A 72,089-nucleotide genomic window follows, 5' to 3' on the forward strand; every position below is an offset into this window, starting at 1 on the left:
AGCTCTTCTTTGCCTATCGCAGGATCTGGTCAATAAAGAGCAGCCAGTTATTATTGCTGTTTTTCTAGGCATTTTTACCCCATATATTTCCCAGGTCTCTACTCTTTTTGTGGCACTTTAATTCAGGCTTCAACCACTTCCTAGTCAGATCAGGTGAAATCATTTTCCTTCCCATACCCTCGATGTATTTCCCATCTAGTAATTCTTTATTTAAAGATCTTATTTACCCATTTGACAGACAGATCACAAGTAGGTAGAGAGGGAGGCAGAGAGAGAGGGGGGAAGCAGGCTCCCCGCTGAGCAGAGAGCCCGATGTGGGGCTCCATCCCAGGACCCTGAAATTATGACCTGAGCCGAAGGCAGAGGCCTAAACCACTGAGCCACCCAGGAGCCCCCATATCTGGTAATTTTTAACCAACGTGGATTTGCTGCATCATATAGTTCCTTCTTCTTCAAATATAAATATATAAATAAAGTGATCAAGTCACTCGCATGTCTTAGGAGAATGTCATACCTTTAGTAGCAAACTTGAAATCTTGGCCATTGGTTTTGATTTTTGTTTTGGTTAGATTTGGTTCGGTTTTTGTCATTTTAAAAATCCCTCCAGCCCTTGGCTCTGTCTGACCTGATTGCTTTCAGCTGTTTCTGCAACAATATTGTCCCGGCAGCGAAAACTCTCATTGTTTACAGTGGCGCCCCCTTCTGAACACTTTGTTAATAAAAAGCTTTTTTTTTGTTTGTTTGTTTTTCGGCTATGGTAAATGTGGAACAACAATGAGGTACTTCAAAGAGGTGAACCACAGATAAATTTCTCTAAGGGTGGGGTGAGGGTTACTCAAAAAGGAACTTGACAAGGCTTTTAAAGATATCGACAATCATTATAACATAACGTGACTGATTGTTACTTACCGCGCTCTTAACTGGGCAAACACTTGTTGGCTTCCAAGAAAAACTAACATAGTTGAAATGGTTCTAGTGGCCTTCTAGCACAGGGTATGATGGGGTAGGTATTCTAGCCACTGGCTGTGCAAGCAAGGCATGAGGCCTGTTAGTGATTCTATTTTTTCCTCTGCAGAATGGGTCTTTCTACATTCCAGGTCCTTTCTACCCCAATAAATAATGCGGCGATTCTCTCAGTGAGTTGTACTTTGGGTTTAAACAGCCAACTGTCTCTTAAAAAGGTCTTTTGTTTAAATTCCTTTAAAGAAAAGTCCTTTCAAAAAAATTTTTTTATTTTTTATTTTTAAATCCCATATGTTTACTCTGATCATGGAACTTTGTCATTTTGACCATCTCTGCTGATTAAAATATTCTTTTTATTTTTTTAAAGATTTTCTGTATTTATTTGACAGAGAGAGAAATCACAAGTAGGCGGAGAGTCAGGCAGAGAGAGATAAAAAAGCAGGCTCCTGCTGAGCAAAGAGCCCGATGCGGGGCTCAATCCCAGGACACTGAGATCATGGCCCGAGCCGAAGGCAGAGGCTTAATCCACTGAGCCACCCAGGCGCCCCTGATTAAAATATTCTTCATCATTAGCACCTACTGCTCTCCTCTCTTGGTGGTCTCTCCGGAAGGGGTCTTCTCTAGCTCTTCTAGCAGGAGATGGGCAGTTCCCAAATACCCCTGTTGCCAGACTAACCTTACCTATCCTGCAGGGTCAGGTAGGCCTGGCCCTTTATCTGTTGTTCTCCTCTGAGGGGTTAGTTTTTCAGAGATACCGTGCTTTGCTTTTGTCAGGATTTACCCTGGATTATCAAAACCCTTTTCTTCTGCCAGTGAAGCCTAAGAATCTGTCCTAATGAGAAACCAGGAATTCAAACAGATCATATTTATCCTGAATGTTCTGTCCAAAATGAAAAATTCATTTCTGAGGTGCCTCAAGATCTCTGAGAAGGGAAGTTTCACCAACTCTGTCATGTAGGGGCATCAATTCCGATTCTGTGTCAATTTTACTACTTTCCCAGCTAGTAATTCTCTACCTCAGAAAGCCCACTGTCAACCGTTTTCTCTTTCAAAGGCAGTTGCTCTTAGAGTCTGCACATGGCACTTGGAGCCTGCTGGTCGTTGGCTACTGCCCTCTGTACCTTGGGTCTAACACCTGCAAGGCTTCAAGATGAGCACGTCTCTTGTTCTAGGACTTAATATAGTTTGGGGCACATGCTAAGCAATAATCACTTCTTTAGTTGATCCAAGTGTTGGATCTTTCTTAATTATTCTACTACCACAATTTACTTGTTCTAAGATTTGCCCCCCCCATTTTAATATCTCTTAAGGTGGCACTCACCTTGCACTTGATGACATATCCTACTTTAACTGACAGCATTTCTCTTTCTTAGTCGAACATAAACTATAGTGCATCTTACACTTGATGAAAGCTAGGATGCAATGAAATACTCTATTATGGTTACGATTCTGATATTTGAAATCCTCCGGTAGCTCCCTGTGCCCCCACAGTGTAGTACCTCACCTCCTCGCCATAGTATACAAACCTTCTCACCCCCAGTGTTAACCCCGGGGCTAAGCCTCCATCCCCAGGTGATGCTGCCAGATCAGCTGTCGGGTGTCATGAACTTGCTGTAGTTTCCCGAATGCACTGTGCTGCCTCCTGGCACTCTGAAACTTGACACACTCATCCTCATTCTTCGCTTTGCCCTTGTCTATCACCTCCCTTGAAAATCTGTTCCTAAGTGGCTTTTCCCAGCTCCCACCTACCCTTGGCAGTCTATTATCTCCCTGTGGTAAAGCCTGTCACACTGCACCATGGACATGCCCGTTGTCCCCCTGAGAAGAGAAAAGGGACAATGAGGGCCCCCAGCATTTGCAGCTCTAGTGCAGAGCCCCATGCCTGGCTTGCAGGAAATGCCAGATCATGAAGACAAACGGAGATCATCCTCTGGCTAAAACCAGCTCTTCTTTGCCTACCGCAGGATCTGGATCAATAAAGAGCAGCCAGTTATTATTGCTGTTTTTCTAGGGATTTTTACCCCATATATTTCCCAGGTCTCTACTCTTTTTGTGGCACTTTAATTCAGGCTTCAACCACTTCCTAGTCAGATCAGGTGAAATCATTTTCCTTCCCATACCCTCGATGTATTTCACATCTAGTAATTCTTTATTTAAAGATCTTATTTACCCATTTGACAGACAGATCACAAGTAGGTAGAGAGGGAGGCAGAGAGAGAGGGGGGAAGCAGGCTCCCCGCTGAGCAGAGAGCCCGATGTGGGGCTCCATTCCAGGACCCTGAAATCATGACCTGAGCCGAAGGCAGAGGCCTAAACCACTGAGCCACCCAGGAGCCCCCATATCTGGTAATTTTTAACCAACGTGGATTTGCTGCATCAAATAGTTCCTTCTTCTTCAAATATAAATATATAAATAAAGTGATCAAGTCACTCGCATGTCTTAGGAGAATGTCATACCTTTAGTAGCAAACTTGAAATCTTGGCCATTGGTTTTGATTTTTGTTTTGGTTAGATTTGGTTCGGTTTTTGTCATTTTAAAAATCCCTCCAGCCCTTGGCTCTGTCTGACCTGATTGCTTTCAGCTGTTTCTGCAACAATATTGTCCCGGCAGCGAAAACTCTCATTGTTTACAGTGGCGCCCCCTTCTGAACACTTTGTTAATAAAAAGCTTTTTTTGTTTGTTTGTTTGTTTTTGGGCTATGGTAAATGTGGAACAACAATGAGGTACTTCAAAGAGGTGAACCACAGATAAATTTCTCTAAGGGTGGGGTGAGGGTTACTTAAAAAGGAACTTGACAAGGCTTTTAAAGATATCGACAATCATTATAACATAACGTGACTGATTGTTACTTACCGCGCTCTTAACTGGGCAAACACTTGTTGGCTTCCAAGAAAAACTAACATAGTTGAAATGGTTCTAGTGGCCTTCTAGCACAGGGTATGATGGGGTAGGTATTCTAGCCACTGGCTGTGCAAGGCATGAGGCCTGTTAGTGATTCTATTTTTTCCTCTGCAGAATGGGTCTTTCTACATTCCAGGTCCTTTCTACCCCAATAAATAATGCGGCGATTCTCTCAGTGAGTTGTACTTTGGGTTTAAACAGCCAACTGTCTCTTAAAAAGGTCTTTTGTTTAAATTCCTTTAAAGAAAAGTCCTTTCAAAAAAATTTTTTTATTTTTTATTTTTAAATCCCATATGTTTACTCTGATCATGGAACTTTGTCATTTTGACCATCTCTGCTGATTAAAATATTCTTTTTATTTTTTTAAAGATTTTCTGTATTTATTTGACAGAGAGAGAAATCACAAGTAGGCGGAGAGTCAGGCAGAGAGAGATAAAAAAGCAGGCTCCTGCTGAGCAAAGAGCCCGATGCGGGGCTCAATCCCAGGACACTGAGATCATGGCCCGAGCCGAAGGCAGAGGCTTAATCCACTGAGCCACCCAGGCGCCCCTGATTAAAATATTCTTCATCATTAGCACCTACTGCTCTCCTCTCTTGGTGGTCTCTCCGGAAGGGGTCTTCTCTAGCTCTTCTAGCAGGAGATGGGCAGTTCCCAAATACCCCTGTTGCCAGACTAACCTTACCTATCCTGCAGGGTCAGGTAGGCCTGGCCCTTTATCTGTTGTTCTCCTCTGAGGGGTTAGTTTTTCAGAGATACCGTGCTTTGCTTTTGTCAGGATTTACCCTGGATTATCAAAACCCTTTTCTTCTGCCAGTGAAGCCTAAGAATCTGTCCTAATGAGAAACCAGGAATTCAAACAGATCATATTTATCCTGAATGTTCTGTCCAAAATGAAAAATTCATTTCTGAGGTGCCTCAAGATCTCTGAGAAGGGAAGTTTCACCAACTCTGTCATGTAGGGGCATCAATTCCGATTCTGTGTCAATTTTACTACTTTCCCAGCTAGTAATTCTCTACCTCAGAAAGCCCACTGTCAACCGTTTTCTCTTTCAAAGGCAGTTGCTCTTAGAGTCTGCACATGGCACTTGGGGCCTGCTGGTCGTTGGCTACTGCCCTCTGTACCTTGGGTCTAACAGCTGCAAGGCTTCAAGATGAGCACGTCTCTTGTTCTAGGACTTAATATAGTTTGGGGCACATGCTAAGCAATAATCACTTCTTTAGTTGATCCAAGTGTTGGATCTTTCTTAATTATTCTACTACCACAATTTACTTGTTCTAAGATTTGCCCCCCCCATTTTAATATCTCTTAAGGTGGCACTCACCTTGCACTTGATGACATATCCTACTTTAACTGACAGCATTTCTCTTTCTTAGTCGAACATAAACTATAGTGCATCTTACACTTGATGAAAGCTAGGATGCAATGAAATACTCTATTATGGTTACGATTCTGATATTTGAAATCCTCCGGTAGCTCCCTGTGCCCCCACAGTGTAGTACCTCACCTCCTCGCCATAGTATACAAACCTTCTCACCCCCAGTGTTAACCCCGGGGCTAAGCCTCCATCCCCAGGTGATGCTGCCAGATCAGCTGTCGGGTGTCATGAACTTGCTGTAGTTTCCCGAATGCACTGTGCTGCCTCCTGGCACTCTGAAACTTGACACACTCATCCTCATTCTTCGCTTTGCCCTTGTCTATCACCTCCCTTGAAAATCTGTTCCTAAGTGGCTTTTCCCAGCTCCCACCTACCCTTGGCAGTCTATTATCTCCCTGTGGTAAAGCCTGTCACACTGCACCATGGACATGCCCGTTGTCCCCCTGAGAAGAGAAAAGGGACAATGAGGGCCCCCAGCATTTGCAGCTCTAGTGCAGAGCCCCATGCCTGGCTTGCAGGAAATGCCAGATCATGAAGACAAACGGAGATCATCCTCTGGCTAAAACCAGCTCTTCTTTGCCTACCGCAGGATCTGGATCAATAAAGAGCAGCCAGTTATTATTGCTGTTTTTCTAGGGATTTTTACCCCATATATTTCCCAGGTCTCTACTCTTTTTGTGGCACTTTAATTCAGGCTTCAACCACTTCCTAGTCAGATCAGGTGAAATCATTTTCCTTCCCATACCCTCGATGTATTTCACATCTAGTAATTCTTTATTTAAAGATCTTATTTACCCATTTGACAGACAGATCACAAGTAGGTAGAGAGGGAGGCAGAGAGAGAGGGGGGAAGCAGGCTCCCCGCTGAGCAGAGAGCCCGATGTGGGGCTCCATTCCAGGACCCTGAAATCATGACCTGAGCCGAAGGCAGAGGCCTAAACCACTGAGCCACCCAGGAGCCCCCATATCTGGTAATTTTTAACCAACGTGGATTTGCTGCATCAAATAGTTCCTTCTTCTTCAAATATAAATATATAAATAAAGTGATCAAGTCACTCGCATGTCTTAGGAGAATGTCATACCTTTAGTAGCAAACTTGAAATCTTGGCCATTGGTTTTGATTTTTGTTTTGGTTAGATTTGGTTCGGTTTTTGTCATTTTAAAAATCCCTCCAGCCCTTGGCTCTGTCTGACCTGATTGCTTTCAGCTGTTTCTGCAACAATATTGTCCCGGCAGCGAAAACTCTCATTGTTTACAGTGGCGCCCCCTTCTGAACACTTTGTTAATAAAAAGCTTTTTTTTTGTTTGTTTGTTTTTCGGCTATGGTAAATGTGGAACAACAATGAGGTACTTCAAAGAGGTGAACCACAGATAAATTTCTCTAAGGGTGGGGTGAGGGTTACTCAAAAAGGAACTTGACAAGGCTTTTAAAGATATCGACAATCATTATAACATAACGTGACTGATTGTTACTTACCGCGCTCTTAACTGGGCAAACACTTGTTGGCTTCCAAGAAAAACTAACATAGTTGAAATGGTTCTAGTGGCCTTCTAGCACAGGGTATGATGGGGTAGGTATTCTAGCCACTGGCTGTGCAAGCAAGGCATGAGGCCTGTTAGTGATTCTATTTTTTCCTCTGCAGAATGGGTCTTTCTACATTCCAGGTCCTTTCTACCCCAATAAATAATGCGGCGATTCTCTCAGTGAGTTGTACTTTGGGTTTAAACAGCCAACTGTCTCTTAAAAAGGTCTTTTGTTTAAATTCCTTTAAAGAAAAGTCCTTTCAAAAAAATTTTTTTATTTTTTATTTTGAAATCCCATATGTTTACTCTGATCATGGAACTTTGTCATTTTGACCATCTCTGCTGATTAAAATATTCTTTTTTTTTTTTAAAGATTTTCTGTATTTATTTGACAGAGAGAGAAATCACAAGTAGGCGGAGAGTCAGGCAGAGAGAGATAGAAAAGCAGGCTCCTGCTGAGCAAAGAGCCCGATGCGGGGCTCAATCCCAGGACACTGAGATCATGGCCCGAGCCGAAGGCAGAGGCTTAATCCACTGAGCCACCCAGGCGCCCCTGATTAAAATATTCTTCATCATTAGCACCTACTGCTCTCCTCTCTTGGTGGTCTCTCCGGAAGGGGTCTTCTCTAGCTCTTCTAGCAGGAGATGGGCAGTTCCCAAATACCCCTGTTGCCAGACTAACCTTACCTATCCTGCAGGGTCAGGTAGGCCTGGCCCTTTATCTGTTGTTCTCCTCTGAGGGGTTAGTTTTTCAGAGATACCGTGCTTTGCTTTTGTCAGGATTTACCCTGGATTATCAAAACCCTTTTCTTCTGCCAGTGAAGCCTAAGAAACTGTCCTAATGAGAAACCAGGAATTCAAACAGATCATATTTATCCTGAATGTTCTGTCCAAAATGAAAAATTCATTTCTGAGGTGCCTCAAGATCTCTGAGAAGGGAAGTTTCACCAACTCTGTCATGTAGGGGCATCAATTCCGATTCTGTGTCAATTTTACTACTTTCCCAGCTAGTAATTCTCTACCTCAGAAAGCCCACTGTCAACCGTTTTCTGTTTCAAAGGCAGTTGCTCTTAGAGTCTGCACATGGCACTTGGAGCCTGCTGGTCGTTGGCTACTGCCCTCTGTACCTTGGGTCTAACAGCTGCAAGGCTTCAAGATGAGCACGTCTCTTGTTATAGGACTTAATATAGTTTGGGGCACATGGTAAGCAATAATCACTTCTTTAGTTGATACAAGTGTTGGATCTTTCTTAATTATTCTACTACCACAATTTACTTGTTCTAAGATTTGCCCCCCCCCATTTTAATATCTTTTAAGGTGGCACTCACCTTGCACTTGATGACATATCCTACTTTAACTGACAGCATTTCTCTTTCTTAGTCGAACATAAACTATAGTGCATCTTACACTTGATGAAAGCTAGGATGCAATGAAATACTCTATTATGGTTACGATTCTGATATTTGAAATCCTCCGGTAGCTCCCTGTGCCCCCACAGTGTAGTACCTCACCTCCTCGCCATAGTATACAAACGATCTCACCCCCAGTGTTAACCCCGGGGCTCAGCCTCCATCCACAGGTGACGCTGCCAGATCAGCTCTCGGTTGTCATGAACTTGCTGTAGTTTCCCGAATGCACTGTGCTGCCTCCTGGCACTCTGAAACTTGACACACTTATCCTCATTCTTCGCTTTGCCCTTGTCTATCACCTCCCTTGAAAATCTGTTCCTAAGTGGCTTTTCCCAGCTCCCACCTACCCTTGGCAGTCTATTATCTCCCTGTGGTAAAGCCTGTCACACTGCACCATGGACATGCCCGTTGTCCCCCTGAGAAGAGAAAAGGGACAATGAGGGCCCCCAGCATTTGCAGCTCTAGTGCAGAGCCCCATGCCTGGCTTGCAGGAAATGCCAGATCATGAAGACAAACGGAGATCATCCTCTGGCTAAAACCAGCTCTTCTTTGCCTACCGCAGGATCTGGATCAATAAAGAGCAGCCATTTATTATTGCTGTTTTTCTAGGCATTTTTACCCCATATATTTCCCAGGTCTCTACTCTTTTTGTGGCACTTTAATTCAGGCTTCAACCACTTCCTAGTCAGATCAGGTGAAATCATTTTCCTTCCCATACCCTCGATGTATTTCACATCTAGTAATTCTTTATTTAAAGATCTTATTTACCCATTTGACAGACAGATCACAAGTAGGTAGAGAGGGAGGCAGAGAGAGAGGGGGGAAGCAGGCTCCCCGCTGAGCAGAGAGCCCGATGTGGGGCTCCATTCCAGGACCCTGAAATCATGACCTGAGCCGAAGGCAGAGGCCTAAACCACTGAGCCACCCAGGAGCCCCCAGATCTGGTAATTTTTAACCAACGTGGATTTGCTGCATCAAATAGTTCCTTCTTCTTCAAATATAAATATATAAATAAAGTGATCAAGTCACTCGCATGTCTTAGGAGAATGTCATACCTTTAGTAGCAAACTTGAAATCTTGGCCATTGGTTTTGATTTTTGTTTTGGTTAGATTTGGTTCGGTTTTTGTCATTTTAAAAATCCCTCCAGCCCTTGGCTCTGTCTGACCTGATTGCTTTCAGCTGTTTCTGCAACAATATTGTCCCGGCAGCGAAAACTCTCATTGTTTACAGTGGCGCCCCCTTCTGAACACTTTGTTAATAAAAAGCTTTTTTTTTGTTTGTTTGTTTTTCGGCTATGGTAAATGTGGAACAACAATGAGGTACTTCAAAGAGGTGAACCACAGATAAATTTCTCTAAGGGTGGGGTGAGGGTTACTCAAAAAGGAACTTGACAAGGCTTTTAAAGATATCGACAATCATTATAACATAACGTGACTGATTGTTACCGCGCTCTTAACTGGGCAAACACTTGTTGGCTTCCAAGAAAAACTAACATAGTTGAAATGGTTCTAGTGGCCTTCTAGCACAGGGTATGATGGGGTAGGTATTCTAGCCACTGGCTGTGCAAGGCATGAGGCCTGTTAGTGATTCTATTTTTTCCTCTGCAGAATGGGTCTTTCTACATTCCAGGTCCTTTCTACCACAATAAATAATGCGGCGATTCTCTCAGTGAGTTGTACTTTGGGTTTAAACAGCCAACTGTCTCTTAAAAAGGTCTTTTGTTTAAATTCCTTTAAAGAAAAGTCCTTTCAAAAAAATTTTTTTATTTTTTATTTTGAAATCCCATATGTTTACTCTGATCATGGAACTTTGTCATTTTGACCATCTCTGCTGATTAAAATATTCTTTTTTTTTTTTAAAGATTTTCTGTATTTATTTGACAGAGAGAGAAATCACAAGTAGGCGGAGAGTCAGGCAGAGAGAGGTAGAAAAGCAGGCTCCTGCTGAGCAAAGAGCCCGATGCGGGGCTCAATCCCAGGACACTGAGATCATGGCCCGAGCCGAAGGCAGAGGCTTAATCCACTGAGCCACCCAGGCGCCCCTGATTAAAATATTCTTCATCATTAGCACCTACTGCTCTCCTCTCTTGGTGGTCTCTCCGGAAGGGGTCTTCTCTAGCTCTTCTAGCAGGAGATGGGCAGTTCCCAAATACCCCTGTTGCCAGACTAACCTTACCTATCCTGCAGGGTCAGGTAGGCCTGGCCCTTTATCTGTTGTTCTCCTCTGAGGGGTTAGTTTTTCAGAGATACCGTGCTTTGCTTTTGTCAGGATTTACCCTGGATTATCAAAACCCTTTTCTTCTGCCAGTGAAGCCTAAGAAACTGTCCTAATGAGAAACCAGGAATTCAAACAGATCATATTTATCCTGAATGTTCTGTCCAAAATGAAAAATTCATTTCTGAGGTGCCTCAAGATCTCTGAGAAGGGAAGTTTCACCAACTCTGTCATGTAGGGGCATCAATTCCGATTCTGTGTCAATTTTACTACTTTCCCAGCTAGTAATTCTCTACCTCAGAAAGCCCACTGTCAACCGTTTTCTCTTTCAAAGGCAGTTGCTCTTAGAGTCTGCACATGGCACTTGGGGCCTGCTGGTCATTGGCTACTGCCCTCTGTACCTTGGGTCTAACAGCTGCAATGCTTCAAGATGAGCACGTCTCTTGTTCTAGGACTTAATATAGTTTGGGGCACATGGTAAGCAATAATCACTTCTTTAGTTGGTCCAAGTGTTGGATCTTTCTTAATTATTCTACTACCACAATTTACTTGTTCTAAGATTTGCCCCCCCCCATTTTAATATCTTTTAAGGTGGCACTCACCTTGCACTTGATGACATATCCTACTTTAACTGACAGCATTTCTCTTTCTTAGTGGAACATAAACTATAGTGCATCTTACACTTGATGAAAGCTAGGATGCAATGAAATACTCTATTATGGTTACGATTCTGATATTTGAAATCCTCCGGTAGCTCCCTGTGCCCCCACAGTGTAGTATCTCACCTCCTCGCCATAGTATACAAACGATCTCACCCCCAGTGTTAACCCCGGGGCTCAGCCTCCATCCACAGGTGACGCTGCCAGATCAGCTCTCGGTTGTCATGAACTTGCTGTAGTTTCCCGAATGCACTGTGCTGCCTCCTGGCACTCTGAAACTTGACACACTTATCCTCATTCTTCGCTTTGCCCTTGTCTATCACCTCCCTTGAAAATCTGTTCCTAAGTGGCTTTTCCCAGCTCCCACCTACCCTTGGCAGTCTATTATCTCCCTGTGGTAAAGCCTGTCACACTGCACCATGGACATGCCCGTTGTCCCCCTGAGAAGAGAAAAGGGACAATGAGGGCCCCCAGCATTTGCAGCTCTAGTGCAGAGCCCCATGCCTGGCTTGCAGGAAATGCCAGATCATGAAGACAAACGGAGATCATCCTCTGGCTAAAACCAGCTCTTCTTTGCCTACCGCAGGATCTGGATCAATAAAGAGCAGCCATTTATTATTGCTGTTTTTCTAGGCATTTTTACCCCATATATTTCCCAGGTCTCTACTCTTTTTGTGGCACTTTAATTCAGGCTTCAACCACTTCCTAGTCAGATCAGGTGAAATCATTTTCCTTCCCATACCCTCGATGTATTTCACATCTAGTAATTCTTTATTTAAAGATCTTATTTACCCATTTGACAGACAGATCACAAGTAGGTAGAGAGGGAGGCAGAGAGAGAGGGGGGAAGCAGGCTCCCCGCTGAGCAGAGAGCCCGATGTGGGGCTCCATTCCAGGACCCTGAAATCATGACCTGAGCCGAAGGCAGAGGCCTAAACCACTGAGCCACCCAGGAGCCCCCAGATCTGGTAATTTTTAACCAACGTGGATTTGCTGCATCAAATAGTTCCTTCTTCTTCAAATATAAATATATAAATAAAGTGATCAAGTCACTCGCATGTCTTAGGAGAATGTCATACCTTTAGTAGCAAACTTGAAATCTTGGCCATTGGCTTTGATTTTTGTTTTGGTTAGATTTGGTTCGGTTTTTGTCATTTTAAAAATCCCTCCAGCCCTTGGCTCTGTCTGACCTGATTGCTTTCAGCTGTTTCTGCAACAAAATTGTCCCGGCAGCGAAAACTCTCATTGTTTACAGTGGCGCCCCCTTCTGAACACTTTGTTAATAAAAAGCTTTTTTTTTGTTTGTTTGTTTTTCGGCTATGGTAAATGTGGAACAACAATGAGGTACTTCAAAGAGGTGAACCACAGATAAATTTCTCTAAGGGTGGGGTGAGGGTTACTCAAAAAGGAACTTGACAAGGCTTTTAAAGATATCGACAATCATTATAACATAACGTGACTGATTGTTACCGCGCTCTTAACTGGGCAAACACTTGTTGGCTTCCAAGAAAAACTAACATAGTTGAAATGGTTCTAGTGGCCTTCTAGCACAGGGTATGATGGGGTAGGTATTCTAGCCACTGGCTGTGCAAGGCATGAGGCCTGTTAGTGATTCTATTTTTTCCTCTGCAGAATGGGTCTTTCTACATTCCAGGTCCTTTCTACCACAATAAATAATGCGGCGATTCTCTCAGTGAGTTGTACTTTGGGTTTAAACAGCCAACTGTCTCTTAAAAAGGTCTTTTGTTTAAATTCCTTTAAAGAAAAGTCCTTTCAAAAAAATTTTTTTATTTTTTATTTTTAAATCCCATATGTTTACTCTGATCATGGAACTTTGTCATTTTGACCATCTCTGCTGATTAAAATATTCTTTTTTTTTTTTTTAAAGATTTTCTGTATTTATTTGACAGAGAGAGAAATCACAAGTAGGCGGAGAGTCAGGCAGAGAGAGATAGAAAAGCAGGCTCCTGCTGAGCAAAGAGCCCGATGCGGGGCTCAATCCCAGGACACTGAGATCATGGCCCGAGCCGAAGGCAGAGGCTTAATCCACTGAGCCACCCAGGCGCCCCTGATTAAAATATTCTTCATCATTAGCACCTACTGCTCTCCTCTCTTGGTGGTCTCTCCGGAAGGGGTCTTCTCTAGCTCTTCTAGCAGGAGATGGGCAGTTCCCAAATACCCCTGTTGTCAGACTAACCTTACCTATCCTGCAGGGTCAGGTAGGCCTGGCCCTTTATCTGTTGTTCTCCTCTGAGGGGTTAGTTTTTCATAGATACCGTGCTTTGCTTTTGTCAGGATTTACCCTGGATTATCAAAACCCTTTTCTTCTGCCAGTGAAGCCTAAGAAACTGTCCTAATGAGAAACCAGGAATTCAAACAGATCATATTTATCCTGAATGTTCTGTCCAAAATGAAAAATTCATTTCTGAGGTGCCTCAAGATCTCTGAGAAGGGAAGTTTCACCAACTCTGTCATGTAGGGGCATCAATTCCGATTCTGTGTCAATTTTACTACTTTCCCAGCTAGTAATTCTCTACCTCAGAAAGCCCACTGTCAACCGTTTTCTCTTTCAAAGGCAGTTGCTCTTAGAGTCTGCACATGGCACTTGGGGCCTGCTGGTCATTGGCTACTGCCCTCTGTACCTTGGGTCTAACAGCTGCAATGCTTCAAGATGAGCACGTCTCTTGTTCTAGGACTTAATATAGTTTGGGGCACATGGTAAGCAATAATCACTTCTTTAGTTGGTCCAAGTGTTGGATCTTTCTTAATTATTCTACTACCACAATTTACTTGTTCTAAGATTTGCCCCCCCATTTTAATATCTCTTAAAGTGGCACTCACCTTGCACTTGATGACATATCCTACTTTAACTGACAGCATTTCTCTTTCTTAGTGGAACATAAACTATAGTGCATCTTACACTTGATGAAAGCTAGGATGCAATGAAATACTCTATTATGGTTACGATTCTGATATTTGAAATCCTCCGGTAGCTCCCTGTGCCCCCACAGTGTAGTACCTCACCTCCTCGCCATAGTATACAAACCTTCTCAACCCAGTGTTAACCCCGGGGCTCAGCCTCCATCCCCAGGTGATGCTGCCAGATCAGCTGTCGGGTGTCATGAACTTGCTGTAGTTTCCCGAATGCACTGTGCTGCCTCCTGGCACTCTGAAACTTGACACACTCATCCTCATTCTTCGCTTTGCCCTTGTCTATCACCTCCCCTGAAAATCTGTTCCTAAGTGGCTTTTCCCAGCTCCCACCTACCCTTGGCAGTCTATTATCTCCCTGTGGTAAAGCCTGTCACACTGCATCATGGACATGCCCGTTGTCCCCCCTGAGAAGAGGAAAGGGACAATGAGGGACCCAGCATTTGCAGCTCTAGTGCAGAGCCCCATGCCTGGCTTGCAGGAAATGCCAGATCATGAAGACAAACGGAGATCATCCTCTGGCTAAAACCAGCTCTTCTTTGCCTATCGCAGGATCTGGTCAATAAAGAGCAGCCAGTTATTATTGCTGTTTTTCTAGGCATTTTTACCCCATATATTTCCCAGGTCTCTACTCTTTTTGTGGCACTTTAATTCAGGCTTCAACCACTTCCTAGTCAGATCAGGTGAAATCATTTTCCTTCCCATACCCTCGATGTATTTCCCATCTAGTAATTCTTTATTTAAAGATCTTATTTACCCATTTGACAGACAGATCACAAGTAGGTAGAGAGGGAGGCAGAGAGAGAGGGGGGAAGCAGGCTCCCCGCTGAGCAGAGAGCCCGATGTGGGGCTCCATCCCAGGACCCTGAAATTATGACCTGAGCCGAAGGCAGAGGCCTAAACCACTGAGCCACCCAGGAGCCCCCATATCTGGTAATTTTTAACCAACGTGGATTTGCTGCATCATATAGTTCCTTCTTCTTCAAATATAAATATATAAATAAAGTGATCAAGTCACTCGCATGTCTTAGGAGAATGTCATACCTTTAGTAGCAAACTTGAAATCTTGGCCATTGGTTTTGATTTTTGTTTTGGTTAGATTTGGTTCGGTTTTTGTCATTTTAAAAATCCCTCCAGCCCTTGGCTCTGTCTGACCTGATTGCTTTCAGCTGTTTCTGCAACAATATTGTCCCGGCAGCGAAAACTCTCATTGTTTACAGTGGCGCCCCCTTCTGAACACTTTGTTAATAAAAAGCTTTTTTTTTGTTTGTTTGTTTTTCGGCTATGGTAAATGTGGAACAACAATGAGGTACTTCAAAGAGGTGAACCACAGATAAATTTCTCTAAGGGTGGGGTGAGGGTTACTCAAAAAGGAACTTGACAAGGCTTTTAAAGATATCGACAATCATTATAACATAACGTGACTGATTGTTACTTACCGCGCTCTTAACTGGGCAAACACTTGTTGGCTTCCAAGAAAAACTAACATAGTTGAAATGGTTCTAGTGGCCTTCTAGCACAGGGTATGATGGGGTAGGTATTCTAGCCACTGGCTGTGCAAGCAAGGCATGAGGCCTGTTAGTGATTCTATTTTTTCCTCTGCAGAATGGGTCTTTCTACATTCCAGGTCCTTTCTACCCCAATAAATAATGCGGCGATTCTCTCAGTGAGTTGTACTTTGGGTTTAAACAGCCAACTGTCTCTTAAAAAGGTCTTTTGTTTAAATTCCTTTAAAGAAAAGTCCTTTCAAAAAAATTTTTTTATTTTTTATTTTTAAATCCCATATGTTTACTCTGATCATGGAACTTTGTCATTTTGACCATCTCTGCTGATTAAAATATTCTTTTTATTTTTTTAAAGATTTTCTGTATTTATTTGACAGAGAGAGAAATCACAAGTAGGCGGAGAGTCAGGCAGAGAGAGATAAAAAAGCAGGCTCCTGCTGAGCAAAGAGCCCGATGCGGGGCTCAATCCCAGGACACTGAGATCATGGCCCGAGCCGAAGGCAGAGGCTTAATCCACTGAGCCACCCAGGCGCCCCTGATTAAAATATTCTTCATCATTAGCACCTACTGCTCTCCTCTCTTGGTGGTCTCTCCGGAAGGGGTCTTCTCTAGCTCTTCTAGCAGGAGATGGGCAGTTCCCAAATACCCCTGTTGCCAGACTAACCTTACCTATCCTGCAGGGTCAGGTAGGCCTGGCCCTTTATCTGTTGTTCTCCTCTGAGGGGTTAGTTTTTCAGAGATACCGTGCTTTGCTTTTGTCAGGATTTACCCTGGATTATCAAAACCCTTTTCTTCTGCCAGTGAAGCCTAAGAATCTGTCCTAATGAGAAACCAGGAATTCAAACAGATCATATTTATCCTGAATGTTCTGTCCAAAATGAAAAATTCATTTCTGAGGTGCCTCAAGATCTCTGAGAAGGGAAGTTTCACCAACTCTGTCATGTAGGGGCATCAATTCCGATTCTGTGTCAATTTTACTACTTTCCCAGCTAGTAATTCTCTACCTCAGAAAGCCCACTGTCAACCGTTTTCTCTTTCAAAGGCAGTTGCTCTTAGAGTCTGCACATGGCACTTGGAGCCTGCTGGTCGTTGGCTACTGCCCTCTGTACCTTGGGTCTAACACCTGCAAGGCTTCAAGATGAGCACGTCTCTTGTTCTAGGACTTAATATAGTTTGGGGCACATGCTAAGCAATAATCACTTCTTTAGTTGATCCAAGTGTTGGATCTTTCTTAATTATTCTACTACCACAATTTACTTGTTCTAAGATTTGCCCCCCCCATTTTAATATCTCTTAAGGTGGCACTCACCTTGCACTTGATGACATATCCTACTTTAACTGACAGCATTTCTCTTTCTTAGTCGAACATAAACTATAGTGCATCTTACACTTGATGAAAGCTAGGATGCAATGAAATACTCTATTATGGTTACGATTCTGATATTTGAAATCCTCCGGTAGCTCCCTGTGCCCCCACAGTGTAGTACCTCACCTCCTCGCCATAGTATACAAACCTTCTCACCCCCAGTGTTAACCCCGGGGCTAAGCCTCCATCCCCAGGTGATGCTGCCAGATCAGCTGTCGGGTGTCATGAACTTGCTGTAGTTTCCCGAATGCACTGTGCTGCCTCCTGGCACTCTGAAACTTGACACACTCATCCTCATTCTTCGCTTTGCCCTTGTCTATCACCTCCCTTGAAAATCTGTTCCTAAGTGGCTTTTCCCAGCTCCCACCTACCCTTGGCAGTCTATTATCTCCCTGTGGTAAAGCCTGTCACACTGCACCATGGACATGCCCGTTGTCCCCCTGAGAAGAGAAAAGGGACAATGAGGGCCCCCAGCATTTGCAGCTCTAGTGCAGAGCCCCATGCCTGGCTTGCAGGAAATGCCAGATCATGAAGACAAACGGAGATCATCCTCTGGCTAAAACCAGCTCTTCTTTGCCTACCGCAGGATCTGGATCAATAAAGAGCAGCCAGTTATTATTGCTGTTTTTCTAGGGATTTTTACCCCATATATTTCCCAGGTCTCTACTCTTTTTGTGGCACTTTAATTCAGGCTTCAACCACTTCCTAGTCAGATCAGGTGAAATCATTTTCCTTCCCATACCCTCGATGTATTTCACATCTAGTAATTCTTTATTTAAAGATCTTATTTACCCATTTGACAGACAGATCACAAGTAGGTAGAGAGGGAGGCAGAGAGAGAGGGGGGAAGCAGGCTCCCCGCTGAGCAGAGAGCCCGATGTGGGGCTCCATTCCAGGACCCTGAAATCATGACCTGAGCCGAAGGCAGAGGCCTAAACCACTGAGCCACCCAGGAGCCCCCATATCTGGTAATTTTTAACCAACGTGGATTTGCTGCATCAAATAGTTCCTTCTTCTTCAAATATAAATATATAAATAAAGTGATCAAGTCACTCGCATGTCTTAGGAGAATGTCATACCTTTAGTAGCAAACTTGAAATCTTGGCCATTGGTTTTGATTTTTGTTTTGGTTAGATTTGGTTCGGTTTTTGTCATTTTAAAAATCCCTCCAGCCCTTGGCTCTGTCTGACCTGATTGCTTTCAGCTGTTTCTGCAACAATATTGTCCCGGCAGCGAAAACTCTCATTGTTTACAGTGGCGCCCCCTTCTGAACACTTTGTTAATAAAAAGCTTTTTTTGTTTGTTTGTTTGTTTTTGGGCTATGGTAAATGTGGAACAACAATGAGGTACTTCAAAGAGGTGAACCACAGATAAATTTCTCTAAGGGTGGGGTGAGGGTTACTTAAAAAGGAACTTGACAAGGCTTTTAAAGATATCGACAATCATTATAACATAACGTGACTGATTGTTACTTACCGCGCTCTTAACTGGGCAAACACTTGTTGGCTTCCAAGAAAAACTAACATAGTTGAAATGGTTCTAGTGGCCTTCTAGCACAGGGTATGATGGGGTAGGTATTCTAGCCACTGGCTGTGCAAGGCATGAGGCCTGTTAGTGATTCTATTTTTTCCTCTGCAGAATGGGTCTTTCTACATTCCAGGTCCTTTCTACCCCAATAAATAATGCGGCGATTCTCTCAGTGAGTTGTACTTTGGGTTTAAACAGCCAACTGTCTCTTAAAAAGGTCTTTTGTTTAAATTCCTTTAAAGAAAAGTCCTTTCAAAAAAATTTTTTTATTTTTTATTTTTAAATCCCATATGTTTACTCTGATCATGGAACTTTGTCATTTTGACCATCTCTGCTGATTAAAATATTCTTTTTATTTTTTTAAAGATTTTCTGTATTTATTTGACAGAGAGAGAAATCACAAGTAGGCGGAGAGTCAGGCAGAGAGAGATAAAAAAGCAGGCTCCTGCTGAGCAAAGAGCCCGATGCGGGGCTCAATCCCAGGACACTGAGATCATGGCCCGAGCCGAAGGCAGAGGCTTAATCCACTGAGCCACCCAGGCGCCCCTGATTAAAATATTCTTCATCATTAGCACCTACTGCTCTCCTCTCTTGGTGGTCTCTCCGGAAGGGGTCTTCTCTAGCTCTTCTAGCAGGAGATGGGCAGTTCCCAAATACCCCTGTTGCCAGACTAACCTTACCTATCCTGCAGGGTCAGGTAGGCCTGGCCCTTTATCTGTTGTTCTCCTCTGAGGGGTTAGTTTTTCATAGATACCGTGCTTTGCTTTTGTCAGGATTTACCCTGGATTATCAAAACCCTTTTCTTCTGCCAGTGAAGCCTAAGAATCTGTCCTAATGAGAAACCAGGAATTCAAACAGATCATATTTATCCTGAATGTTCTGTCCAAAATGAAAAATTCATTTCTGAGGTGCCTCAAGATCTCTGAGAAGGGAAGTTTCACCAACTCTGTCATGTAGGGGCATCAATTCCGATTCTGTGTCAATTTTACTACTTTCCCAGCTAGTAATTCTCTACCTCAGAAAGCCCACTGTCAACCGTTTTCTCTTTCAAAGGCAGTTGCTCTTAGAGTCTGCACATGGCACTTGGAGCCTGCTGGTCGTTGGCTACTGCCCTCTGTACCTTGGGTCTAACAGCTGCAAGGCTTCAAGATGAGCACGTCTCTTGTTCTAGGACTTAATATAGTTTGGGGCACATGCTAAGCAATAATCACTTCTTTAGTTGATCCAAGTGTTGGATCTTTCTTAATTATTCTACTACCACAATTTACTTGTTCTAAGATTTGCCCCCCCCATTTTAATATCTCTTAAGGTGGCACTCACCTTGCACTTGATGACATATCCTACTTTAACTGACAGCATTTCTCTTTCTTAGTCGAACATAAACTATAGTGCATCTTACACTTGATGAAAGCTAGGATGCAATGAAATACTCTATTATGGTTACGATTCTGATATTTGAAATCCTCCGGTAGCTCCCTGTGCCCCCACAGTGTAGTACCTCACCTCCTCGCCATAGTATACAAACCTTCTCACCCCCAGTGTTAACCCCGGGGCTAAGCCTCCATCCCCAGGTGATGCTGCCAGATCAGCTGTCGGGTGTCATGAACTTGCTGTAGTTTCCCGAATGCACTGTGCTGCCTCCTGGCACTCTGAAACTTGACACACTCATCCTCATTCTTCGCTTTGCCCTTGTCTATCACCTCCCTTGAAAATCTGTTCCTAAGTGGCTTTTCCCAGCTCCCACCTACCCTTGGCAGTCTATTATCTCCCTGTGGTAAAGCCTGTCACACTGCACCATGGACATGCCCGTTGTCCCCCTGAGAAGAGAAAAGGGACAATGAGGGCCCCCAGCATTTGCAGCTCTAGTGCAGAGCCCCATGCCTGGCTTGCAGGAAATGCCAGATCATGAAGACAAACGGAGATCATCCTCTGGCTAAAACCAGCTCTTCTTTGCCTACCGCAGGATCTGGATCAATAAAGAGCAGCCAGTTATTATTGCTGTTTTTCTAGGGATTTTTACCCCATATATTTCCCAGGTCTCTACTCTTTTTGTGGCACTTTAATTCAGGCTTCAACCACTTCCTAGTCAGATCAGGTGAAATCATTTTCCTTCCCATACCCTCGATGTATTTAACATCTAGTAATTCTTTATTTAAAGATCTTATTTACCCATTTGACAGACAGATCACAAGTAGGTAGAGAGGGAGGCAGAGAGAGAGGGGGGAAGCAGGCTCCCCGCTGAGCAGAGAGCCCGATGTGGGGCTCCATTCCAGGACCCTGAAATCATGACCTGAGCCGAAGGCAGAGGCCTAAACCACTGAGCCACCCAGGAGCCCCCATATCTGGTAATTTTTAACCAACGTGGATTTGCTGCATCAAATAGTTCCTTCTTCTTCAAATATAAATATATAAATAAAGTGATCAAGTCACTCGCATGTCTTAGGAGAATGTCATACCTTTAGTAGCAAACTTGAAATCTTGGCCATTGGTTTTGATTTTTGTTTTGGTTAGATTTGGTTCGGTTTTTGTCATTTTAAAAATCCCTCCAGCCCTTGGCTCTGTCTGACCTGATTGCTTTCAGCTGTTTCTGCAACAATATTGTCCCGGCAGCGAAAACTCTCATTGTTTACAGTGGCGCCCCCTTCTGAACACTTTGTTAATAAAAAGCTTTTTTTGTTTGTTTGTTTGTTTTTGGGCTATGGTAAATGTGGAACAACAATGAGGTACTTCAAAGAGGTGAACCACAGATAAATTTCTCTAAGGGTGGGGTGAGGGTTACTTAAAAAGGAACTTGACAAGGCTTTTAAAGATATCGACAATCATTATAACATAACGTGACTGATTGTTACTTACCGCGCTCTTAACTGGGCAAACACTTGTTGGCTTCCAAGAAAAACTAACATAGTTGAAATGGTTCTAGTGGCCTTCTAGCACAGGGTATGATGGGGTAGGTATTCTAGCCACTGGCTGTGCAAGGCATGAGGCCTGTTAGTGATTCTATTTTTTCCTCTGCAGAATGGGTCTTTCTACATTCCAGGTCCTTTCTACCCCAATAAATAATGCGGCGATTCTCTCAGTGAGTTGTACTTTGGGTTTAAACAGCCAACTGTCTCTTAAAAAGGTCTTTTGTTTAAATTCCTTTAAAGAAAAGTCCTTTCAAAAAAATTTTTTTATTTTTTATTTTTAAATCCCATATGTTTACTCTGATCATGGAACTTTGTCATTTTGACCATCTCTGCTGATTAAAATATTCTTTTTTTTTTTTTAAAGATTTTCTGTATTTATTTGACAGAGAGAGAAATCACAAGTAGGCGGAGAGTCAGGCAGAGAGAGATAGAAAAGCAGGCTCCTGCTGAGCAAAGAGCCCGATGCGGGGCTCAATCCCAGGACACTGAGATCATGGCCTGAGCCGAAGGCAGAGGCTTAATCCACTGAGCCACCCAGGCGCCCCTGATTAAAATATTCTTCATCATTAGCACCTACTGCTCTCCTCTCTTGGTGGTCTCTCCGGAAGGGGTCTTCTCTAGCTTTTCTAGCAGGAGATGGGCAGTTCCCAAATACCCCTGTTGCCAGACTAACCTTACCTATCCTGCAGGGTCAGGTAGGCCTGGCCCTTTATCTGTTGTTCTCCTCTGAGGGGTTAGTTTTTCATAGATACCGTGCTTTGCTTTTGTCAGGATTTACCCTGGATTATCAAAACCCTTTTCTTCTGCCAGTGAAGCCTAAGAAACTGTCCTAATGAGAAACCAGGAATTCAAACAGATCATATTTATCCTGAATGTTCTGTCCAAAATGAAAAATTCATTTCTGAGGTGCCTCAAGATCTCTGAGAAGGGAAGTTTCACCAACTCTGTCATGTAGGGGCATCAATTCTGATTCTGTGTCAATTTTACTACTTTCCCAGCTAGTAATTCTCTACCTCAGAAAGCCCACTGTCAACCGTTTTCTCTTTCAAAGGCAGTTGCTCTTAGAGTCTTCACATGGCACTTGGAGCCTGCTGGTCGTTGACTACTGCCCTCTGTACCTTGGGTCTAACAGCTGCAAGGCTTCAAGATGAGCACGTCTCTTGTTCTAGGACTTAATATAGTTTGGGGCACATGGTAAGCAATAATCACTTCTTTAGTTGATCCAAGTGTTGGATCTTTCTTAATTATTCTACTACCACAATTTACTTGTTCTAAGATTTGTTCCCCCCCCATTTTAATATCTCTTAAGGTGGCACTCACCTTGCACTTGATGACATATCCTACTTTAACTGACAGCATTTCTCTTTCTTAGTCGAACATAAACTATAGTGCATCTTACACTTGATGAAAGCTAGGATGCAATGAAATACTCTATTATGGTTACGATTCTGATATTTGAAATCCTCCGGTAGCTCCCTGTGCCCCCACAGTGTAGTACCTCACCTCCTCGCCATAGTATACAAACGATCTCACCCCCAGTGTTAACCCAGGGGCTCAGCCTCCATCCACAGGTGATGCTGCCAGATCAGCTGTCGGGTGTCATGAACTTGCTGTAGTTTCCCGAATGCACTGTGCTGCCTCCTGGCACTCTGAAACTTGACACACTCATCCTCATTCTTCGCTTTGCCCTTGTCTATCACCTCCCTTGAAAATCTGTTCCTAAGTGGCTTTTCACTTACCTTGGCAGTCTATTATCTCCCTGTGGTAAAGCCTGTCACACTGCACCATGGACATGCCCGTTGTCCCCCTGAGAAGAGAAAAGGGACAATGAGGGCCCCCAGCATTTGCAGCTCTAGTGCAGAGCCCCATGCCTGGCTTGCAGGAAATGCCAGATCATGAAGACAAACGGAGATCATCCTCTGGCTAAAACCAGCTCTTCTTTGCCTACCGCAGGATCTGGATCAATAAAGAGCAGCCATTTATTATTGCTGTTTTTCTAGGGATTTTTACCCCATATATTTCCCAGGTCTCTACTCTTTTTGTGGCACTTTAATTCAGGCTTCAACCACTTCCTAGTCAGATCAGGTGAAATCATTTTCCTTCCCATACCCTCGATGTATTTCACATCTAGTAATTCTTTATTTAAAGATCTTATTTACCCATTTGACAGACAGATCACAAGTAGGTAGAGAGGGAGGCAGAGAGAGAGGGGGGAAGCAGGCTCCCCGCTGAGCAGAGAGCCCGATGTGGGGCTCCATTCCAGGACCCTGAAATCATGACCTGAGCCGAAGGCAGAGGCCTAAACCACTGAGCCACCCAGGAGCCCCCATATCTGGTAATTTTTAACCAACGTGGATTTGCTGCATCAAATAGTTCCTTCTTCTTCAAATATAAATATATAAATAAAGTGATCAAGTCACTCGCATGTCTTAGGAGAATGTCATACCTTTAGTAGCAAACTTGAAATCTTGGCCATTGGTTTTGATTTTTGTTTTGGTTAGATTTGGTTCGGTTTTTGTCATTTTAAAAATCCCTCCAGCCCTTGGCTCTGTCTGACCTGATTGCTTTCAGCTGTTTCTGCAACAATATTGTCCCGGCAGCGAAAACTCTCATTGTTTACAGTGGCGCCCCCTTCTGAACACTTTGTTAATAAAAAGCTTTTTTTTTGTTTGTTTGTTTTTCGGCTATGGTAAATGTGGAACAACAATGAGGTACTTCAAAGAGGTGAACCACAGATAAATTTCTCTAAGGGTGGGGTGAGGGTTACTCAAAAAGGAACTTGACAAGGCTTTTAAAGATATCGACAATCATTATAACATAACGTGACTGATTGTTACTTACCGCGCTCTTAACTGGGCAAACACTTGTTGGCTTCCAAGAAAAACTAACATAGTTGAAATGGTTCTAGTGGCCTTCTAGCACAGGGTATGATGGGGTAGGTATTCTAGCCACTGGCTGTGCAAGCAAGGCATGAGGCCTGTTAGTGATTCTATTTTTTCCTCTGCAGAATGGGTCTTTCTACATTCCAGGTCCTTTCTACCCCAATAAATAATGCGGCGATTCTCTCAGTGAGTTGTACTTTGGGTTTAAACAGCCAACTGTCTCTTAAAAAGGTCTTTTGTTTAAATTCCTTTAAAGAAAAGTCCTTTCAAAAAAATTTTTTTATTTTTTATTTTTAAATCCCATATGTTTACTCTGATCATGGAACTTTGTCATTTTGACCATCTCTGCTGATTAAAATATTCTTTTTTTTTTTTTAAAGATTTTCTGTATTTATTTGACAGAGAGAGAAATCACAAGTAGGCGGAGAGTCAGGCAGAGAGAGATAGAAAAGCAGGCTCCTGCTGAGCAAAGAGCCCGATGCGGGGCTCAATCCCAGGACACTGAGATCATGGCCCGAGCCGAAGGCAGAGGCTTAATCCACTGAGCCACCCAGGCGCCCCTGATTAAAATATTCTTCATCATTAGCACCTACTGCTCTCCTCTCTTGGTGGTCTCTCCGGAAGGGGTCTTCTCTAGCTCTTCTAGCAGGAGATGGGCAGTTCCCAAATACCCCTGTTGCCAGACTAACCTTACCTATCCTGCAGGGTCAGGTAGGCCTGGCCCTTTATCTGTTGTTCTCCTCTGAGGGGTTAGTTTTTCAGAGATACCGTGCTTTGCTTTTGTCAGGATTTACCCTGGATTATCAAAACCCTTTTCTTCTGCCAGTGAAGCCTAAGAATCTGTCCTAATGAGAAACCAGGAATTCAAACAGATCATATTTATCCTGAATGTTCTGTCCAAAATGAAAAATTCATTTCTGAGGTGCCTCAAGATCTCTGAGAAGGGAAGTTTCACCAACTCTGTCATGTAGGGGCATCAATTCCGATTCTGTGTCAATTTTACTACTTTCCCAGCTAGTAATTCTCTACCTCAGAAAGCCCACTGTCAACCGTTTTCTCTTTCAAAGGCAGTTGCTCTTAGAGTCTGCACATGGCACTTGGAGCCTGCTGGTCGTTGGCTACTGCCCTCTGTACCTTGGGTCTAACAGCTGCAAGGCTTCAAGATGAGCACGTCTCTTGTTCTAGGACTTAATATAGTTTGGGGCACATGCTAAGCAATAATCACTTCTTTAGTTGATCCAAGTGTTGGATCTTTCTTAATTATTCTACTACCACAATTTACTTGTTCTAAGATTTGCCCCCCCCATTTTAATATCTCTTAAGGTGGCACTCACCTTGCACTTGATGACATATCCTACTTTAACTGACAGCATTTCTCTTTCTTAGTCGAACATAAACTATAGTGCATCTTACACTTGATGAAAGCTAGGATGCAATGAAATACTCTATTATGGTTACGATTCTGATATTTGAAATCCTCCGGTAGCTCCCTGTGCCCCCACAGTGTAGTACCTCACCTCCTCGCCATAGTATACAAACCTTCTCACCCCCAGTGTTAACCCCGGGGCTAAGCCTCCATCCCCAGGTGATGCTGCCAGATCAGCTGTCGGGTGTCATGAACTTGCTGTAGTTTCCCGAATGCACTGTGCTGCCTCCTGGCACTCTGAAACTTGACACACTCATCCTCATTCTTCGCTTTGCCCTTGTCTATCACCTCCCTTGAAAATCTGTTCCTAAGTGGCTTATCCCAGCTCCCACCTACCCTTGGCAGTCTATTATCTCCCTGTGGTAAAGCCTGTCACACTGCACCATGGACATGCCCGTTGTCCCCCTGAGAAGAGAAAAGGGACAATGAGGGCCCCCAGCATTTGCAACTCTAGTGCAGAGCCCCATGCCTGGCTTGCAGGAAATGCCAGATCATGAAGACAAACGGAGATCATCCTCTGGCTAAAACCAGCTCTTCTTTGCCTACCGCAGGATCTGGATCAATAAAGAGCAGCCAGTTATTATTGCTGTTTTTCTAGGGATTTTTACCCCATATATTTCCCAGGTCTCTACTCTTTTTGTGGCACTTTAATTCAGGCTTCAACCACTTCCTAGTCAGATCAGGTGAAATCATTTTCCTTCCCATACCCTCGATGTATTTCACATCTAGTAATTCTTTATTTAAAGATCTTATTTACCCATTTGACAGACAGATCACAAGTAGGTAGAGAGGGAGGCAGAGAGAGAGGGGGGAAGCAGGCTCCCCGCTGAGCAGAGAGCCCGATGTGGGGCTCCATTCCAGGACCCTGAAATCATGACCTGAGCCGAAGGCAGAGGCCTAAACCACTGAGCCACCCAGGAGCCCCCAGATCTGGTAATTTTTAACCAACGTGGATTTGCTGCATCAAATAGTTCCTTCTTCTTCAAATATAAATATATAAATAAAGTGATCAAGTCACTCGCATGTCTTAGGAGAATGTCATACCTTTAGTAGCAAACTTGAAATCTTGGCCATTGGTTTTGATTTTTGTTTTGGTTAGATTTGGTTCGGTTTTTGTCATTTTAAAAATCCCTCCAGCCCTTGGCTCTGTCTGACCTGATTGCTTTCAGCTGTTTCTGCAACAAAATTGTCCCGGCAGCGAAAACTCTCATTGTTTACAGTGGCGCCCCCTTCTGAACACTTTGTTAATAAAAAGCTTTTTTTTTGTTTGTTTGTTTTTCGGCTATGGTAAATGTGGAACAACAATGAGGTACTTCAAAGAGGTGAACCACAGATAAATTTCTCTAAGGGTGGGGTGAGGGTTACTCAAAAAGGAACTTGACAAGGCTTTTAAAGATATCGACAATCATTATAACATAACGTGACTGATTGTTACTTACCGCGCTCTTAACTGGGCAAACACTTGTTGGCTTCCAAGAAAAACTAACATAGTTGAAATGGTTCTAGTGGCCTTCTAGCACAGGGTATGATGGGGTAGGTATTCTAGCCACTGGCTGTGCAAGCAAGGCATGAGGCCTGTTAGTGATTCTATTTTTTCCTCTGCAGAATGGGTCTTTCTACATTCCAGGTCCTTTCTACCCCAATAAATAATGCGGCGATTCTCTCAGTGAGTTGTACTTTGGGTTTAAACAGCCAACTGTCTCTTAAAAAGGTCTTTTGTTTAAATTCCTTTAAAGAAAAGTCCTTTCAAAAAAATTTTTTTATTTTTTATTTTTAAATCCCATATGTTTACTCTGATCATGGAACTTTGTCATTTTGACCATCTCTGCTGATTAAAATATTCTTTTTTTTTTTTTAAAGATTTTCTGTATTTATTTGACAGAGAGAGAAATCACAAGTAGGCGGAGAGTCAGGCAGAGAGAGATAAAAAAGCAGGCTCCTGCTGAGCAAAGAGCCCGATGCGGGGCTCAATCCCAGGACACTGAGATCATGGCCCGAGCCGAAGGCAGAGGCTTAATCCACTGAGCCACCCAGGCGCCCCTGATTAAAATATTCTTCATCATTAGCACCTACTGCTCTCCTCTCTTGGTGGTCTCTCCGGAAGGGGTCTTCTCTAGCTCTTCTAGCAGGAGATGGGCAGTTCCCAAATACCCCTGTTGCCAGACTAACCTTACCTATCCTGCAGGGTCAGGTAGGCCTGGCCCTTTATCTGTTGTTCTCCTCTGAGGGGTTAGTTTTTCAGAGATACCGTGCTTTGCTTTTGTCAGGATTTACCCTGGATTATCAAAACCCTTTTCTTCTGCCAGTGAAGCCTAAGAATCTGTCCTAATGAGAAACCAGGAATTCAAACAGATCATATTTATCCTGAATGTTCTGTCCAAAATGAAAAATTCATTTCTGAGGTGCCTCAAGATCTCTGAGAAGGGAAGTTTCACCAACTCTGTCATGTAGGGGCATCAATTCCGATTCTGTGTCAATTTTACTACTTTCCCAGCTAGTAATTCTCTACCTCAGAAAGCCCACTGTCAACCGTTTTCTCTTTCAAAGGCAGTTGCTCTTAGAGTCTGCACATGGCACTTGGAGCCTGCTGGTCGTTGGCTACTGCCCTCTGTACCTTGGGTCTAACAGCTGCAAGGCTTCAAGATGAGCACGTCTCTTGTTCTAGGACTTAATATAGTTTGGGGCACATGCTAAGCAATAATCACTTCTTTAGTTGATCCAAGTGTTGGATCTTTCTTAATTATTCTACTACCACAATTTACTTGTTCTAAGATTTGCCCCCCCCATTTTAATATCTCTTAAGGTGGCACTCACCTTGCACTTGATGACATATCCTACTTTAACTGACAGCATTTCTCTTTCTTAGTCGAACATAAACTATAGTGCATCTTACACTTGATGAAAGCTAGGATGCAATGAAATACTCTATTATGGTTACGATTCTGATATTTGAAATCCTCCGGTAGCTCCCTGTGCCCCCACAGTGTAGTACCTCACCTCCTCGCCATAGTATACAAACCTTCTCACCCCCAGTGTTAACCCCGGGGCTAAGCCTCCATCCCCAGGTGATGCTGCCAGATCAGCTGTCGGGTGTCATGAACTTGCTGTAGTTTCCCGAATGCACTGTGCTGCCTCCTGGCACTCTGAAACTTGACACACTCATCCTCATTCTTCGCTTTGCCCTTGTCTATCACCTCCCTTGAAAATCTGTTCCTAAGTGGCTTTTCCCAGCTCCCACCTACCCTTGGCAGTCTATTATCTCCCTGTGGTAAAGCCTGTCACACTGCACCATGGACATGCCCGTTGTCCCCCTGAGAAGAGAAAAGGGACAATGAGGGCCCCCAGCATTTGCAACTCTAGTGCAGAGCCCCATGCCTGGCTTGCAGGAAATGCCAGATCATGAAGACAAACGGAGATCATCCTCTGGCTAAAACCAGCTCTTCTTTGCCTACCGCAGGATCTGGATCAATAAAGAGCAGCCAGTTATTATTGCTGTTTTTCTAGGGATTTTTACCCCATATATTTCCCAGGTCTCTACTCTTTTTGTGGCACTTTAATTCAGGCTTCAACCACTTCCTAGTCAGATCAGGTGAAATCATTTTCCTTCCCATACCCTCGATGTATTTCACATCTAGTAATTCTTTATTTAAAGATCTTATTTACCCATTTGACAGACAGATCACAAGTAGGTAGAGAGGGAGGCAGAGAGAGAGGGGGGAAGCAGGCTCCCCGCTGAGCAGAGAGCCCGATGTGGGGCTCCATTCCAGGACCCTGAAATCATGACCTGAGCCGAAGGCAGAGGCCTAAACCACTGAGCCACCCAGGAGCCCCCATATCTGGTAATTTTTAACCAACGTGGATTTGCTGCATCAAATAGTTCCTTCTTCTTCAAATATAAATATATAAATAAAGTGATCAAGTCACTCGCATGTCTTAGGAGAATGTCATACCTTTAGTAGCAAACTTGAAATCTTGGCCATTGGTTTTGATTTTTGTTTTGGTTAGATTTGGTTCGGTTTTTGTCATTTTAAAAATCCCTCCAGCCCTTGGCTCTGTCTGACCTGATTGCTTTCAGCTGTTTCTGCAACAATATTGTCCCGGCAGCGAAAACTCTCATTGTTTACAGTGGCGCCCCCTTCTGAACACTTTGTTAATAAAAAGCTTTTTTTTTGTTTGTTTGTTTTTCGGCTATGGTAAATGTGGAACAACAATGAGGTACTTCAAAGAGGTGAACCACAGATAAATTTCTCTAAGGGTGGGGTGAGGGTTACTCAAAAAGGAACTTGACAAGGCTTTTAAAGATATCGACAATCATTATAACATAACGTGACTGATTGTTACTTACCGCGCTCTTAACTGGGCAAACACTTGTTGGCTTCCAAGAAAAACTAACATAGTTGAAATGGTTCTAGTGGCCTTCTAGCACAGGGTATGATGGGGTAGGTATTCTAGCCACTGGCTGTGCAAGCAAGGCATGAGGCCTGTTAGTGATTCTATTTTTTCCTCTGCAGAATGGGTCTTTCTACATTCCAGGTCCTTTCTACCCCAATAAATAATGCGGCGATTCTCTCAGTGAGTTGTACTTTGGGTTTAAACAGCCAACTGTCTCTTAAAAAGGTCTTTTGTTTAAATTCCTTTAAAGAAAAGTCCTTTCAAAAAAATTTTTTTATTTTTTATTTTTAAATCCCATATGTTTACTCTGATCATGGAACTTTGTCATTTTGACCATCTCTGCTGATTAAAATATTCTTTTTTTTTTTTTAAAGATTTTCTGTATTTATTTGACAGAGAGAGAAATCACAAGTAGGCGGAGAGTCAGGCAGAGAGAGATAGAAAAGCAGGCTCCTGCTGAGCAAAGAGCCCGATGCGGGGCTCAATCCCAGGACACTGAGATCATGGCCCGAGCCGAAGGCAGAGGCTTAATCCACTGAGCCACCCAGGCGCCCCTGATTAAAATATTCTTCATCATTAGCACCTACTGCTCTCCTCTCTTGGTGGTCTCTCCGGAAGGGGTCTTCTCTAGCTCTTCTAGCAGGAGATGGGCAGTTCCCAAATACCCCTGTTGCCAGACTAACCTTACCTATCCTGCAGGGTCAGGTAGGCCTGGCCCTTTATCTGTTGTTCTCCTCTGAGGGGTTAGTTTTTCATAGATACCGTGCTTTGCTTTTGTCAGGATTTACCCTGGATTATCAAAACCCTTTTCTTCTGCCAGTGAAGCCTAAGAAACTGTCCTAATGAGAAACCAGGAATTCAAACAGATCATATTTATCCTGAATGTTCTGTCCAAAATGAAAAATTCATTTCTGAGGTGCCTCAAGATCTCTGAGAAGGGAAGTTTCACCAACTCTGTCATGTAGGGGCATCAATTCCGATTCTGTGTCAATTTTACTACTTTCCCAGCTAGTAATTCTCTACCTCAGAAAGCCCACTGTCAACCGTTTTCTGTTTCAAAGGCAGTTGCTCTTAGAGTCTGCACATGGCACTTGGAGCCTGCTGGTCGTTGGCTACTGCCCTCTGTACCTTGGGTCTAACAGCTGCAAGGCTTCAAGATGAGCACGTCTCTTGTTATAGGACTTAATATAGTTTGGGGCACATGGTAAGCAATAATCACTTCTTTAGTTGATACAAGTGTTGGATCTTTCTTAATTATTCTACTACCACAATTTACTTGTTCTAAGATTTGCCCCCCCCCATTTTAATATCTTTTAAGGTGGCACTCACCTTGCACTTGATGACATATCCTACTTTAACTGACAGCATTTCTCTTTCTTAGTCGAACATAAACTATAGTGCATCTTACACTTGATGAAAGCTAGGATGCAATGAAATACTCTATTATGGTTACGATTCTGATATTTGAAATCCTCCGGTAGCTCCCTGTGCCCCCACAGTGTAGTACCTCACCTCCTCGCCATAGTATACAAACGATCTCACCCCCAGTGTTAACCCCGGGGCTCAGCCTCCATCCACAGGTGACGCTGCCAGATCAGCTCTCGGTTGTCATGAACTTGCTGTAGTTTCCCGAATGCACTGTGCTGCCTCCTGGCACTCTGAAACTTGACACACTTATCCTCATTCTTCGCTTTGCCCTTGTCTATCACCTCCCTTGAAAATCTGTTCCTAAGTGGCTTTTCCCAGCTCCCACCTACCCTTGGCAGTCTATTATCTCCCTGTGGTAAAGCCTGTCACACTGCACCATGGACATGCCCGTTGTCCCCCTGAGAAGAGAAAAGGGACAATGAGGGCCCCCAGCATTTGCAGCTCTAGTGCAGAGCCCCATGCCTGGCTTGCAGGAAATGCCAGATCATGAAGACAAACGGAGATCATCCTCTGGCTAAAACCAGCTCTTCTTTGCCTACCGCAGGATCTGGATCAATAAAGAGCAGCCATTTATTATTGCTGTTTTTCTAGGCATTTTTACCCCATATATTTCCCAGGTCTCTACTCTTTTTGTGGCACTTTAATTCAGGCTTCAACCACTTCCTAGTCAGATCAGGTGAAATCATTTTCCTTCCCATACCCTCGATGTATTTCACATCTAGTAATTCTTTATTTAAAGATCTTATTTACCCATTTGACAGACAGATCACAAGTAGGTAGAGAGGGAGGCAGAGAGAGAGGGGGGAAGCAGGCTCCCCGCTGAGCAGAGAGCCCGATGTGGGGCTCCATTCCAGGACCCTGAAATCATGACCTGAGCCGAAGGCAGAGGCCTAAACCACTGAGCCACCCAGGAGCCCCCATATCTGGTAATTTTTAACCAACGTGGATTTGCTGCATCAAATAGTTCCTTCTTCTTCAAATATAAATATATAAATAAAGTGATCAAGTCACTCGCATGTCTTAGGAGAATGTCATACCTTTAGTAGCAAACTTGAAATCTTGGCCATTGGTTTTGATTTTTGTTTTGGTTAGATTTGGTTCGGTTTTTGTCATTTTAAAAATCCCTCCAGCCCTTGGCTCTGTCTGACCTGATTGCTTTCAGCTGTTTCTGCAACAAAATTGTCCCGGCAGCGAAAACTCTCATTGTTTACAGTGGCGCCCCCTTCTGAACACTTTGTTAATAAAAAGCTTTTTTTTTGTTTGTTTGTTTTTCGGCTATGGTAAATGTGGAACAACAATGAGGTACTTCAAAGAGGTGAACCACAGATAAATTTCTCTAAGGGTGGGGTGAGGGTTACTCAAAAAGGAACTTGACAAGGCTTTTAAAGATATCGACAATCATTATAACATAACGTGACTGATTGTTACCGCGCTCTTAACTGGGCAAACACTTGTTGGCTTCCAAGAAAAACTAACATAGTTGAAATGGTTCTAGTGGCCTTCTAGCACAGGGTATGATGGGGTAGGTATTCTAGCCACTGGCTGTGCAAGGCATGAGGCCTGTTAGTGATTCTATTTTTTCCTCTGCAGAATGGGTCTTTCTACATTCCAGGTCCTTTCTACCACAATAAATAATGCGGCGATTCTCTCAGTGAGTTGTACTTTGGGTTTAAACAGCCAACTGTCTCTTAAAAAGGTCTTTTGTTTAAATTCCTTTAAAGAAAAGTCCTTTCAAAAAAATTTTTTTATTTTTTATTTTGAAATCCCATATGTTTACTCTGATCATGGAACTTTGTCATTTTGACCATCTCTGCTGATTAAAATATTCTTTTTTTTTTTTTTAAAGATTTTCTGTATTTATTTGACAGAGAGAGAAATCACAAGTAGGCGGAGAGTCAGGCAGAGAGAGATAGAAAAGCAGGCTCCTGCTGAGCAAAGAGCCCGATGCGGGGCTCAATCCCAGGACACTGAGATCATGGCCCGAGCCGAAGGCAGAGGCTTAATCCACTGAGCCACCCAGGCGCCCCTGATTAAAATATTCTTCATCATTAGCACCTACTGCTCTCCTCTCTTGGTGGTCTCTCCGGAAGGGGTCTTCTCTAGCTCTTCTAGCAGGAGATGGGCAGTTCCCAAATACCCCTGTTGCCAGACTAACCTTACCTATCCTGCAGGGTCAGGTAGGCCTGGCCCTTTATCTGTTGTTCTCCTCTGAGGGGTTAGTTTTTCATAGATACCGTGCTTTGCTTTTGTCAGGATTTACCCTGGATTATCAAAACCCTTTTCTTCTGCCAGTGAAGCCTAAGAAACTGTCCTAATGAGAAACCAGGAATTCAAACAGATCATATTTATCCTGAATGTTCTGTCCAAAATGAAAAATTCATTTCTGAGGTGCCTCAAGATCTCTGAGAAGGGAAGTTTCACCAACTCTGTCATGTAGGGGCATCAATTCCGATTCTGTGTCAATTTTACTACTTTCCCAGCTAGTAATTCTCTACCTCAGAAAGCCCACTGTCAACCGTTTTCTCTTTCAAAGGCAGTTGCTCTTAGAGTCTGCACATGGCACTTGGGGCCTGCTGGTCATTGGCTACTGCCCTCTGTACCTTGGGTCTAACAGCTGCAATGCTTCAAGATGAGCACGTCTCTTGTTCTAGGACTTAATATAGTTTGGGGCACATGGTAAGCAATAATCACTTCTTTAGTTGGTCCAAGTGTTGGATCTTTCTTAATTATTCTACTACCACAATTTACTTGTTCTAAGATTTGCCCCCCCCCATTTAATATCTTTTAAGGTGGCACTCACCTTGCACTTGATGACATATCCTACTTTAACTGACAGCATTTCTCTTTCTTAGTGGAACATAAACTATAGTGCATCTTACACTTGATGAAAGCTAGGATGCAATGAAATACTCTATTATGGTTACGATTCTGATATTTGAAATCCTCCGGTAGCTCCCTGTGCCCCCACAGTGTAGTACCTCACCTCCTCGCCATAGTATACAAACGATCTCACCCCCAGTGTTAACCCCGGGGCTCAGCCTCCATCCACAGGTGACGCTGCCAGATCAGCTCTCGGTTGTCATGAACTTGCTGTAGTTTCCCGAATGCACTGTGCTGCCTCCTGGCACTCTGAAACTTGACACACTTATCCTCATTCTTCGCTTTGCCCTTGTCTATCACCTCCCTTGAAAATCTGTTCCTAAGTGGCTTTTCCCAGCTCCCACCTACCCTTGGCAGTCTATTATCTCCCTGTGGTAAAGCCTGTCACACTGCACCATGGACATGCCCGTTGTCCCCCTGAGAAGAGAAAAGGGACAATGAGGGCCCCCAGCATTTGCAGCTCTAGTGCAGAGCCCCATGCCTGGCTTGCAGGAAATGCCAGATCATGAAGACAAACGGAGATCATCCTCTGGCTAAAACCAGCTCTTCTTTGCCTACCGCAGGATCTGGATCAATAAAGAGCAGCCATTTATTATTGCTGTTTTTCTAGGCATTTTTACCCCATATATTTCCCAGGTCTCTACTCTTTTTGTGGCACTTTAATTCAGGCTTCAACCACTTCCTAGTCAGATCAGGTGAAATCATTTTCCTTCCCATACCCTCGATGTATTTCACATCTAGTAATTCTTTATTTAAAGATCTTATTTACCCATTTGACAGACAGATCACAAGTAGGTAGAGAGGGAGGCAGAGAGAGAGGGGGGAAGCAGGCTCCCCGCTGAGCAGAGAGCCCGATGTGGGGCTCCATTCCAGGACCCTGAAATCATGACCTGAGCCGAAGGCAGAGGCCTAAACCACTGAGCCACCCAGGAGCCCCCATATCTGGTAATTTTTAACCAACGTGGATTTGCTGCATCAAATAGTTCCTTCTTCTTCAAATATAAATATATAAATAAAGTGATCAAGTCACTCGCATGTCTTAGGAGAATGTCATACCTTTAGTAGCAAACTTGAAATCTTGGCCATTGGCTTTGATTTTTGTTTTGGTTAGATTTGGTTCGGTTTTTGTCATTTTAAAAATCCCTCCAGCCCTTGGCTCTGTCTGACCTGATTGCTTTCAGCTGTTTCTGCAACAAAATTGTCCCGGCAGCGAAAACTCTCATTGTTTACAGTGGCGCCCCCTTCTGAACACTTGGTTAATAAAAAGCTTTTTTTTTGTTTGTTTGTTTTTCGGCTATGGTAAATGTGGAACAACAATGAGGTACTTCAAAGAGGTGAACCACAGATAAATTTCTCTAAGGGTGGGGTGAGGGTTACTCAAAAAGGAACTTGACAAGGCTTTTAAAGATATCGACAATCATTATAACATAACGTGACTGATTGTTACCGCGCTCTTAACTGGGCAAACACTTGTTGGCTTCCAAGAAAAACTAACATAGTTGAAATGGTTCTAGTGGCCTTCTAGCACAGGGTATGATGGGGTAGGTATTCTAGCCACTGGCTGTGCAAGGCATGAGGCCTGTTAGTGATTCTATTTTTTCCTCTGCAGAATGGGTCTTTCTACATTCCAGGTCCTTTCTACCCCAATAAATAAGGCGGCGATTCTCTCAGTGAGTTGTACTTTGGGTTTAAACAGCCAACTGTCTCTTAAAAAGGTCTTTTGTTTAAATTCCTTTAAAGAAAAGTCCTTTCAAAAAAATTTTTTTATTTTTTATTTTTAAATCCCATATGTTTACTCTGATCATGGAACTTTGTCATTTTGACCATCTCTGCTGATTAAAATATTCTTTTTTTTTTTTTAAAGATTTTCTGTATTTATTTGACAGAGAGAGAAATCACAAGTAGGCGGAGAGTCAGGCAGAGAGAGATAGAAAAGCAGGCTCCTGCTGAGCAAAGAGCCCGATGCGGGGCTCAATCCCAGGACACTGAGATCATGGCCCGAGCCGAAGGCAGAGGCTTAATCCACTGAGCCACCCAGGCGCCCCTGATTAAAATATTCTTCATCATTAGCACCTACTGCTCTCCTCTCTTGGTGGTCTCTCCGGAAGGGGTCTTCTCTAGCTCTTCTAGCAGGAGATGGGCAGTTCCTAAATACCCCTGTTGCCATTCTAACCTTACCTATCCTGCAGGGTCAGGTAGGCCTGGCCCTTTATCTGTTGTTCTCCTCTGAGGGGTTAGTTTTTCATAGATACCGTGCTTTGCTTTTGTCAGGATTTACCCTGGATTATCAAAACCCTTTTCTTCTGCCAGTGAAGCCTAAGAAACTGTCCTAATGAGAAACCAGGAATTCAAACAGATCATATTTATCCTGAATGTTCTGTCCAAAATGAAAAATTCATTTCTGAGGTGCCTCAAGATCTCTGAGAAGGGAAGTTTCACCAACTCTGTCATGTAGGGGCATCAATTCCGATTCTGTGTCAATTTTACTACTTTCCCAGCTAGTAATTCTCTACCTCAGAAAGCCCACTGTCAACCGTTTTCTCTTTCAAAGGCAGTTGCTCTTAGAGTCTGCACATGGCACTTGGGGCCTGCTGGTCATTGGCTACTGCCCTCTGTACCTTGGGTCTAACAGCTGCAATGCTTCAAGATGAGCACGTCTCTTGTTCTAGGACTTAATATAGTTTGGGGCACATGGTAAGCAATAATCACTTCTTTAGTTGGTCCAAGTGTTGGATCTTTCTTAATTATTCTACTACCACAATTTACTTGTTCTAAGATTTGCCCCCCCATTTTAATATCTCTTAAAGTGGCACTCACCTTGCACTTGATGACATATCCTACTTTAACTGACAGCATTTCTCTTTCTTAGTGGAACATAAACTATAGTGCATCTTACACTTGATGAAAGCTAGGATGCAATGAAATACTCTATTATGGTTACGATTCTGATATTTGAAATCCTCCGGTAGCTCCCTGTGCCCCCACAGTGTAGTACCTCACCTCCTCGCCATAGTATACAAACCTTCTCAACCCAGTGTTAACCCCGGGGCTCAGCCTCCATCCCCAGGTGATGCTGCCAGATCAGCTGTCGGGTGTCATGAACTTGCTGTAGTTTCCCGAATGCACTGTGCTGCCTCCTGGCACTCTGAAACTTGACACACTCATCCTCATTCTTCGCTTTGCCCTTGTCTATCACCTCCCCTGAAAATCTGTTCCTAAGTGGCTTTTCCCAGCTCCCACCTACCCTTGGCAGTCTATTATCTCCCTGTGGTAAAGCCTGTCACACTGCATCATGGACATGCCCGTTGTCCCCCCTGAGAAGAGGAAAGGGACAATGAGGGACCCAGCATTTGCAGCTCTAGTGCAGAGCCCCATGCCTGGCTTGCAGGAAATGCCAGATCATGAAGACAAACGGAGATCATCCTCTGGCTAAAACCAGCTCTTCTTTGCCTATCGCAGGATCTGGTCAATAAAGAGCAGCCAGTTATTATTGCTGTTTTTCTAGGCATTTTTACCCCATATATTTCCCAGGTCTCTACTCTTTTTGTGGCACTTTAATTCAGGCTTCAACCACTTCCTAGTCAGATCAGGTGAAATCATTTTCCTTCCCATACCCTCGATGTATTTCCCATCTAGTAATTCTTTATTTAAAGATCTTATTTACCCATTTGACAGACAGATCACAAGTAGGTAGAGAGGGAGGCAGAGAGAGAGGGGGGAAGCAGGCTCCCCGCTGAGCAGAGAGCCCGATGTGGGGCTCCATCCCAGGACCCTGAAATTATGACCTGAGCCGAAGGCAGAGGCCTAAACCACTGAGCCACCCAGGAGCCCCCATATCTGGTAATTTTTAACCAACGTGGATTTGCTGCATCATATAGTTCCTTCTTCTTCAAATATAAATATATAAATAAAGTGATCAAGTCACTCGCATGTCTTAGGAGAATGTCATACCTTTAGTAGCAAACTTGAAATCTTGGCCATTGGTTTTGATTTTTGTTTTGGTTAGATTTGGTTCGGTTTTTGTCATTTTAAAAATCCCTCCAGCCCTTGGCTCTGTCTGACCCGATTGCTTTCCGCTGTTTCTGCCACAAAATTGTCCCGGTAGCGAAAACTCTCATTGTTTACAGTGGCGCCCCCTTCTGAACACTTTGTTAATAAAAAGCTTTTTTTTGTTTGTTTGTTTGTTTTTGTTTTTTGGCTACGGAAAATGTGGAACAACCATGAGGTATTTCAAAGAGGTGAACCACAGATAAATTTCTCTAAGGGTGGGTGAAGGTTATTCAAAAAGGAACTTGACAAGGCTTTTAAAGATATCGACAATCATTATAACATAACGTGACTGATTCTTACCGTGCAATTAACTGGGCAAACACTTGTTGGCTTCCAAGAAAGACTAACATAGTTGAGATTGTTCTAGCGGCCTTCTAGCACAGGGTCTCATGAGGCAGGGATTCTAGCCACTGGCTGTGCAAGTCATGAGGCCTGTTAGTGATTCTCTTTTTCCTCTGCAGAATGGGTCTTTCTACATTCCAGGGCCTTTCTACCATAATAAATAATGCGGCGATTCTCTCAGTGAGTTGTACTATTGGTTTAAACAGCCAACTGTCTCTTATAAAGTACTTTTGTTTAAATTCCTTTAAAAAAAAGTCCTTTCAAAAAAATCTTTTTTTTTTATTTTTTATTTTTTAATCCCATATGTTTACTCTGATCATGGAACTTTGTCATTTTGACCTTCTCTGCTGATTAAAATATTCTTCATCTCCAGCACCTACTGCTCTCCTCTCCTGGTGGTCTCTCCGGAAGGGGTCTTCTCTAGCTCTTCTAGCAGGAGATGGGCACTTCCCCTCTACCGCTGTTTCCAGACCAACCTTTCCTATCCTGCAGGGTCAGGTCAGCCTGGCCCTTTATCTGTTGTTCTCCTCTGAGTGGTTAGTTTTCATAGATACCTTGCTTTGCTTTTGTCAGGATTTACCCTGGACTATCAAAACCCTTTTCTTGTGCCCGTGAAGCTTAAGAAACAGTCCTAATGAGAGAACCAGAAACTCGAACAGATCATATTTATCCTGAATGTTCTGTCGAAAATGAAAAATACATTTCTGAGGAGCCTCAAGATCTCTGAGAAGGGAAGTTTCACCAACTCTGTCATGTAGGGGCATCAATTCCGATTCTGTGTCAATTGTCCTACTTTCCCAGCTAGTAATTCTCTACCTCTCAAAGCCCACTCTCAACCGTTTCCTCTCTCAAAGGCAGTTGCTCTTAGAGTCTGCACATGGCACTTGGGCCTGCTGGTCGTTGGCTACAGCCCACGGTACCTTGGGTCTAACAGCTGCGGGGCATCAAGATGAGCACGTCTCTTGTTCTAGGACTTAATATAGTTTGGGGCACATGGTAAGCAATAATCACTTCTTTAGTTGATCCAAGTGTTGGACCTTTCTTATTTATTCTACTACCACAATTTACTTGTTCTAAGATTTGTCCCCCACCCCCATTTTAATATCTCTTAAGGTGGCACTCACCTTGCACTTGATGACATATCCTAGTTTAACTGACAGCATTTCTCTTTCTTAGTCGAACATAAACTATAGTGCATCTTACACTTGATGAAAGCTAGGATGCAATTAAATACTCTATTATGGTTTCGATCCTAATCCAATCCATTACTCTAACACTGACTAGTACATAACTTTGTCGTTGATACTAATGTGGACTTTAAACCAATACCTGATCCTGACTGTAAACCTGACCCTGGCTCTAGACTTCACCTGACCCTGACTAAGGAAAACACCAGAAACCTAACCCTGAACCTAAAAGTGACCCTGACCCTGACCCTAACACTAACCCTGACACTGAATGTGAGCCTGACCCTATCTCTAACCCTAAACCTAACCCTCCCTGACACTAACACGGGCCCTGACCCGAAACCTAACGCTGAACCTAACCCTAAAACTAACCCCTAACATTATCCCTGACACTGACCCTAACCCGGTCTAACCCTAACCCTCAACCTACCTCTACCCTAACACTAACCACACTTTAACAATAATCCCGAACCTCTCCCTGACCATGATCATAACCCTAACTCTGAAATTTGCCTTTGTCAGATCTTAAACTTAAACCTGACCGTAGCCTTGACCTTAACTCTGACCCTAACCCAGACTGTAATCCTAACTCTGACGCAAACCGTGATGCTGAACAGAATCATAACCCTAAAGCTAACCCTGATCCTGAACCTACTCATAAAACAGAACCTAAACATAAAGCTGATCTTACCATAACCATGAACCTAACCCTGACCCTGACCGTACCGTGACACTAAACCTGTCCTAAACCTAACCCTGATCTGACATGCCCTTCCCCAAAACAAAAACTTGAACCTGACCCTAAATCTGACCATCATCCTGAACCTGACACTAAACCTAATAGTCACCCTAACACTGACCGTGACCCTGACTCTGACCGAAACCCTAACCCTGACCCTACTGTGAGCCTGACCCTAAACCTAACCATGAACCTAACCCTAACCCTGACCCCTACCCTAAGCCTCGCTAACCCTGACCCCAACGAGGTCTAAACCTAAACCTGACCCTAAGTCTTTCTTCTCCCTAACCCTAACACTAACCTGGTCTAAACCCAGCTCTGTTCCCTCCAGTGGGGACAGCAGCTGCACCCACGCCTCCCAAGGGCTGGGGGAAGGCTGTATGGGGGTCACTGGATGGGCACTGCATTGAGTGGAGTGTGAGCCTTGAGCAGCTTGGGGACCAGCGGCTCAGGGAGCTCTGGTGGAGCAGAAAGTTTGGTAAGGTGCCCCCAGGCAGTGGTGACCTTACTTCCCTGACGACAGAGCCCAACAGAATTGGAACCCACGTATCCAGGCACCCCATAAAGAGAAAACCCTCCTGTCCAGCTCATTTCTAGGCACATCCTAAAGGAAGGGACATGTTCTTCTGCTGTACTGAAGCCGAGAGGATGCAGGGAGAAGAGAGCTCGCCGCTTGACACGTCGCCTCCCTGACAGGTCATATCAGGTTTCTCCAACGCCTCAGGCCCTTTGGCTAATAAAATCAAAAGGTGACACCAGGGGGCTCAGAGTCAGAGAGTCCCACACCTTCTGATCCACTGGTGTAGCCCTAGGTCTCTTCGCAGTCTCTCTCTCACTGTGTGTGTGTGTGTGTGTGTTTGTGTGTGTGTGTGTGTGTGTGTGTGTGTGTGTGTGTGTGCGCGCCTCTGAGTGTCTGTGTCTTTGTGTGTATAGAGGACCTGGCCATGCCATCATGGGTGGAGATGACCCAAGCAGGATCAGGCTGATGAGGGTTTAGATGTCTGGTGGGCAAGTCATGTTCACACCCCAGTTTAAGGCTGGTTAAGTGGGATCGGGTGTAGGGTCTACACCCTTCTGCCCAGGGATTATCCTGAGACCTTGAAGAGATGGGTCCATAGCCAGGAGCGGGGCTAACCCCAACAGTAACCACTAACCCTGACCCTGACACTGACTGTGAGCCTGCCCCAAACCCTAACCCAAGCCCTGACCCTGACCCTGTATGTGATCCTGACCTGAACCCTAAACCTAAACCTAAGCCTGACACTCACCCTGATGTGGACCCTGAACTAAACTTAAATCTGACCTTACCGTAACCATGACTCAAACCTAATCATGACACAGACCCTGACCCTAATCCTAACCCTGACGCTGACCTAACCCTGACACTAACCCTAACACAGACCGTGACTGTGAGCCTGACCCTTACCCTAAACCTAAAGGTAACTCTAACCATGACCCTAATACGGACCCGGAACCTAAACCTAACGCTGACCCTGACCCTAACACTAACCCCTACCCTAAACCAAACCCTAACACTGACCTTACGCTGTCTAACCCTAACCCTACCATAACCCTACTTCTAACTCTAACCCTAACCCCAATCCCAAACCCTACCGCCAAAACCTAACTGTGACACTGAACCGAACATTGACCCTAAACCAAAGCCTGACGCTAAACCTGACCCTGTCCCTGACCTTCACCTGACCCAGACCCTGACCCTAATCCTAACCATGACACTAACACTGACCACTACATAATCCTGTCCCTGACTGGAATGTGGACTTTAAACCAATACCTATACCTGACCCTAAACCTGACACTGGCGCTAAACTTCACCCTGACCCTGACCCAGACCATGACCATAAACCTAACCCTGACCCTTACAGTGAGCCTGACCCTGACCTGAACAACAAACTGACCCTGACTGTGAGCCTGACCCTAACACTAACCCTAAATGTAATCCTGACCCTGACACTAACACGGGCCCTCCCCAGAATCCTATCGCTGAACCCAACCCTAACACTAACCACTAACCCTACCGCAGACCCTGATCCTAACAAGCTCTAACCCTAAACGTCAACCAAACGCTAACCCTAACACTAACCCTAACTTTAACAATAACCCTGACCCTATACCTGACTATGATCATAACCCTACCCTGATCTTTGCCTATACCAGACCCGGACCCTATACGTGACCCTGGCCCTGAGCCTAAACCTAACCATGACCCTAACACTGACCACTACATAACACTGTCGCTGACCCGAATGTGGACTTTAAACCAATACCTGATCCTGACCGTAACCCTGACACTGGCCCAAGATTTCACCCTGACCCTGACCCAGACCATGACCATAAATCTTACCCTGACCCTAACAGTGACCCGTCCCTGACCTGAACACTGAACCTGACCCTGACTGTGAGCCTGACCCTAACTCTAACCCTAAACGTAACCCTGACCCTGACACTAACACGGGCCCTAACCCGAAACCTAACGATGAACCTAACCCTAAAACTAACCCCTAACATTATCACTGACCTTGACCCTAACCTGGTCTAACCCTAACCCTCAACCTACCTCTAACCCTACCCCTAACCCCACTTTAACAATAATCCTGACCCTCTCCCTGAAATTGATCATAACCCTAACTCTGAACTTTGCCTATGTCAGCCCTTAACCTTAAACCTGACCCTGGCTTTGACCTTAACACTGACCCTAACCCTGACTGTAAACCTAACTCTCACCCAATCCATGATCCTGACAGAATCATAACACTAAAGCTAACCCTGATCCTGAAGCTACACATAAAACAGAACCTAAACATAAAGCTGACCTTACCATAACCATGAACCTAACCCTGAACCTGAACCTAACCCTGACACTAAAACTGTCCCAAACCTAACCCTGACCCTGACATGGACCTTGCCCCCAAACCTAAACTTGAACCTGACCCTAAATCTGACCATGACCCTGAACCTGCCCCTAAACCTAACCGTCACCCTAACACTGACCCTGACCCTGACTCTGATCGTTACGCTAACCGTGACCCTACTGTGAGCCTGACCCTAAACCTAACCATGAACCTAACCCTAACCCTGACCCCTACCCTAAGCCTTACGCTAACCCTGACCCCAACGAGGTCTAAACCTAACCCTGACCCTAAGTCTTTCTAAACCCTAACCCTAACACTAACCTAGTCTAAACCCAGCTCTGTTGCCTCCAGCGGGGACAACAGCTGCACCCAGGCCTCCCAAGGGCTGGGTGGAGTCTGAATGGGGGTCACTGGATGGGCACTGCATTGAGTGGAGTGTGAGCCTGAGCAGCTTGCGCACCGGTGGCTCAGGGAGCTTTTCTACAGCAGGAAGTTCGGTAAGGAGCCCCCAGGCAGTGGTGGCCTCACTTCCCTGACGACAGAGCCCAACGGAATTGCAACCCATGTATTCAGGCAACCCATTACAGAGAAAAAACCCATGCCCAGCTCATTTCTAGGCACATCCTAAAGGAAGCGACATGTTCTTCTGCTGTACTGAAGCCGGGAGGATGCAGGGAGAAGAGAGCTCACCCGCCAGACACGTCGCCTCCCTTCAGGTCATATCATGTTTCCCCAATGCCTCAGACCCTTTGGCTAATAAAATCAAAAGGTGACACCAGGGGGCTCAGAGTCAGAGAGTCCCACACCTTCTGATCCACGGGTGTAGCCCTAGGTCTCTTCCCCATTTCTGTGTGTGTGTGTGTGCCTCTGGGTGTCTGTGTGTCTGTGTGTAAAGAGGAACTTGCCATGCCATCGTGGGAGGAGATGCCCCAAGCAGGATCAGGCTGATGAGGGTTTAGATGTCTGGTGGGCAAGTTATGTTCACACACCAGTTTAAGGCTGGTTAAGTGGGATCGGGTGGAGGGTCTACACCCTTCTGCACAGGGTTTATCCTGAGACCCTGAACGGATGGGTCCATGACCCAGGAGCGGGGCTAACCCTAACAGTAACCACTAACCCTGACCCTGACACTGACTGTGAGCCTGCCCCAAACCCTAACCCAAACGCTGACACTGACCCTGACACATTATGCCCCGCCCATGCTTAAGTACGAAGAGGGCACAAACACGCATTTTGACCCTCAGCGTGAGTCCTGTCCTCTAGTAAGTCTTCTCAGTGGCTGGACCATTAGACGTCATAATGGGCTTGCCATGCCCCTAGGCCCCAAGTTTTAACCAGCTTTCTGGTTGTCCCCTCGCCCCTCCCCAGGGCTCTGCTCTGGAAACTCTCTTTTGGTGGGACACCTGAGGTAAAAACAAAACAAAACCAACTCCTCCCATCTCAAAGAATAACCCCAAACTCTTCGGATCGGGCCAAATGCCCAGAGAGGAAGACTCGTCCATGGCCCATGAGGCCACCCGGACATTCCACGGCCATCAGTGACACAATATCCAGAGACAAAATCTTGAGCAAGCGTCTCACACTTGCCCCCTTGTTCATATCCTGAAGAGTTCTCCTCACTGTCTGTAGATCAGTCCTGCAATACCTACGACCCGAAACCTAAGCCGAGTTTGTGTTTTCAGACAACTGTCCCCACAGCCCTTGCCCACAAAACCTACAGGCACAGGTTCTTGGAGCCAAACCTGAGGACTGTACCTGGGAATTCTGCCCATTCCATTGGCCACAAACCTAGAAATAGGATGATAAACCTCCAAAGTGCCCGGGGCCATCCCAATAGTGTTGACTGCCCAGGAAAAACAAGGGCGGTCTGACACCAGCTGAGCATCTACCTGCACTTAGACCCGTGGACAGATGTCCCCAGAGGTAAATTGCAGTGAGCAGGCCCCTAGATCCTAATCGGATCCATTGCTTTGTTGTCCAGGCATCTCTCCTCAGAGGCCTGGATTCCAATAGCAGCATATGGCTGTTTCTTGAGGCACCCATCAGAAGAAATCTCGTCTCCACGTGGGAATCTTGCACGTTGGAGCTGAGTCAAAGCCTCTGGTTAGGAGAACCCTTCAGGGACCCTGTGCCACTGCCTCATTCCAAGTTCTCCATGGACACAAACCCACATTAGGACCCATCCACAAGAGAGTCCATTTCAACTCAACCCTCTCAGTTTCTCCCCCAGATCCAGCAGATCTAACCTGTCTTGTCACTAGGACACAAGAGGAATGAGAGTCGGGCTCCCCAGCCAACCATCCTTAGAACCCTACTCGGAATCGATCCGTATGGGAAGTCCTGGAGCCAACCAACAGGTCTCAATCGCCCTGCAGAAGAATCTTTACGGTTTGGAGAATCTCACAACTCCCATCGTGGGAAAAATTCCATGGCCTCGTGATCCACCACCTCTTCATGAAGAGGGCCATAAGGGACAAAAAATCCAACCTGAGCGTTTGTCAGATCCTCACCTGATTTCAGATGCACGAGATCTTGTTTCATCTGCAGAGCGTACCTGCCATGCCCTTGCCCAGACCCTAAGGTTGCTTGTGTTCTCAGACTTCTGTCCTCAACTCCTGGCCCACAAGCCCTCCAGTTTGGCAATTCCAGAACTACAATGCAGCCCTCTGCCTGCCCTCCAGAAGAAAAAACATTGCCCTCTGGGGCTAACAAGAAACCCCCGAAATATATGGGGGAAATATCCCTAGAAAAACAGCTATAATAACTGGCTGCTCTTTATTGATCCAGATCCTGCGGTAGGCAAAGAAGAGCTGGTTTTAGCCAGAGGATGATCTCCGTTTGTCTTCATGATCTGGCATTTCCTGCTAGCCAGGCATGGGGCTCTGCACTAGAGCTGCAAATGCTGGGGGGGCCCTCACTGTCCCTTTTCTCTTCTCAGGGGGACAACGGACATGTCCATGGTGCAGTGTGACAGGCTTTACCACAGGGAGATAAAAGACTGCCAATGGTAGGTTGGAGCTAGGAAAAACCACTTAGGAACAGATTTTCAGGGGAGGTGATAGACAAAAGCAAAGTGAAGAATGAGGATGAGTGTGTCAAGTTTCAAAGTACCAGGAGGCAGCACAGTGCATTCGGGAAACTACAGCAAGTTCATGACAACTGACAGCTGATCTGGCAGCATCACCTGGGGATGGAGGCTGAGCCCCGGGGTTAACACTGGGGGTGAGATGGTTTGTATACTTTGGCGAGGAGGTGAGGTACTACACTGTGGGGGCACAGGGAGCTACCAGAGGATTTCAAATATCAGAATCATAACCATAATAGTGTATTTAATTGCATCCTAGCTTTCATCAAGGGTAAGATGCACTATAGTTTATGTTCGACTAAGAAAGAGAAATGCTGTCAGTTAAACTAGGATATGTCATCAAGTGCAAGGTGAGTGCCATCTTAAGAGATATTAAAATGGGGGGGTGGAAATATCTTAGAACTATAAATTGTGGTACTAGAATAATTAAGAAAAGTTCGAACACTTGGATCAACTAAAATTGTGATTATTGCTTACCATGTGCCCCAAACTATATTAAGTCTTAGAACAAGAGACGTTCTCATCTTGATGCCGCGCAGCTGTTAGACCCAAAGTACAGAGCGCAGTAGCCAATGACCAGCAGGCCCCAAGTGCCATGTGAAGACTCTAAGAGCAACTGCATTTGAGAGAGGAAACGGTTGAGATTGGGCTTTATGAGGTAGAGAATTATTAGCTGGGAAAGTAGGACAATTGACACAGAATCGGAATTGATGCCCCTACATGACAGAGTTGGTGAAACTTCTCTTCTCAGAGATCTTGAGTCTCCTCAGAAATGTATTTTTCATTTTGGACAGAACATTCAGGATAAATATGATCTGTTCGAGTTCCTGGTTCTCTCACCAGGACTGTTTCTTAGGCTTCACTGGCACAAGAAAAGGGTTTTGATATTCCAGGGTAAATCCTGACAAAAGGAAAGCACGGTATCTATGAAAAACTAACCACTCAGAAGAGAACAACAGATAAAAGGCCAGAACGACCTGACCCTGCAGGATAGGTAAGGCTGGTCCGGCAACAGGGGTAGAGGGGAAGTGCCCATCTCCTGCTAGAAGAGCTAGAGAAGTCCTCTTCTGGAGAGACCACCAGGAGAGGAGAGCAGTAGGTGCTGATGGTGAATATTTTATTCAGCCGAGAAGGTCATAATGACAAAGTTCCATGATCAGAGTAAACATATGGGATTAAAAAATTAAAAATAAGAAAAAGATTTTTTTTAAAAAGACCTTTTTTTTAAGGAATTTAAACAAAAGTTCTTTTTAAGAGACAGTTGGCTGTTTAAACCAAAAGTACCACTCACTGAGAGAATTGCCGCATTATTTATTGGGGTAGAAAGGACCTGGAATGTAGAAAGACCCATTCTGCAGAGGAAAAAATAGAATCACTAACAGGCCTCATGCCTTGCACAGCCAGTGGCTAGAATCCCTGCCTCATGAGACCCTGTGCTAGAAGGCCGCTAGAACCATCTCAACTATGTTAGTCTTTCTTGGAAGCCAACAAGTGTTTGCCCAGTTAAGAGCACGGTAACAATCAGTCACATTATGTTATAATGATTGTCGATATCTTTAAAAGCCTTGTTAAGTTCCTTTTTGAGTAACCCTCACCCCACCCTTAGAGAAATTTATCTGTGGTTCACCTCTTTGAAATACCTCATTGTTGTTCCACATTTATCATAGCCAAAAAAAAAAAAAAAAAGCTTTTTATTAAGAAAGTGTTCAGAAGGGGGCGCCACTGTAAACAATGAGAGTTTTCGCTGCCTGGACGATTTTGTTTCAGAAACAGCTGAAAGCAATCAGGTCAGACAGAGCCAAGGGCTGGAGGCATTTTTAAAATTACAAAAACCGAACCAAATCAAACCAAAACAAAAATCAAAAATCAAAACCAATGGCCAAGATTTCAAGTTTGCTACTACAAGCATGACATTCTCCTAAGACATGCGAGTGACTTGATCAATATATTTATATATTTATATTTGAAGAAGAAGGAACTATTTGATGCAGCATATCCACGTTGATTAAAAATTACCAGATATGGGGTCTCCTGCGTGGCTCAGTGGTTTAGGCCTCTGCCTTCGGCTCAAGTCATGATTTCAGGGTCCTGGGATGGAGCCCCACATCAGGCTCTCTGCTCAGCGGGGAGCCTGCTTCCCCCCTCTCTCTCTGCCTCCCTCTCTACCTACTTGTGATCTGTCTGTCAAATGGGTAAATAAGATCTTTAAAAAAAGAATTACTAGATGTGAAATACATCGAGGGTATGGGAAGGAGAATGATTTCACCTGATCTGACTAGGAAGTGGTTGAAGCCTGAATTAAAGTGCTATAAAAAGAGTAAAGACCTGGGAAATATATGGGGTAAAAATCCCTAGACAAACAGCAATAATAACTGGTTGCTCTTTATTGATCAGATCCTGCGGTAGGCAAAGAAGAGCTGGTTTTAGCCAGAGGATGATCTCCGTTTGTCTTCATGATCTGGCATTTCCTGCAAGCCAGGCATGGGGCTCTGAACTAGAGCTGCAAATGCTGGGGGGCCCTCACTGTCCCTTTTCTCTTCTCAGGGGGTCAACGGGCATGTCCATGGTGCAGTGTGACAGGCTTTACCACAGGGAGATAAAAGACTGCCAAGGGTAGGTTGGAGCTGGGAAAAGCCACTTAGGAACAGATTGTCAGGGGAGGTGATAGAGAAGGGCAAAGCGAAGAATGCGGATGAGTGTGTCAAGTTTCAAAGTGCCAGGAGGCAGCACAGTGCATTCGGGAAACTACAGCAAGTTCATGACACCCGACAGCTGATCTGGCAGCATCACCTGGGGATGGAGGCTGAGCCCCAGGGTTAACACTGGGGGTGAGATGGTTTGTATACTATGGTGAGGAGGTGAGGTACTACACTGTGGGGGCACAGGGAGCTACCAGAGGATTTCAAATATCAGAATCGTAACCATAATAGTGTATTTAATTGCATCCTAGCTTTCATCAAGTGTAAGATGCACTATAGTTTATGTTCGACTAAGAAAGAGAAATGCTGTCAGTTAAACTAGGATATGTCATCAAGTGCAAGGTGCGTGCCACCTTAAGAGATATTAAAATGGGGGGGGGTGGAAAAATCTTAGAACTATAAATTGTGGTACTAGAATAATTAAGAAAAATCATACAAGAACACTTGGATCAACAAAAAAATTGATTATTGCTTACCATGTGCCCCAAACTATATTGTCTCCAAAAATTTTATATCATTTGATAGGTCAGATATATATAAAATTACATTTAAAGTTTTAAAAATATCAGCAAATATTTTCATTTAAATGCAAATTTCAAAGAAAATCTACTTTTCCAAACACGACTTTTTATCCTTTTGTTTTTTAATTTTGTCGACAACTGATAAAAAGTTTAGCGAGACTATAAATGTTTGATCTAAAAAAATGATTAATACATGTAGGTTCAAATTATTATGTTCCATTAAAAATGATTTATTCTTTGATGAACATCTGTTTGGTAATATGTTGTATCCAGATATAGTAAATTAATGACATATATAAAATTATAGGGAAATGACACCTTCCGTTCCATTATGAGTAGAGCTTTTAAAATGCTATTTGTCACAACCTCTCATCTTGTCATTATGTAGCATTATGTAACATTTAAAAAATGTATACTCTTCACTTTGAAGTCTTTTAGAAATCTAAAATATGACTTTCTATGGTTTGTGTTTCCATATTCCTTTATTGCCAGTTTGAACAAATCCACATGCTTTGATTCAAAGGTAATAAATTCCTCTTATTTGGAAAAATGATGTTTATTTTTGTTCTCTCACCCTTAGCAGGTGGTTTCATTTTAGCACACTTCAGAGTTATAATTTCATGCTTATTGAAAACATTTATTATGATCTACGTAGATGAATGAAACTTTTATTTATTAAATTATTTGCCTAAAAAAATCTGTCATTTTTAAAAATGTATTTCCTTTGAAGGGTTATTTTAGAGCATTCAGAGAGGATCTAGGAGTGTGGTATTATGCAATTTTTAAGTAGGCATGAAATGGTTATTTATATGATTGTTTCTTTAAGGCTTCTGTATATTGTCCATTATATGCTATAAAATATTTTGAAAGTAAATTTAAGGCATGTTTTACATAGTTTCTTTTTTGGAAAAAAATATTGAAATGACTTATGAAATTCAGTATACTCTCAACATTATTTTTTTCTGAAATTTACAAATTGTCTACTGAACCTATTATATGGCAGATATTTTCCAAAGTGGTGGTATCATGATATATGCCAACAACAGTTTAGATTTTTTGTTGCTTCTCAATCTAGCTCAGACGAAGTACAATTAGCCTTTATAATTTTAGCCATTCTAATAGATATGTAAGCATGTCTCATTATGATTTTAATTCGTATTTCTTTAATGTCTAAATGTTGAGAAATTTGTCATGTGCTTATAAGCCATCCATATCCTTTTGGTGACATGTCTCTGCAATAATTTTCTTCCCATGCAAAATTGGATACTCTGTTTGGTTATTAGTAAGGTTTTTTATTTTTATTCATTTTTTAATAATCAGAATAGATGTCCATTATCAGATATATAATTTGCAAATCCCTTCTCCATCTTTACGGTTTCTCAATGAAGCTTTGATAGCTGTGTCTTTCAAGAAATATGCTACTTCTTTCTTGGTACACGGATGTATGACTAGAACATTATCAATGTTGACCTTTGCAAAGAAAATCAAGGCTTAAGATATATGTAGTCTGCGGTTGTTGGGAGTGTTCTGTAATATCAAGCATATCTAGTTAGTTGATAATTTTGTTCAAGTCTTACATATCTTACCAATTTGATGACCATTTGTCTATATAATCTTAAAATAAAGGTGTTGAAATTTTTTTCCATTTCTCTTCTAAGGTAGAAGTTATGATTTTTGTTCTTAGTTTTTCCCTATATATCACCAAATCTGTTATTAAGTATTACAAGTCAAGAATTATTATACTCCCTGATGAATTCATCCTTTTACTCTTCTGTAATTTTGACTTGATCTTTATGTCTGATAATGAAATTTGCTTTAAAATCACTTTTCATTATCTTGATATAACCACCAAAGTTATAGTGTGATTAGTGTTAATATAGCATATTTTTTCTTTTACTTTTTAAAGCACTTCTATATTTAATCCTGACAAAAGAAAACAAAACAGCTTTTTAGCTCTGGAAGCACATTTCTAAATTATCTTTTTTTTTTTAAATGAAGCAGTAGCAATTTTTGTTAAGGGACCTAAACTGAAAGTAGGTTTAGAAATTTATTTATTTATTTATTTATTTATTTATTTATTTATGAAAAGATTTTATTTTGTTTATTGACAGCAAGAGAGAGAAAGAGAGAGAGAGAGAGTGGAAGCGCACAAGCGGGGGGAATCACGTGCAAAGGGAGAGGAAGAAGCAAGCTCCTTGGGGTGCAAGTAGTCCCATGCAGGGCTGGAGCCCTGTACACTGGAATCATGACCTCAGCCAAAGGCAAACATCTGCTTAAACAACTGAGTCATCCAGGCACCCCTAGAAAATTTAAAAAAAAAAAGACTTTTTTTTTTTTTTTAAACTTTTTATTTTTTATAAACATATATTTTTATCCCCAGGGGTACAGGTCTGTGAATCACCAGGTTTACACACTTCACAGCACTCACCAAAGCACATACCCTCCCCAATGTCCATAATCCCACCCCCTTCTCCCAAACCCCCTCCCCCCAGCAACCCTCAGTTTGTTTTGTGAGATTAAGAGTCACTTATGGTTAGTCTCCCTCCCAATCCCATCTTGTTTCATTTATTCTTCTTCACATTTTGTTTCTTTCTTTTTTTAAAATATTTTATTTATTTGAGAGACAGAGAGATAGGAAGAGGAACTATAAGCAGGGCAGAGGGAAAAGGAGAAGCAGGTTTCCCACTGAGCAGAGAGCCTGATGTGGGGCTCCATCCCAGGACCCTGGGATCATGACCTGAAAAGAAGGGACACTTATGGAGGAAGCCACCCAGACACCTCTTTTCTTTGTTTTTAATATATGGCAACTGATGCTTCCCAGCCACGAGGAGCATATTACCCATTGATTAAATCTTTTATAACAACCTATTTAAAAAGGTGTGTAAATATATACTTACAGCTTATGACGTAATCTGGACAGGAGTAATAGGGATACTAGTCATTTGAGTCCACCATTGGCAAGCTTGGCTGGGTGTCAGGGCAGATAGGCCTCCCTGGGCAACGGCACATGAGAGAAGGTGGAATTCTTCTCTGAGGAGCAGGTGGAGCTTCAGGTGTTGGGAAAGCATAGACAGTATTGTTCCAGGGCCAAGGACAGGTCCAGGTACTCCTGGTTGGAGGTCAAGGCCACAGTATGATCCAGGTCTTCTACCAGCAGCTTGAAGGAACCACATGCCAGCCACCCCTCATTATTGTGTATAACTGGTGCACTTATTGGCTTATCCATCAAATGACTCCTTCAGCAGCTTGAAAGCCACCTCCACAGGCACTCCAGGATATGGGAGGCTTCCAGATTGAAGATTTTGCACAGGATCACCCCAAAAGACCAGAAGTCACTCTGGTGGATGTAGCTCTGGTCAAACATGGCCTTAGGGACCATCCACTTCACAGGCAGTCCACTGTTGGTTGTCTTTTTATAGTAACTGATGTGGTGATATCTCTGGCTAGGCTGAAGTCTGAGATCTTCATCATGTTGTCCTTTGTCACCAGCACTTCCCTGGTGGCCAGGTCTTGGTGTATGCACTTCTTGGAGGCAAGGTACTCTATGCCTCAGGCTACCTGATAGGCACAGGATACCAGGTCCTTGGAGGAGAGTTGCTCTGCTGCATTGCGGCTGATATTGTAACAGTACTCCAGGTCAGGAGGCCTCTGGGCCTGCAGGTACTCCTGTATGTTGTCTTTGGAGGCATATTCCATGAGAGTGTACGAAGGACCATCCTGTGTGCAGAACCCAGCAGGTTGATGGTGTCCTTGTGCTGTCCAATCATCTTCATCATCTCCATTTCTGAGATTAGATTTAACAGGTCTTTCTCTGTTGCATCTGACTTCAACATCTTCACAGACACTTTAGTCAAATGGTTGGATTTGTCTTTGTCCAGCCCAATGGCCTCCTCCAACACCACCTGCCCAAAGTAGGCCTGTCTTAGGGGTCTGCCTAAACTGCCTACAACCAGCCTGTCTCAAGGCAGTTATGAACTCTAGATTATCCTCAAAAACATTAAACCACAAGCTAAAAATTCTATTCACTAGGTCTCTCTCGCAGTTCTAATTTTCTTATCTTTCATCATTTATCTTTTTCCTAATTCTTATTTTCAGTATAGTTTATTTTGCTTCCAGGTGTTTCCCCTGGTTTCTGTATGCTGTTTCATAGGGAAGAATTATCCTGTCATAAAATTATTTCTTGAGCATTCATTACATCTCTCAGTTAAAATGGGTTCTTTTATGGTATTGATTCATTTGAGTTTTCTCAAAATGGGAAGAATTTTCAAAATGGTGTTTTCCTCAAGGTTCAGAGTATGTCTTAGCCTCATCTTTAAGCTTTTTGAAATTCATTTTACAAATTCTTGTCCCTCTTTTTATCTTTTTAAAATAAAATGTTTTATTTTTACTATTTTTTTATTTGAGTATAGTGATATTCAGTGTTACATTGGTTTCAGGTTTTCAATATCTCCATACATTATTCTATGATTACTATAAATATAGCCACCATCTGTCACCATATAACACTATTATAATATCATTGATTATATTCTCTACACTGTCCCAGATCTCTTTTTAAAATCTCTAATTTTTATGTTTTCTGTTATTCCAATTTTCAACCATCATTTTACATGGTTACTTTAATAAAATATGCCTGATTACACACTCTTTGCTGAAAACCATAGCATTTGATTTATAGTAGTCTTCTTCTTCCTCTTTTTTTTTTAAATTAACATATATTATTAGCCCCAGGGGTACAGGTCTGTGAATCGCCAGGTTTACACACTTCACAGCACTCACCACAGCACATACCCTCCCCAATGTTCATAACCCCACCACCCTCTCCCTACCCTCCCCTCCCCCCGGCAACTCTCAGTTTGTTTTGTGAGATTAAGGGTCTCCTATGGTTTGTCTCCCTCCTGATCCCATCTCGTTTCATTTACTCTTTTCCTGTCCCCCAAGCACCCACATTGCACCTCCAGTTCCTCATATCAGAGAGATCATAAGATAGTGTCTTTCTCTTGTTGACTTATTTTGCTAAGCATAATACCCTCTAGTTCCATCCATGTCATCGCAAATGGCAAGATTTCATTTCTTTTGATGGCTGCATAGTATTCCATCATATATATATATATATATATATATATATATATATACCATTCATTTGTTGATGGACATCTAGGTTCTTTCCATAGTTTGGCTATTGTGGATATTGCTGCTATAAACATTTGGTGCACGTGCCCCTTTGGATCATATACTAGTCTTCTTTACCTCTATCAGAAGCCCAGGAAGCTTTATTTATTTATTTACTCACACAAACACATGATCCAACACAACGTTTTTTGTTGTTCAAATGTATTATAATGTCTTACCGCTTAACACTATGCTTACTGTTCTCTTTCACTGTCTGACTAAATCCTCATCATCACTATGCCATTTAATGACAAAGAACAATTGAACTCAGAGTTCTCTCCATATCAGGGAATGAAGACTCCACCCTTCTGTTTGTGCAGGTAAAATAAATGTTGATATTGTCTGTCCTGCACATACCCCATCCTGTTCACCGGAATATTCACCATCAAAATATATACAAAATAAAAACCATACCTCACCACTTCTATTACCACCCAGCATGCTAAAAACACCATCATATGTTCCTGAATTATTGACTTGATTGATAGCCCCACTTCCACACATACTGCACTCCTTTCTCCCTGCAAATTTATTTTGGCACAGCAACTTAACCTAAAAATCAAATCAGATGATTTTATTCTGCTGTTGAAAGTCTTTTGGTATCTTCCCCTTTCATATTAAATAAAAACTGAAGGCATTTCAATGTACTAGAAGGTACAATACGTTCTTCCTCTCTCCACCACTATGAACTCCTCATTGGCCTCCTTGCTTTTCCTCAAAAGTAACAGACAAGCTTTTCACACAAAGTCTATATACTTACTTGCTCTGCCTAGAGCAATCTTTTCCTTTAATATTTGTATAACACCCTCCTTCACTTCCTGGGTCTTTGTGCAAATAACATCTCCTAAATGAGATATAACCACCCGACACAAAATAAAATTAACTTTCATCCCAGCATTCTCCAATGGCTTTTACCTTTCTTGTATTTCTTTGTAACACTTATCGCCATCAACCATCAATCATTATTCTATTACTGGTTTATTTCCTTATTTGAGACAGAGAGAGAGAGAATTGGGAGGGTGCGCAGAGGAAGAAGAAAACACCCCACTGCCTAGAAAGCCTGCTGGGGAGTTACATCCCAGGACCCTGAGATCATGACCCAAGCCAGAGGCAGTCACTCAATGGACTGAGCCACTGAAGCGCCCCTCTATTATTGGTTTATTTCACTATTATATTTCAAAAGAATGTAAGCTCTTTGTGATCAGCTATTTTATATGTTTTATTAATTGAAGTATTCTCAGAAAGGCAGCTGGCAGATTGTAAGGGATCACTAAACTGTATTTTGTTGTTATTATTGGACTCCTTTATGGGCTTTACCTCTTACGCTAGAAGTCTATCCTTCAGATGTAAGCAATAAGAATAGAACCCTGCTGCCGGGTTCAAATGAGTAAAAAGCCTGTATTAAGTGGATATTTTTAAAGCTAAATGAATGGCTTAATAATTGTATATAGGGAGAAAGGGAACATATTTTCCACAGTTTAGAAGTGGAGTTCTTTTATAGAGTTCTTGTACAAGCCTACACTATTGAACGCTAATGGGCAGTTGTACATTACAATTATACAAACACTTTGGTATTTATATCATTTTTTTGTAATTCATGACTGGATCATTTGATTCCTTAGGAGCATTACAGCATTTCAACTTTTCACGTTCAATAAACTTATTGGAGTTGCTACCTTTTTTATTCAAATGGAGAAATAGTCATGATTTAATCTAAATAAAGTGTTATTGATTGTGTTGTTTTCTAGGAATGAGTCGCACATGCTAGTTTAAAAGTTTTGTTAAATTCCCAAGTCTGTCACCGATAAAAGCCTTTTGTAGATTATTAACTTGATCAAAACAGAAAAGTTATGTAACACTCAATTGTTATACTATCTTTGTTTCCATCTTGCATTGTAATAACGCCCATCTTAACTCTATTTAAGACAAGTCATCGACAGATGGCTTTCTGGCATTGATGGCATGATATGAAATCTAGTATAACTAAAAGTTTTTGGTTTTAGTAGCATATAAATCAATTTAGAAAAATATATGTATTTGAATATAAGATAAAGTTTTAAATTATTTGGCAATAGTAAACTAAACTTTTTTTTGTAAATTTTTATTTTCTAAAATTTCATTGAGCTCTTTTGCATATTGAAACAAGTTACAAAAAGTTAAGGTTTATTTACCCCAATTCAAAATTATTAGGAATATAATCATAGAGGTTGAAGTATTTAAAATATTGAACCCAAAATATTTTATTAGGTAAATTCATGAATGCTGAGCATTCACTGTTAAAATATACTAATACTATTGATAGACTGGTAGAAGCCTAAAATCAAATATTTATTAAATATTTATATCCATATCTTTTCATGGCTTGGTAATTCATTTCTCTAGCATTAAATAATATTCCATTGTTTGCATGTACTACACTTTATTTGACCTTTCACCTGTGGAATGATATCCTGGTTGCTTCCAAGCTTTTGTCAGTTATGAATAAAACTACTATAGACCTCTTTGTGGGTATAGATTTCATCTTCTTTGGATAAATACCAAGAACTGCTACTGCTGAATCATCTGGCAAGAATATGTTTAGTTTTGTAAGAAACTGCCAAGTTGTTTTCCATTCTTTATTCTCAATAGACATGGAAGAACATTCCTATTGCTCCACATCCTCACCAACATTTCGTGTTCTGTTTTCAGTGTTCTGAATTCTGGGTATGTACGGGTGTCTCTTTTTTGTTTTAATTTGCATTTTCCTGATGACATATGATGTGAAGCATCTTTTTATATGCTTATTTGCCATCTGTAATATTTTCTTTTGTGAGGTATCTGCTAAGGTCTTTGGCTCATTTTTAATCAGGTTTTTCCCCCCTTGTTGAGTTTTAAGGGGTCTTTGTGTATTTTTGATTAACAGTCCTTTGCCAGATGTGTATTTTGCAAATTTTTTCTCATAGTCTGTGCTTTGCCTTTTCATTCTCTCGGCATTGTGTTTCACAGAGTAGACATTTTAAAATTCAGTGCTTGTGCTTTTGTAGCTAAAGTTATTGCCAAAACCAAGGTCATTTAAATTTTCTTCTATATTACCTTCTATATGTTTCATGTTTAGGTTTATAATCCAATCTGAGTTAATTTTTGTGAAGAGTGTATGATATCTGCCTGGATTTATTTTATTTTATTATTTTATTTTATTTTTATTTTATATTTTTACATTTAGCTTCACCATTACTCCAGAACCATTTGTTTAAAAGATTGTATTTTGCTCTCTTGTATTGCTTTTGCTTTTATATTAAATATAAAATATAATTGATAATATATATTCGGTTCCTTTAATCTAGTCTTTCTGTGGTATTACAATATCTTGCTTACAATTATCATTATGGTCAACTTTTTTTTAAAAAGATTTTATTTATTTATTTGACAGAGAGGGATCACAAATAGGCAGAGAGACAGACAGAGAGAGAGATGAGGAGAAGCAGGCTCCCTGCTGAGCAGAGAGCCCAATGCAGGACTCGATCCCAGGCCCCTGATATCATGACCTGAGCCGAAGGTAGAGGCTTAACCCACTCAGCCACCCAGGCGCCCCATCGTTATGGTAAACTTTGAAGTCAGTCCTCAGTCTTTGTTCTCCTTCAACACTATGTTGACTATTGTGAGTCTTTGCCTCTTCATATAAACTTTAAAGTAAGTTTGTTAATATTAAAAAACAAAGAACTTGCTGGAATGCATTAATTGTATAGATAAACTTGGAAACCAGTGACCTCTTGAGCTTAGCAGGAGATAGACCATGGTCATCAGTTGTCACAGTGGTGCCTCTGGCAGAACCTTTTGCAAATCCCTAGGTAAAATGAGACCTCAAGGATCTGAGAGATGTCTAAGAAGTACTTGATACATCCCTTGGGTATGGTTTATTGAAGTGTCCACCTGTCTGAAAGCTGGGGAATCTAGATAAGGGAGGGAAAATTAGTTATGATAAAACATATCAACAAACATGAATAAATTTTGTAAAACTAATTGTCATGGCTCATATACAGTATGACCAACAGAGGGACAATCAAAAGGAAAGCATCAGTTATGTTTATTGTGAAATTTTTTAATTCAAAATAAAGCAATGTGAGGGGAACACACTATGAGAAAATTACCATTTTTTAAATGGTAAATATCTTACCAAATGGAATAGGTTTTATATTCTAAGTAGTATATTGAACAGTAAAACATTGGGGTGCCTGGGTGGCTCAGTGGTTTGGGCTGCTGCCTTTGGCTCGGGTCATGATCTCAGGGTCCTGGGATTGAGCCCTGCATCGGGCTCCCTGCTCCGCAGGAAGCCTGCTTCCCTCTCTCTCTCTGCCTGCCTCTCTGCCTACTTGTGATCTCCGTCTTTCAAATAAATAAATAAAATCTTTTAAAAAAAAGAAAAGAAAATTAAAACATTAAAAAATAAAATTTTAATTTAAAAAATTATGTAATTTTTAAAAAAGGTTACAAATAGCAGAACCATTTTTCTTATAACTGGAAAATACATTGTATATATAGCTATCAAAAATAACTTGTCATGGGGGCGCCTGGGTGGCCCAGTGGGTTAAAGCCTCTGTTAAAGCCTCTGCCTTCGGCTCAGGTCATGATCCCAGGATTTTTGGATCGAGTCACACATTGAGCTCTCAGCTCAGCAGGGTTCCTGCTTCTTCCTCTCTCTCTGCCTGACTCTGCCTACTTGTGATCTCTGTCAAATAAATAAATAAAATCTTTTATAAAAAAATTTAAAAAAATAACTTGTCATGTGTGGAATCAGGAGCATATGGAAAAAAATAATATCTGAGGACAATACTTCTGCCGTTTTGTGCCTTGTTAATATTTTTAAACAGTCAGGCAACTTTTAGCTTTATTGAAATACCTGCTAAGATACCAGCAGTGCCTTTTGGAGCCCTATGACTATAAAAATTAATTGCAAATATTCAAAATGTTTACTATGGTGTCACTATTTAGGGCCACCACCAAGTATGTTTCAGAAGTAAGCATAACTGTTACTCTTCTGTAAGGCAAAAGGGCATATTTTCAGGAGTTCCATCTGCTGTACCAGGAGGTGAATCAAGTAATGATTTTGTCTATAAAATAATTCACTTTTCAATCTAACATTCCTTATTCCACATTATAATAATAAAAACCAGGAGGAGACTAAAACAAACAAACAACTACAACTACAACAACCAGCTTTTCCTTCAGTGGAAAAGTAAATATAACCTTATGAGTAGCCTGAAATTTATTTTTAAATATTTTAAGATAAACGTTTTTGTTAGAAAACCATATATTTTATATTACTAAGAAATAACAGGCAAAGTTTTATTAACTTCTAAAAAGTCTAGTTACTTCTATTTATCTATTAACTCATCTCTTTTTGAAGTAGAACATGATCACAACTATTGTATCTACCCAAGTTTGTATGCTTTGGTTATTTTATGTTTGCTATTTCCTTGCTTAATTTTTACAATATTTGATACATACTAGTATCTTTAAGTCCATCTATGGTTTCACAGAATTTGTTTGAACTTCATAAAAATGTACCATACTTTTTGCACTGCCCTTGTTTTACTTCTCTATTAACTTTCCAAGATTTATTCACTTTAGAGTGTGTAGCTATCATTTATTTTTATTCCTCCATAATGCTATGTTTACAAATTTGTATTTATCTGTACTTTTAAAATTATCTTAATTATAAACCATTTCTCATCTCACGTAACACTCATGTTACTTCTACACTTATCAGATATTATGTAACTGAAAACCACAACTCAGCAACAATATAGCACCATTTTTCAAAATTAAATGGCTTACCAGAATTCTTTAATTCTATCCTTTATTTGTATTAGATGACCCTTTATTCTGGTATTTGGCATTTTTCATATGGAGGAAAGCTTATAAGTTGATATTCCATAAATAGAAGGATTTATTATGATTGATTAATTATTTTCATTTAGAATGCATAGAATATGGTTGATTTACTATTTCTTTCTTACTCTCTGCCTGGAACATAGTGCTATCTATGTAATAGCCACTAAAATATTAAGTTAATCACCTAGACTTTAAACTGCATATTAATAGGAATAACATACAGAACTCTTCTCAGATTGGGACACCTGGGTGGCTCAGTCAGTTAAACGCCTGAGCCTTTAGCTCAGGTCATGATCTTAGGGTCCTGGGACTCAGTTCTGCAACAGAATCCCTGCTTAGCCGGGAGTTTGCTTCTCCCTCACCCTGCTGCTCCCCCTGCTTGTGCTCTCTCTCACTCACAAATAAATAAAATTAAAAAAACAAATTCTTCTCAGATAGCTAATATAGAATATCATCTTCGTATTCATTAAAGGGAAAGTGCCATATAATAATGAAATTCAGACTACTTCAAATTCATTTTTTAACCAGTAAGAAAGTACTGGAAACAAGCCAAAAATGTCTTTAATGAATCAAAGAAATAGATTGATTTTCAATATCTTAATGTTTCTAAAATAAATTGCAAGATTTTTATACTAGATATCAGTGTAAATATTCATTATACAAGGATATTCTAAAAACAAACGTGAGAAAACTACTTGTCATATATGATGACAAAAACGAGTTTGACAAAAGTCAGTTTGGGTAAAACTTACAACACCTACCACCTGAAACTCTTGTTCTATAATTTAATTATTTTAATTTACAAAAATACAAAAATAATATATCAGAGTAAGTCTATTGATAGCTTTGAAGGTATGCTCTGGTTGTGCACTGTTTACTATTGAAAGGGGAATCAAATATGTGATGCTTATGGTGTGACTATATTAAAATTCAACAAGTTCAGAAGCATGCGAGGAATAGAATAAAGACAAAAGATGACCCTTACTTATCCTAAAGATAGACAATGGTATATATGTGCTAGTTGGGGAGAGAATCCAGTCAGTAGATGGAGGATGTGGTAGTGGAAAAAAAAAAGACACAACGTTTTGGTTGAACGTTTAGCACTATATTTAACAAAGTGAAATTGTGAGTTAATAGCCTTGAATAAAATCCAAAAAATATTTTCAATTCATTGAAGATTATTTAGGAAAAACTTGAAAAATACAACTTGATAAGGATTCCAATAAAAGATTCATAAGCAATACAAGTTTCAGAATTTTTAGTATATTTTCCCTAAAAAGCCATTTGATTTAAATTAAAAAGAATTCTATTTACCTGCCACTTAAATAAGAGGAAATTATTTGGTTTTGTAATAAGTCCATAAAATAAATTAACATATCTTTAGAAAACAGATATGCACACTAATTTAAAAATAATAGTGCTTAAGCTGTTCAGCAAACATTTGTAAAATTCCTTGCCATCAGCTAGCTCTGGAGTTCTGCTAGGTGAGTAAGGCCATGTATGTTACTGCTCAGAGTACTGACGCAAAGCAATTGTCCCCTTCACATCCATTTTTTGCTGTTGATAGGTCATGCTATGTTGTTTAGAGATACATAGATGGCCCTACATGAAGGCCTTTTTTTGTGTGTATACGGGTGACTGTGATTTAACTTTCAAATAAGATGGCTCCTGATTTACAATGATTCAACTTACAATATATTTGGCAATGATGTGAAAGTGAAAGTGATTCAGTAGAAACTGTACTTTGAATTTTGAATTTGGGTCTTTATAAAAAGGGCCAGTGACATGTGGTATGGTGCCGTCTTGTGATGCTGGGCAGGGGCAGTGAGCCACAGCTCCCAGTCAGCTAGAAGATTACAGGGGTGAACACCTGATATTCTTACAACCATTCTATATATAACCATTCTTCTTTTTTGTAGTGTAATATTTAATAAATTGCATGTGATATTTGATACTTTGTTATAAAATAGGCTTTGCTTAAGATGATTTTGCCCAAATGCAGGCAAATGTAAGTGTTCTGAGTATGTTGAAATAAGCTTAAGGTAAGCTATGATATTTGATAGTTTAGGGGTATTAAATGCATTTTCAGTTTTTTATGTGTTTCTCTGTACATAGCCCCCTTGTAAGCTGAGGAACATCTCTATATGTATATGTAACCTTGGTATGGCTTACATATTATTGGCATGAAACATCTAGAACAGTACGTGTGCCATATAATTGTCTACAACATCCAACAAGTTTCTTGAAAACTTGTGCCAAAGGGGTTATGTCTTTAAGGATTCTTATTTCAGAAGGGTTCTCTCAAACGTAAGATTTTTCAGAAGTTAAGTGAAAATCTGACCAAACTAAACATTTTTCCATTTTCCCTAGTGAGCAAAGATAGCTAAAATCTATCTGCCATTTTCAACACTGTACTCAACGATTGTAATTCTAATTTAAGAACAGATGATTTATATCAAAACCACATGTTGGCCTAATCTTATACAATATTCATAAATCTCACTCAGAGCCTTGGACATTTTTTTTTAAAGATTTTATTTATTTATTTGATAGAGAGAGATCAGAAGTAGATGGAGAGGCAGGCAGAGAGAGAGAGAGAGAGCGAAGCAGGCTCCCTGCCGAACAGAGAGCCTGATGTGGGACTCGATCCCAGGACCCTGAGATCATGACCTGAGCCGAAGGCAGCGGCTTAACCCACTGAGCCACCCTGACGCCCCGCCTTGGACATTTTTATTTGTTGAGTCTATATGGTACTACGGATATTCATCTTTTTTGACCTCATAGCTTCATGTATGTCTATACTTTTGAAAATACATGCATCATAGTTCCATTGTTAAATGTCTTGGTTATAAAATGTGCTATGCTATCAAAATGGTAATAAGAACATACAAATGACCTGATGTAATGAACTGGACCAGATTGCCAGATATCACATTTCATACCAGAAAGATTCAGTGGTAAGTTTTAAAATGGCCAGCTATACTTCGACTGAATTATAACTCATTTAACTTCTTTCTTTGTGTACAGTATTATACATTAGTCAGTATTATAGTAAATAAGTACTTTGGACAGATGTAAATATGCTGTAATAAAAAATGTTTTTCTTCTTTCTTTTAGTCCTTTTTACTTGTAAGACTAGCCACAAATACCATGCCTCCCCCCAAATAATTTGCAATCCAAATTTATCTCTAAATGAATTTATTGCACAGAAAAATATATATATATATACACTTACAGTAGACATGTTTAAAAATAGTTACACAACAGCAGGGCCCTAAATGTAAGCAGTATAGTTTCTTTGTTTTGTTTTGTTTTTTTCTTTTTTTTTTTATAAGTGACTCTTTTATTTTTTTTTATTTAAGATTTTATTTATTTACTAGAGAGAGAGACAGTGAGAGAGAGCATGAACGAGAAGGTCAGAGAGAGAAGCAGACTCCCCATGGAGCTGGGAGCCTGATGCGGGACTCGATCCCAGGACTCCAGGATCATGACCTGAGCCGAAGGCAGTCGTCCAACCAACTGAGCCACCCAGGCGTCCCTGTTTTGTTTTTTTCTTAAAAAAAAAAAAAAAGAGGTTATGTGAAATACTGGAATTTTATTTCCAGGCCTAGTATTTCAAGACAGTTAACCACACTTACAGTGTCAACAGCCTCTTGTTGGCAGTATGATTTTATTGGCTCCATGGAATAACAGCAAGAATTTACTATTGCTTCTTTCTTTTATTACACACACAGAAAAAAAAATTGACACATTTGCTCAAGACCATCCAGAATCATTTTAACCTATCAAAATTGATGGGAGGCCTTCACTGCCAAAGTCACTGCTGGGTTTTCACAATTCATTGCAGACAATCTGCTACTCCCATTATGATAAAGGAGAGAAGAGTCATAATCAGGGAAGAAAGCTAGATTAATACTTGTAATTATCATTGAATTATTTAGCCTGCTATAGGATTATTATTATTAGTGTCATTTGATAATTTTCTCTCATTTTATTAAACACAACTGTGAGTAATGACCCTACCTAATATTTCTCTGTATTGGCTGACTAGCTAGCAAACATTCATGAAAATATCCATTAGCCACACACATAAAATGCTGCATTATGATGCTGTTGAATCAGAACATACCACTACCTGATCCTGTAGCTCTTTGAGGATTTGCAAATCAATTAATTCTATGTTTCTTGGATTCTTCCCATACAATTAGAAAATTTATAATAGAGTCCATGAACATTATTAGTTTTACCATTTTAAACCAGCAATCACACTTTGATTTTTACAACAAAAGCAGAAATATAAACACACACATTTGGGTCAGTTTTCTGTTAGTCTGTCTGGACTTCAAAATTCTATTCCTCAAGATAATGCACACCAAAGTTCTGGATTAAACAAGAAATTAGATGGCACCTGAACACTTGGTTTCATATTCTCAAAAGGACTATGCAACCTATTTCTTACATTATGACATTGTTTTACAAAGATCCACACTTTTATAATGTACTAACATTATTTTTAATCATGATTAAAAATCAAACATAAAAATTTCTACTTTTTGCTTTTGCCCCCTCCATTTAGAACTTATTTATAGCCTGATAATTCAAAGGTCCCTATGTTTATGAAAATCTGGACAGAAATAGCTCTAAGATCCCATTCAGAACTTGATATTAATCTAAGTCTTTTGGCTCCATTTATCCTGAGAGCAAAGAGTAGGACAAAGGATTTGAGTACTGTTAGTTTATCTGGGAGATTATCCAAGGTAGAAAAGAATGGGAAAGTGATACAGTGAAGAAACAACTTTGTCAAAGAGGTACATTGTTGATATAATTGTTGTGGATAGAAAATGAAGACTTGCTTTTACTGAAAGGTCCTGAGAAACTTCTTTAAGTTGTCCTCATGAAGACCTGAAAACTGACAATTTTATCTATGGCTCTTATTTCCACTTCACTGAGAGCTGTCCTCAGAGGACATTAACTCTCCTACACTTTTGGGTTGTGTTGGAGACATTCTAAAATGAGAGAGAGAACATGAGATGCTATCAGTGTTAAGTAACTGCAATTTCCCATGGAACTATCCACCACAGGTTTGGCTATAATCAAGTGTTGGGCCTTGATATCAGAGGGATATCAGAGGCAGTATCATTTTAGGTTAATCATTATATCTGAAATTTCCAAAAACTTCAACTGATGAAACTTTGATTATAAATCTATAAATATAACAATAAATCTACAGTATTCAAATTATTATCATAGAAATACACAGACAAAGCATCAATTGATTAATATTTAAATGTTACAAAATACTGAACTGAAAGGATTTGGTCATAGAACAACGTGTAAGAAGTAGAACTTAGGTTTAGGTTAGAACTCAGGATGCATTTGAGACTCAGTTAAGAAATTGAATGGAGGGACGCCTGGGTGGCTCAGTGGGTTAAGCCACTGTCTTCGGTTCAGGTCATGATCCCAGGGTCCTGGGACCGAGCCCCAAGTCGGGCTCTCTACTCAGCAGGGAGCCTGCTTCCTCCTCTCTCTCTGCCTGCCTCTCTGCCTGCTTGTCATCTCTCTCTGTCAAATAAATAAATAAAATCTTAACAAAAAAGAAATTGAATGGATGTCTGACTATCTTATAGGTTTTCTAAAAATCAGTGACTTTGTGTTCACGTGTGGCTATGCAGGAATTTTTAACTTTCTCTAAGAAGTTATTAGATTTGATTATATAATGGCAGTAAAGGATGGGGAAAAGCAAAGTACAAACCCCATAAAGACAAAGACACTGAGTATGAGAAAAGAGTAATAGATAAGAAGAATCAATGCATTTGAGGAAAATGGGAATTGAAATACACAATGATTGTTGATTTTTTTAGATGGAGAAAACAAGACTAGCTTGCAAGAAGGAAATAACAGAAGACATGTTGTGATGTGATACAGAATCCTGGACAAGGCAGTAACGTGGAATAAAGGAGTAGGGAGAGCATATCAGGTAATTTGGATAGGAAGGAGTTAGGAGATAATTGCTTGATAAATTTTATATGGCCCACTTAAATGCACAGATTTCTCTTCTTTAATTTATATGGAGAACAGGGTGTCCTTTCTCTTCCCTTTCTGAGCACCAGAGGTGTACTCTTTCAGACTGAAAACCTGAAAAGCTCAGGACTCAGTTGCTTAAGCACAGCTGAGAGGACATATTTCAATTAAGATTTACATTTTGCTGTAGGTAGTAGACTTTCAAAAGTGGTTTAACCATATTTTTTCATTTAACAAGAAGACTACAGAGAGTGTTTTCTGGTGTTGGTTCAGCGTCTTAAGAAAGTGAAGTGAACTATCTTAGAGGTTTTCATGGCTTTTTATTCACAGTTGCAAAAATTGCTGTTGGAGTTCTCACTATTAAGCCCACATTTCTGGCAGAAAGATAGAGGTAAAGAGAATGATATATTGTACGACTGATACTTTGTCATGTGGTTACAATATAAATAGAAAAGAGACAATAAAATATTTGATGTTGTTTTAAGTTTCCTTGTTGTCAATCCCTCAGTGCTTTCTGAGATTCAAGGAAAAAGTAAATGGATATTGACCTGGCAACTATCAACACCTGTCAGTCTCTCTTGGATAACCAATATCTCTATAATCTCTTCTTCCCAGTAAAAAAAAATAAAATATATTCATAACCCACACTGTGCCATATCAAGTTACTGCACCAAGATAAAATTACAATGATTTTCAGTTGTTCCAAATGGACAGAATACCCTTCCTTATGATATCATGTCTTATAAGATAGATAATTGGCTTGCTACCAATATACCCAGATGTGACTGTGGAAGAGACAGGAAAAAAATAATAATATTTATTTATTCCTTGGGTTGACTCTGTTTACACAGATGCATTACTATTAGAAAAGGTTGGTTTCGGACATTGGAATGAATTTACTTAATGGGTCTGTATGTAATTCTGTTGGAGGAAATTTTTAATTTCTACAAAAATTATTAGAATTCTATCTTATTCTCTTTTGTTAATTTTCACATGTTAACAAAGCCAATGTTTTTTCTAGCAGACAAGATCTTAAAATCTAACAAAACTCAATTTTTTTCCTTTTTTTTTAAGTTTGAGAGCCTCATGTTCTCTCATGCTGCTTTAAATACAACTCAAAAAAAAAAGGAGCTAAATGGGGCAGTAAGACCAGACTTTTTATTTTATTTTATTTATCTTATTTTTAATTAAAAAATTAAAGATTGTATTTATTTATTTGAGAGAGAGAGCATGAGTGGGGCAGGGGGAGGTAGATGCAGAGAGAGACTGAGAAGTATACTCCCTAATGAGCAAAAAGCCCGATATGGAGCTCGATCCCAGGATCCTGACTGAGATCATGACCAGAGACAAAGGCAGATACATGTGCAAAATCCCTTTTTTTCTGGGAAACAATACTTTACAAGAGATGTTTCAAAAAGTACTGGGGAATCCACTTTAATAGGATATACAAACATTTAATTGACTTTTGTAAAGCTACAGGGATCCAAATGATGGGAATCCCAGCCCGTTTAGGTTGTGGACCACAGAGTATACCTCTCTGTAATATTTTATTTTCTTCCATGTCTACTAACTCCAGTCCAAGTTCACTGATCTCTTTTTAGATAGTGCAAAACATGGCAAAGAATACCAAACGAGTGCCCAATATTCTACATTTATTATATCATTTCTAACATGTAGAAGTGTGTTATCAAGGCTGATTCTGTGAACGAACATAGTTACGCTAAAGTGTGTTTTGTTCTCCAAGAAATTAAATGCATGATTATCACACAATTATAAAATACTTGTGTCAAGAATTTTTATTCAAAAATTAATAAGAAGCAGATATTAAAACTAGTTCACATGGTTATTTGGGATATAAGCAGAGTTGTGCAGCAGAAGTGCTCTGGGCCCATCATTTGGGTTATAGAATTTATGTTTTCTAATGAAATATCACTAACTTGCATTATTGTTAACAAGAATCTTGTGCATTACCATCAGTTTTCTACATTATAACCTCTTGCTCTACAGTTTGTAAATAACTTTGTCAATAGCAAGCTAGTAAACAGGGTGACTCCAATGGATTGAGATAATCTCCAGAGTTTCTGCTACATAATGCCCAGGACTCCATTGAAAGGACACCTAAGAATTTATTTTGCCCAAAAATTTGATCATTTTTTTCACTGTCCTTACCTATTTTCCAAACCTAGTCCTTTTGCTTCACCTTTCAGTCTACGGACAACCCTGTATCTGACTGACTTGTTAATTCTGGGAATGTCTTGCAGATTAGTTTGCTTGCCAGGGGTGGTTCCTCTAATTGATGTCTAAGAACCTTAATTAGTTAAGAAAACTTTTTTTAAATTTTCATTGCTATTTATTATCATTATTATTATTATTATTATTGCTAATATCTCTATTATAAATAATTCACAAGGGCATCTTTCTGACAAAAGACAAAGAGCTGGCTACTAGTAGAAAAAGTACTTTTGACTCTGTCAGTGAAAGTGGTAAAGGGATTTGAGAAAATAAGGCAAAGTACTGGAATTATGTGTTAAAACTTTAAATATTATAGACACATTTACTTAATTTCTAATACTGTTGTTGCTTATAATTAAATAAGATGTTTTCCATGAACCACGCATTACAGCAAATATATTGTTTATACAGATTAAATTTTCATCAAAAGGGACGCCTGGGCGGCTCAGTTGGTTAAGCAGCTGCCTTTGGCTCAGGTCATGATCCCAGCATCCTGGGATCGAGTCCCACATTGGGCTCCTTGCTCGGCCGGGAGCCTGCTTCTCCCTCTGCCTCTGCCTGCCATTCTGTCTGCCTGTGCTTGCTCTCTCGCCCACTCTCTCTGATAAAGAAATAAAATCTTAAAATAAATAAATAAATTTTCATCAAAAAATTGTAAGTGTATTTTATTGTAGGATCATGATCAGCATTTTGCAGATGAGAAAAGTGAAATTTAGAAAAGTATGTCTCTTCAAATCCCTCATACAATATCTGGCCTAGATAGAAGGATATACTATCACAATTGAGGAAGATAATTGAGATTACTTAAAATGATAAACTTTACTATATAGGGTTTTTAAAAGTTTGCCACAGATTCAGATTCTTTTAAAATATATATCTATTTTGTGTAAAGAGAATGTAAAAAGAAAGTGATATATCAGTGCTACCAACTAATGGCTATAATATCATCACCTTATTTATGAACAATGAAACAGTGTGAAATATTTAAATAAATTTAAATAAATTCCTATTTATTTTATATATTTATAAATTTAAATAAATTCCTATTTATTTATTATTAAAGAAATTCCTCTAACGAACAGTATGTTTTGAAGGTTGCTAGCAGGAAAGTGTTGTACTACATGGAAGTAATCAGAAAATGTGATCTAAAAGTCTGCTTTCAAGGGTGCCTGGGTGGCTCAGTGTGTAAAAATTCTGCTTTCAAGTAGCTATAACAGTAAGTACTGAGCTTTAGCTATTATATGCTATGGATGAATAACTGAAATCTACATTTGAAACTAATGGTACACTATATGTTAACTAATTGAATTTTAAAAAGTTAATTTAAAAAAACCACTATTTTATAAAACAATATTCCCAACAGGCTCTTATGCTTTAAAATACTCACTCTGTAATGAGAGTCATTACTTTTGTCTAGCCAATTCTTACACCACTGTTTATCCCTTCCCTGCTTTATCCCTTCCCAGTATCAATAAAGGCTCACTAGAAGCCATGAGAAAGCTTGTAATAGATCTGGCTGGTTTTCACCAGCAATTTGACCACCATGTGCACAGGGAAGTCTATTGATAAAGGCTTTATTGCAATAAGTTGCAAATACATGGATGATTTTGAATTCTCTTTCTTGAGGTCTTGTTTCATGATAATAAATGTAGGGTGGCTTATTGAAATGGATGTTATTAACATATTTTCATAGTTCTAAGTACATGGAATTGTAAAATAGATTAATGAATGTGGCATTACTGACAACCGTCCTCATTTTGAAATCAAATTACAGTGTACTGAGCTGAGGAGGCAAAGCAGATTTGGGATTATGAGTGAAATAATTTAAAAAAGTCTTAGGGGTATGATCAGACTATTGGGTATTTCAGTAGAAAAATGTCAACTGATTGAGATTCTGTGTTCCCTGATTTCAGAGAGAAGTTAAGATAAATAACACGAGGAGACTAGGAAGCCAAACATAAGTGATACTTTTGTGCCAGGGTGTGTATACATCTGTTTATCTTCTTGCTTTACCACTAAGGTTGCTCCTAGAGGAGAGTTTAAATATGTGTTGGAGCTAATCTCTGTGGATTACACAAGAAACCACATCCTACAGCTCTCCCTGAAACACCCTTTATGATTTCAATGTAATTTGGTTTTTGCATTTTTAGAAATAACAAAATACTTTGCAAACTCATCTACTTTATTACCACCACAAGTGAGTCAGCTGACTCCACATTTTATCACAATGACAGTCACAGAGGAATGGAGGAATGAGTAGAGTTATCAATATATGTGCTTTAAAGAAGTATGACAGGGTAGCAGCTATTTCCAGGAACCAAAACATGAGTCAGCAGCTGTGCAGGAAAAGTGATGGAATAAATGACTCATTTCAGAGGAGTTCTATAACATATTAGTTCTATAATGTATCTTCAGCACCCAATTACCCGCTTTGATCTAAAGATAAGGATTTACAGTTAATATCCCATTTATGATTTGACTGGTAGGGTCTGAATCATTTTTACTATTGTTTTGACTATTACTTGAAACCTATAGTAGTACTTGGGATATGTGTTGTGTATTCTGTGCTATTTTTAGATTAGATAACTTCTGTCTCGAACTCCTGTTAATTTGTTGCTTTTGTTTATTTGATAGTGCTTTCAGTAAATGGATATATCTGAAAAATTGCAAAGCCACTATTAAAATAAGTTATTATGATATATAGCATGGAATTGCACATTCCTCCTTTGAATCCGACAGAGCTTCACCATATCCTTAACAACTTGGGAAAAACATGCTATTATTTTTCTTTATAGAATTTCTCCTGTTAGGCTGTGATGGTTGTCATCAGCAGTAACTCCTCTGAAGGCTTTGTCAAAAGAGTTGAAAAAATTGGAAAGGTGTGAATGAAGCTGTTTGCTGAATATAAAGAAAAGAGCATTGAAGTACAATTCACACTCTTACTTCTCCTTCTATGCTTTCAGATGTTTGACATTTGAAAATTTTGCTTCTAGAAGAGATGCCCT

Source organism: Mustela nivalis (assembly GCF_964662115.1).
Source record: "Mustela nivalis genome assembly, chromosome: 9".
Lineage (NCBI taxonomy): Eukaryota > Metazoa > Chordata > Mammalia > Carnivora > Mustelidae > Mustela > Mustela nivalis.